General features: G+C 51.5%; 4 protein-coding genes across 4 annotated transcripts; 2 read left to right on the forward strand and 2 right to left on the reverse strand.

Annotated features, from left to right (window-relative positions):
* The first annotated feature begins 1,201 nt into the window (after positions 1 to 1,201).
* Positions 1,202 to 2,134, forward strand: LOC135577837 (olfactory receptor 14J1-like). The gene has a single exon (XM_065047954.1). The coding sequence runs from the start codon at positions 1,202 to 1,204 to the stop codon at positions 2,132 to 2,134; it is 933 nt and encodes a 310-aa protein (XP_064904026.1).
* A 13,357-nt stretch (positions 2,135 to 15,491) lies between these two features.
* LOC135577832 (olfactory receptor 14J1-like) lies at positions 15,492 to 16,424 on the reverse strand. Its single transcript, XM_065047951.1, has one exon. The coding sequence runs from the start codon at positions 16,422 to 16,424 to the stop codon at positions 15,492 to 15,494; it is 933 nt and encodes a 310-aa protein (XP_064904023.1).
* A 9,235-nt stretch (positions 16,425 to 25,659) lies between these two features.
* On the forward strand, positions 25,660 to 26,574 carry LOC135577853 (olfactory receptor 14J1-like). Its single transcript, XM_065047970.1, has one exon. It carries the CDS (start codon positions 25,660 to 25,662, stop codon positions 26,572 to 26,574), a length of 915 nt encoding a protein of 304 aa, XP_064904042.1.
* A 21,297-nt stretch (positions 26,575 to 47,871) lies between these two features.
* On the reverse strand, positions 47,872 to 48,804 carry LOC135577838 (olfactory receptor 14J1-like). The gene is made up of 2 exons (XM_065047955.1): positions 48,714 to 48,804; positions 47,872 to 48,488 (listed from the first exon to the last, which is right to left on the reverse strand). Exons 1-2 carry the CDS (start codon positions 48,802 to 48,804, stop codon positions 47,872 to 47,874), a joined length of 708 nt encoding a protein of 235 aa, XP_064904027.1.
* Positions 48,805 to 70,354: the final 21,550 nt, after the last annotated feature.

Below are 70,354 nucleotides of genomic sequence, written 5' to 3' on the forward strand. Positions count from 1 at the left end.
CCCGGAATGGTTACGGGAGGGAGAACAGAGAAAAGTGCCTGTGATCCCCTGCAGTGCAGATCCTCCTGTGAGCAGCCCCCTGGCCTCCTGTCCCACCCAGCAAAGCCTCTGCCCTCAGGGCCGGGGGCTCCAAGGCATGAAGCAGCTCCTGTGCAGCCAGAGCTCCAGTTCCTCTGCAGAGCACAGGGGCTGAGAGCAGCTGCCCGGCAGTGTTGGTGTCTGGGAGGTGGCTGCACAGCTGGGGAAGGGTGACGCTGTCTGAGTGCCCGGCTGCCTCTGCCCTGGCCTCTCTCACACCCACCCTCACCGCATTCTCCTTCTTGCTCCCCTGCTCTGGGTCACTGCTGTTGGGATCTTGTTCTTGCTGTCAGGCTCTCTGGGGATGGCAGTTTCAGCTGCAGAGTCACAGCCTGAGCTTGTGGGTCCTTTCCTGCAGGTGTGTCCATGGGCACACGTGTCCCAGCTTTGCTCTGACCTGTGGGGTGTGGGCAATGCAGTCTGTGGGGCTGGGGAATGAGCCGTGTGTTTCTTGGGCTAAGCGTGGGGTGCTAAGACCTTCAGAAAGGGTGATACATGTCATGGTCTGAGGTGGATCCCTCTGCTCTCAGCAGTGCCTGGTGGCTTTTCAGGGTAACATGGGAGTGTGATCAGCCCCCATCTCAGAAAGGTGCCAGCCCAGGGCAGCTGGAGCAAGACAGAGGGACAGAGCAGCTGCCCTCACTCTGCACTGACCCACAGGCACCCTCTGGTCTCACAGGACTCGCTCTGTTCTCCCTGAGTGCAGCAGAAATGCTGAGGGTGCTCTGCAGTGAATATGGAGAGAGATGTAAAAATCCTGGAAAGCCCAAACTACCTTCACCATCTCTGTTCCTTCTGACTGGGAAAGCAAGTGCTGACAGCCCTTCTGTGTTAGCAGAACCAGGACAGTCCCCACTGTTCCTGTGGCCCCACTTCTGCAGAGCTGGGCTGACTTAACGTGAGCCCATGGGCAGAGGCCCTGCTCTTGGTTGCACATTTTCCAGCACCAAGCAGGGCTGCAGCCACAGTGCTGGAGAAAGTACTCCTAGAAAAAGAAAAGGGTGTCTGTGTGTGACAGGGGAGGGTCTATGGGACTTGGTTTCATTTTTGTCGCAGAACTCTTCCCTGGCTTCTCACTGTCTTTTTTCTCCTCATGACAGCGCCCCATGCTCAGGAAAAGCAAATGTCCAACAGCAGCTCCATCACCCAGTTCCTCCTCCTGCCGTTCACAGACACACGGGAGCTGCAGCTCTTGCACTTCTGGCTCTTCCTGGGCATCTACCTGGCTGCCCTCCTGGGCAACGGCCTCATCATCACCACCATAGCCTGGGACCAGCACCTCCACACCCCCATGTACTTCTTCCTGCTCAACCTCGCCCTCCTTGACCTGGGCTCCATCTCTACCATTGTCCCCAAGTCCATGCATAACTCCCTCTGGGACACTAGGGTCATTTCCTATACAGGATGTGCTGCACAGGTTTTTTTTTTCTTTTTCTTTGCTACAGCAGAGTTTTACCTTCTCACCATCATGTCGTACGACCGCTACGTTGCCATCTGCAAACCCCTGCACTACGGGACCTTCCTGGGCAGCAGATCTTGTGTCCACATGGCAGCAGCTGCCTGGGCCACTGGGTTTCTCAATGCTCTGCTGCACATGGCCAATACATTTTCACTGCCCCTGTGCAAGGGCAATGTCCTGGGCCAGTTCTTCTGTGAAATCCCCTCGTTCCTCAAGCTCTCCTGCTCATGGTCCTACCTCAGGGAAGTCAGGCTTCTTGTGGTCAGTGTATTAGTAACATTTGGCTGCTTTGTGTTCATTGTGGTGTCCTATGTGCAGATCTTCAGGGCCGTGCTGAGGATCCCCTCTGAGCAGGGACGGCACAAAGCCTTTTCCACCTGCCTCCCTCACCTGGCCGTGGTCTCCCTGTTTATCAGTACAGGTTCCTTTGCCTATCTGAAGCCCCCCTCCATTTCCTCCACTTCAATGGATTTGCTGGTGTCTGTTCTGTACTCGGTGGTGCCTCCAGCAGTGAACCCCCTCATCTACAGCATGAGGAACCAGGAGCTCAAGGATGCCCTGTGGAAACAGATGACTGGATTTCTTCTGAAGCTGTAAACTGTCTCTGTCTTCTTCTACATATAAATTATAGACTAACTCATTGCAGATTTTTCCTGTCTGCAGTATTTTTTGTCTCTAGTTGTGTTTTTTTTTAATTGTGATAATATTGTAATTCCTTTTGTAATGCATTGCCTGCTTTCCCTTCTCACCAAGTGGCTGTGTCTATGAGGAACCCCACTCTTTGTGTTCAAGCAAAATAAAGGGCCCTTTAGTGATTTTTTTTTTCTGCTGACATCGTTCCTTCAAGGCCTTTTTGGAGCTGCAGGAACAATTCCTGTGTGCCTGGGTGGAAGGGAAAAGAGTCCATCCTGGCAGCCCTGCCAGGGTGCAGCAGCGCTTGTTCTTCCAGAGCTGTTCTGGTTCCACTCCCACACTCTCCTTCTCATCCCTGGTGTTGGTGCAAGGCCTGAGTGCTCTGGCAGCTTGGTCATCGTCCTGCTGTGTGTCAGTGCTGTGGGCGCAGGCAGGGACAGGCAATGGGTGCTTGTGTCACAGAGCTGGCTTCCATAACAATACTTTTATAACGAAATGTGATTTTCTTAGGGCAGTGCCTGAAGGCTTAGATATTCTTCAAGTTTCTCTCAAGAATATGCACAAGAAAGTGACCCACAGATGAAATACCAGGGTACAGCTGAACAGTGTGTGTGTGCAGGGCTGGCACCTAGCAGTGTCCTCTCACAGCCAGGCTCCTGCCAGAGACCTGCAGGACCAGCAGAGCAGGGGCTGGGCTGTGCCCCTGTGCACTGGACAACCCATAGAAGGAGCCTCAGGTCAGTCATCGTGGACTGGCCCCTCACAACCTCCATTTGCAGCACTGGCCTCTCACCCCAGCTCTGAGTTCTTTGTCCCTCCATGGAATTACACCGAATGAGTAGGTCAGAGGTTCATGTTCACATTGTACATATGAGATGTAAGCATGTACATCTTGTATGTGAGGTAAGATGAACATGAGTGAGCACAAACACCATCAGATATTTTTTGGGGTTCCATGAAGGCCTGTGAGACAGACAGTTCATTGAGGTCACATCATGTTGGGACTAATATCCCATAGGAAACCACCAGAATGCAGCACTGGGATGTGCTTCCTTGAACCAGTGTCCACTCCTAATGATGAGGGACATCAAAGACATATGTAGAACATGGTGACACACCATAGGGCTGAGGTGCCTCCCAACCTTTGAGAATAGGAACAGGAGCCTAGAGAGACACTATGACTCCTGCCTCTGTGTGTATAAAGGAAGGTGTCTGTCCCTGAATATCTCAATGTGTTTTAAGAGTCCACAGGGCCAGCTCAGATCTGGACACCTGACAGAACCCTGATATTTCTGTGTGTGACTCCAGGGACAAACCCCAGTGGCACAGTGAGATTCATCTCAGCTCCCTTGGACAGGCTTATTGCAAATGTCTGTATTTGCTCCATCACCTTTGCCATCTCCATCACATGCTGTTCTACACAGTCCTACACCTGCCCCTCTTTCCCTGTGGGAAATTCTGGGTTGTGGTCTCAGAAGTTCCAGAGTGATCAGAGAGGTTCAGAGGTCCCTCAGACAGTCAGACATCAAACCCATCTTCAGGAATGGCAGGAAGGAGAACTGGGAGAATGACAGGCTGCTCAGTCTACGTCTGTCCCCAGGAGGGTGATGGGCCACATTCTCCTGCAGGCATCTCCAGGCAGCAGAAGGACAAGGAAGGAATTGCTGAACCCAAATGGGCAGGGGAAAGAAAGGCATGTTGAGGACATGGAGTTTTGCAAGGCCCCAGACATGGTCTCCTGTGGTGCCTTAGAGCAGATTGGTGAGATCTGGGATGCAGATGTGGATGTTGTGATGGGTGGGGAGTTGGCAGCATGACCAAACCCAAACATCATCAGTGGTACAAAGTCCTGTGTTCAGCCAGTTTCTTGTGGCATCCCTCAGTGATGAGTACTTGGGCCAACACTGTCCAACGGCTTTATTCTGCCTCTTCAATATGTCACGGAGCACATTTTCAGCTCCTTTGTGGATGATGCAAAGCTGGGCAGAGGCCTAGAACAACCTCACCTGGTGGACCCTGCCTTGAGCAGGAGAGTGAGACAAGATGATGTTCAGGGCTCTCTTCAAACTTGAGTTATTCTATGATTCAATGAATCTTAACCTTGGAGAGGTGTTTGAAGACAGAAGATGTCCTTACCAGCTAAAAGAATGAATCCTGCCTGCAATTGCTAACCTAAAATATGTAAATCCTCTCAGTTTGGGTCTGTCTGCTCCGCTAACAAAGATAAAAGTGACTTTTAAAACACCCAATCAGAACTTGCAAAGAATACTGTCCTTGCAGCGCAGACACTCTGGAGCCTGCACTATTAGCTGAGTCTTGTTTTAACATCTGTCTCAAGACTGTTACATAAAGTGTTCTTTAGCTGAGCTTTGCTCCTTATGTGCTCATATGCATCCCTAGGATGGGAGACCGGGGTCAGCCCGGGGCCCTTTCTCAAAAAGCATGTGTGGTGATAAAATGGTTATGTAACCAATATGCCAATGTGTGAACACTTGCTTCTTTAGGACTGCCGGGAAGGTCTGAATGTAGTGATAAGATTTTGGATATAATAGATGTTCCTTCTCTATCTGTTGTGCTGGTTTTATTCCAGCATCCAGACTTGCACAACTCTGGAATAAACAAGATCTCATCTCTGGTGTGGGATTGGCTTTGCACTTCAGTTAGTGAATTTGCAATTAGCAACGAGGAAGGAGGAAAAAATAAAAAAATAAAAGGGGCAGGAGAGGACATAGAAAAGGTCTCAACATTTCACATTCCTGTCAAGAATGCTTCTCCTCTCAGATCTTTAGCAGGAAATAGATTTGATCAGTTTGATAAAACACACATAGTTTTATCTAGTCAGGTCATGGCCCATAAGGAGGGGGATGGATGGGTGTGGGATTATGATGGCAGTTGAGTCTCTGAAACTCATAATTGAGTGGAAAGACTTTGGCTGTGAAGGGGACAGTGGGGTCAGTTCTGTCTCTGGAGGTGACAGCCCAGCAGCAGGGACATGGCTGGGAAAGAACCTCTGCCAAGGTACCCACAGGCCCTACCCAGAATGAGACCTTGGAGATGGGTTGTCATGTCCATTCCACATAAGAACATGATGGAACAGCAGCAGAGACATGGTCGTGTCAGAGAAGCTGAAAGGCCAGCAGCACTTGTGGGATTTAGAAGATCATGGCGAGGTGACTTCTCTCTGGTGAGGTAAAAGACCACAATAAGCCTAATGGGTTGGGTTCCCTGCATGAAGGACAATTTCTGAGATGGTGGAGTAGCAGAAAAAAAGGAAGGAAGAGGAAAAAAAGTCACAAAGTGACTTGGAAGATGGAGACTGGATATGAGGAGGAAGAAATGTCACTGGAAGGGCAGTGCTGTGGGGCAAGAGGTGACCCAGAGGGAGCTGGATCAGCCCATGGTTTGTGTGCCAAAGAGCAGCCAGTGAGGGTGCAGACACATCAGTGAAGGTGCAGAAATGCTGGGCTGAGAGCAGGTGGGGAAGCGAGATGGGTGTCTGCAGCCTGCAGGGAAAGAGGGGCAGGGGTAGCACCATGTAGAACAGCCTGTGGTGGAGATGGCAAAGGGCGCTGTAAGGCTGGAAGGGACCCACAGAACCCAGGTCTGTGTCCCCTTGGCCAGGGCAGTTGTCTGTGCCACTGAGGCCCAGGAGAAGACATGTTATCCTCATGGCACTGGGGCCTCGGTGCCTCCTTGCAGCCCCATGGGGAAGCTGGAAGTTGTTGTCCCAGTGTTATCCTTCCCTGGGCCTTGCACACCCACATCCCACGGTCCCAGGAAGAGCCCTGAGCCGTGTGTGAGGGACAGGATCCCCCTTCCCATTGCCTGGAGCTCAGGGCTTCTCCTTTCTGCTTCAGAAAGCAAACCAAGGGGTTTCTGAGCATCAGAGCTTAAAAAAGGACTCAAAGGAGACCTCATGGTGGCTACAGCTTCCTCACAAGGGGAGAAGGAGGAGAAGGGACTGATCTATTCTCTCTGGTGACCAATGACAGTCCCCAAGGGAAAAGCAGGAAGATGAGACAGGGGAGGTTTAGGTTGGACATGAGGAAAAGGTTCTTCACCCAGAGGTGCTGGACACTGAACAGGCTCCCCAGGGAGGTGTCACAGCCTCAACCTGACTGTGTTCAAGAAGAGACTGGACAACGTCCTCAGACACACGGGGTGACCTGTGGGGTGTCCTGTGCAGGGACAGGAGTTGGACTCCATGATCCTTTGGGTCCTTCCAACTCAGGACATTCTATGATTCTATGAAATGCTAGGTCAAAAGTCCATGTTTTCTTTGTCCAGATGAGATGTAAACACACACATCATGCGCATGTCCACTGTGTGCATGTGGTGAGATGAACCCAAGCGAGCACAAATGCCATTAGCTGTTCCTTGGGGTGTCATAAAGGTCAGTGGGACAGAGATGGTGTTCAGGGGTCTCTTCTAACCTGCGTTACTGTAGGATTCCATGAATCTTTTCCTTGGAGAGCTCTTTAACATCAGAATAGACAGAGGAAGAAGAACAAAAAATCACAGGCAGAAGCAGAGACATAAAATGCCCCAGAGTAAATACAGCAGCTCCTCTGAGGAAAGTTTCTCCACTCAAACCCTTGATAGGAAATCTATTGGATACATTTGATGAAAGCAGCTCAGTTTGATCTGCTCACACACTGGACCACAAGGAGGGTGATGGTGGGTACGATGCCATGTGGTCGCTTGTGTCTCAGGAGCTCATAGTCCAGTAGGAAGCCAATGGCTGTGGAGGGGACTGTGAGGTCACTTCTGCCTCTGCAGGGGATTGGCCAACAGCAGGAACATGGCTGGCAAAGGACTGTGAGGTCACACAGATGAGATGAGCAATTGGGCCCAATCAGCATGGCTGGATGAAAGGCAGGTCCTGCTTGACCAGCCTGATCTCCTTCCATGACAAGGTGACCGGCTGAGCAGATGAGGGAAAGTCTGTTTGGGGAGTGAATCCGCCACACGGGCTGTGGGTGTTGTGTCCTTAGACTGCAGTAAAGCCTTTGACACCATGTCCCACAGCATCTCCTGGAGAAGCTGCAGCTCATGGCCTGGATGGTGTATCTGCGATGGGTAAAGAACTGGCTGGAAGGCATTTTGTCCCCTGGAGCCATTTGTCTCCTTCCTCTTCACAAGAGCATCCCATGAATGCATCACTGCTCTAGCCCAGTGTAGACAGGCACAAGGCCTTCTCCTCCTGGACCTCTCACCTCACCTGTGCCACTGGTTTCTATAGCACCCTCATCCTGGACTGTGGGATGCCCAGAACAGCCCTCGCAAGACAGTTTGGCAAAGCCTTTTTTCTACACCTTCCCCACATCCCTGCTCAATCTCCTCATGTAAAGCTTAAGGACCAGAAAGATTGGGTGCAAGTGGAGCTTGGAGAAAAATGGTCAGGAAAGCTTTGAGGTGCACAGAGAGCCCATCAACATGTTGGCAAGCTGCTCTCTCTGAACAGGCCCAGAGGACCTGGACAGCATTTGCTGTGTCCCAGAAACTCGCCTGGAAGGTTGGGATATGGAGAAAAGGTTTGGTCTGGGAAGGGACAGACAGGGGCTGGTGGAACTGGCTGATGTGACCGTGAGACATCTCTCCAACACCTCAGAAAAGTCCTGGCTCTCAGGGAGGCTGCAGAAAGAAAATATCAAAAATGACTTATCATGGAATCATAGAATAATTGTGGCTGGAAGAGACCCTTAGGATCATTGAGTCCAAACATAATCTTATTCTGGCAATAAACCATGTCCCTAGAGCCTCATCTGTATGTCTTTTGAACACCTTTCAGTGATGGTGACTCCACAACCTCACTGGGCAGTCTGCTCCATTGCTTCAAAACCACTTCCCTGAAGAATTTCTTCCTCATATCCAATCTAAACCTCCGCGTGTGCAACTTGAGGCCATTTCCTCTTGTCTTATCTCGGGAGAAGAGACTCGGGAGAAGAGACAACACCCTCCATGATAAAACCTCCTTTCAGGCAGCTGTAGAGAGTAATAAGGTCTCTCCTCAGCCTCCTGTTCTCAAGACTGAACAGCCCCAGCTCCCTCAACCGCTCCTCGTCAGAGTGGTGCTCCAGACCCTTCACCAGCCTTGTCACCCTCCTCTGAACTCTCTCCAGCACCTCAAAGTCTTCCTTGCCATGAGGGGCCTAAAACTGACCCCAGGATTCAAGGTGCAGCCTCACCAGTGCCCAGTACAAAGGGATGATCACTTCTCTAGTCCTGCTAAAGCTCTGATTGAATCAAGGCTTGAACACCTTGGTGTGACCCAGTTGGTGACAGGTTGGACTGCAGACTCCTGAGGTCCCTTCAACCTCAGTTCTCTCATGATCCCATTGTGATGTTGGGCTCTGTTTCAGACTGGAGCAGAGCAGGCGATGATGGGGCAGGATCCACCTGTGCTGTAGGTGACCATCTAAACCAACATCTCAGCCAGTGAACCAGCCAACCCCTCAGTGTGATTCGCTCTGGGCAACGTGTGAGGAGTCCTGGGCAGGGAAGGTTCAGAGGGCATGGGGCGCTGTGCAAGACACAACATGATCTTGGCTTCATGCCTGCAGGCCCATCAGATGTCAGTTAATGTCAATGGATATTAAAATAAGAAGAACTGAAGACAAAGATCCAAAGCAAAGGAAGGTGTCTTTCTTTCTTCCTTTCTTTCTTTCTTTATTTTTTTTTTCTTTCTTTCTTTCTTTCTTTCTCTCTTTCTTTCTTTCTTTCTTTCTTTCTTTCTTTCTTTCTTTCTTTCTTTCTTTCTTTCTTTCTTTCTTTCTTTCTTTCTTTCTTTCTTTCTCTCTTTCTCTCTTTCTATTTATTCATGTATGTATTTATGTATTTACTTATTTACTTACTTATTGACATACTTATTTACATACTTATTTATTTATTTACTTACTGCTTTATTTATTTATTTACTTATTTATTTACTGATTTACTTATTTACTTATTTATTTATGTACATATTTATTTATATATTTGCTTGTTTATTTATTTATTCATTCATTCATTCATTCATTCATTCATTCATTCATTCATTCATTCATTCATTCTTTTTAACATCTTTGTAGGGGAGTCTCTTTTCTTTGGAAAGGAAAGAGTTCTCCAGAACTGGGCATGGGTTTAGGACACAAATGTCTTCAGCTCCAGGGACACAAACCCCTGCTGCCAGTGTAGATGCCCCGGGAACCCCTGCCCAGGCTCCACCTGCACTGCAAGGTGCTCTGGTCTCCCCAGGTCCTGTGTGAGAGATGCCAATCCCAGGCCAGCACCTCAGGTACACTGGGCCCCTAAAATGGCACTGGCTGTGTATGGTGAGACAGCTGATGAAAGATGTACTAAGGGAAGGAGAAGAAATATTGGTCTTCCCCTGTACTTCTATTACCAACACTCTATTATTTCATCTCCCTCGTCATTCAGGAGTTCCCACCTCTCCTGATTAAATGTCCCTGTCCAAGGACAACTTTCCAGCACTGTCTGGACGTTTGCCCTTCCCAGTGCTCTCAGGTTTCTCCTCCACTTGCTCTGTGGTCATTCAGTGGCCTCTCAGCTGTCTGGTTTCTGCTTTGAGCTTCAGGGAGTTACAAACTTGCCCCATTCTTCAGAGCTCTAATTAACATGGCAGTCAACATGTTCATTGTGTTTATTTCTATCCTCTCCTGTCTCTCTGTCTAAACCAGTTCTTGTGTGGGTGTCCCTTGTGGATGCTGGACCTCACCAGATCCAGCTTACACACACAGCTGAGGAAAGTGTTTTGCTGTTTATTAAACTGATGTAGGAAAAGTGATGCAATCTCTGGTGGCCAATGAGGGAACCGGCAGACTGGGGGTGGGGGTGAGGAGCCAGGTTGTCCATACAGTGTCCAGCCTCAAGGGACTGTTCTCCTGCCTGTCCAGATGTCTTCAGGAGACCCTCGGGATCAATGTCCAGTGTAGAATGCTGCTGTCACTTCTTCCATACACTGAAAAATGATAGAAAATACCCTGGAAAGAAAAACCCTCCTTTATGAAATCTTCTTTGAAATCTTCATCAGCAAGTGTCCCATTAAAACCTCTCCAGTTAGTTCTGCAAGTCTGGAAGATTTGAAGGAAATTACAGAAAGAAACATTGCTCATTAGGGCTTTCTGTGTTTTAATGAGCCCCGTGGCGTATTTGGTGCTGAGTCCATGAACCTCAGATACCAAGGACAGACTGAAGAATCTGCTCAAGAAGTCCAAGTCAGAACAAACTCCAAAGTACCTTGAAGCATTAATGGGCCCCACTGAGGGCTGTTACTGACAAAGCCTCCCCAGGGACTCGTTAGAGCAGATAATTGGAGGCTGTGATTGCATCAGGCAAAGGCAAAGTGCAGCAGCTCTGATGCTGAGAAAGCCCTTGGTTTGTCTGATGAAGGACAATGGCCAAGCCTTGAGCCCCTGCCCCTGGGAAGGGAGATCCTGTCCCTCACAGGTGGCTCAGGGCTCTTCCTGGGGCTGTGGGGAGTGCGATGCCCAGTGCAGGACAATGGTGTGACACCTCCTGGCCTGCATGGGGGTGCAAGGAGGCAATGGGGAGCCATGGCCATGACAATGATGTGTCTCTTCTTAGGCCTCGGTGGCAGGGACATCAGCCATAGCCAAGGGGACAAAGACCTTGGCTCTTGCAGGGACATCCAGTGTCACCCTTGGCCATGTCCACCACAGTCCATCCTACACTGTCCCATGCCTGTGGCTGTTTCCCCACAGGCTGCAGACACCCCATGCGCTTCCCCACCTTGTTCTCAGCCCACTGTGTCCCCACCTGTGCTGCTGTCTCTCCATCCGCACCAGCTCTTCCTGGAAACGCAAAGCCATGGCTGATCCAGAGTCCCTCTGAATGACCACAGCACTGTGCTCAGAATGACATTTCTTTATCCTGAGCTCCACTCTGGACATCCAGAGCTGCAGTTTCTGATCATTTTCCTTTCTCATGCTGTTACCTCTACCAAAAATAATAGAATAAAATAAAATAAAAGGTGTCATCTTGGAAAGTGATTTTCAAGTTTTCTGAAGCTACTACTGCCCTTTCTTGTCATGGTGTTACCACAGCCATAACTAAGACCATGAGAGCTGCTCACATCCTGCTCCCAGTCCCCAGGTGGGATAAGGGAGAGAAGTGAATGGGAAGGGAGAAACTTGTGGGTTTAGACAAAAAAATTAATAAGACAATAAAAAGAATACATTACTATTAATAATATACTTGTACTAAGATATACGTAAAGTAAAATATATGACACTCAGTGCCATATTCCACAGAACTCCCGTTGTGCTGAAGGGGCAGCCCAAAAGAAGAGAGCACCCTGGTCCTGAACAGCTGATCCCAGCAAGAGAAAGTACAAGTGCAAAAGGCAGAGAGGCCCAAGGGCCAATTGAAAAACCGCAAAACATCGTAAAACTGAACTAACGCTGAACTCCCAATAGAATGGAACTTCCGAACAGAGCTAAGCAATGTAGCCAGAAAACCAAAAATAACGGGCTGGAAAAGGCATCTCCAGCTTTATACTGAGCATGATGCTAATGGTAGAGAATAGCTTGTTGATTGTCCTGTCTGTGCCCTCTCCTGCCAATTTGCACCTGCAGCTGGACTCCAGAGAAGTCCTTGTTTTCTGTGACAATAGTTAAGGTAAATTAAATAAAAATAGATAAATAGTCACACAGAGCAGCCAGTCCTGCAGAAGGGAGCACCTTGGTCCTGAACAGCCCATGCAGGCAAGAGAGAGCAAAAGGGCAACAGGCAGAAAGGCCCAAAGGCCAACGGCAAAATGGCAGAACGGCAAAAGGCCGAACTGACATCGAACTCCTGACAGAATGAAACTTCTGAATGGAACTGACCAAACCAGAAGGGAGCACCTTGGTCCTGAACAGCCCATGCAGGCAAGAGAGAGCAAAAGGGCAACAGGCAGAAAGGCCCAAAGGCCAACGGCAAAATGGCAGAACGGCAAAAGGCCGAACTGACATCGAACTCCTGACAGAATGAAACTTCTGAATGGAACTGACCAAACCAGCTGGAAAACCCAAAGTAATGGATGTAACAAGCCCTAAAAGCTGGCTGCAGCTTTAGACTGAGCATGGCGCTAATCATAGGGAATATTTCATTGATCAACCTGCATGTCAATCCAGGTGCTGTCCTGTCTGTGTCCCCTCCTGCCAATCTGCATCCACAGCTGGATGGCCAAAGAAGTCCTTGGTTCCCCTGACAACAGCCAAGATATCAGTGAGTTCTGACATTCCTTTCATAGTAAATTTCAAACACTGTAAAGCTGTTAAAAGACAAAATGAACTCAATCCCAGGGAAGAAACAGCGTTATCTCATTATTCTCATAGTAAATCTAAACAAAAGACTGTACTGGCTGTGAAGGAGAGACGTTCAAAATGCATGAAGAAAATTAACTCAATTTCAGTAAAACCAGCACATTTCCTCAGGCTCCCCTTCACCAGGCTAAAGAAGTTTGGGTCTCTCAACATCTTCACACATGACCCAGACTTTCTCTGGCCACACAACAGCTCCTCCCGTTCCTCCAGAATGGGGAACCTCTCACTGGGCCACACGGCTCCAGATGTGACCACACCAGTGCTGAGTCACGATGGGCAATAACTGCCCTTGTCTGGGTGGCCACGCTCCTCCCAGTGCAGCCCAATGTGCTCATGGACATGTTCCTGTTTAGCATCACTGAGAACTGGCTGAACATCCAGGCTCAGAGGGTTGTGACCAGTGGCACAAAGCCCAGCAGGAGGTACCATGAGGAGCACTGAAGGACACCATATCCCCACCCAACCATCTCCTCCTCTCTTGGGTCCCTGGAACCACCTCAGTGACAAGGGGAAGAGCACTGCCTGTATGGGTGGAGGAGATGGGGTCTGGAATGAGGGTCCAGGGGCAGTTTCTCCTGGTTGTTCATGCAGTAACAAGCTGGGCTGGGGGGGGATGGTCTCCAGTTTCCTGCACACTGCCTTTTCTGGTGGAGATCACAGAGGCTGCCAGTCCTTTAGAGGACCCAGGACAGGCCTTGTCCTTCCTCTGGTCACATCTGGACCTCAGTTCTCCAGTACAGCCCCAGCTCAGGAGCCTTGTCTAGGGGTGACTTTTGGGGTAAGGTTTACAAGAGGAGTGCATAAGTTTGTCTCAAGGACATGTGATGAGCACCAGGACTGAAGTACCAGAGCAAAATGGTGTGGCTTCTGGGTGAATACTTTCTGCAGTGCAAGTCCGGACACAGGGTCCCAGACTTGCTTTCCATGCCACCCTTTAGGAGGGAAAATGCACTAAGAGATGGCACGTGGGGGACACCAATCCTTCTCCAGCTACTTCCCAGGCCTGGTGATGCACCAGGACAGCAAGGACTTCTGGCCCTGCACCCTTAACTCTGGGTGTTATCTTGGGGCAGCTGAACAACAGCATTTTTCTCTCCAAGGCAATTTCCAGCCCAGGTCAGCTCCTGTCTGATCTCCCCCATCCCTCCTCTGATCTGCTCTGGTGCTCCTGGCCCCATCCTGTGCTCCCCACAGGGCCCCAACCTGGCACTGATGCTCTGCAGAGCAGGTTGGCTGCAGGACCATGGGGTGACTGCACACTGGTTGTGCTGCTCAGTGAGGGACACAGATGCAACTGGCTGGGCTGCACTCTAACTGAGCTCTTTCCTGAGGATCTAAAGCTCTGGAATGGGTCCAGAGAGTTTCTTATGACTCACTGGGTTTTCCACTCATTTGGGTTCAGCAATCCCTTCCTTGTCCTTCAGGTGCCTGGAGACTGGTGCAGGAAGACATGGACTTTACCCTTCCCAGGGACAGAGGTAGGCTGATCAGCCCATAATTCTTCAAATCCTCCTTCAGGCCCTTCTTGAAGATGGGTTTGACATCTTCCTTCCCTAAGGACCTCAGAATTTCTCTGATTCTGCTGTCACTCTTGAAAGCACAATCCAGAATCACGGGCAAGGGTGCTGTAGCAGACAGGAGCACTTGCAATGAGCCGTCCCAGCAGCTGAGATGAATGTCACTGGGCCAGTGGGGTTGTTCCTGGAGTCACACACAGAAATGCCAGGGTTCCATCAGAGCTGGCCTCATGGACTCCTTATGCACTCAGGGATGTTCAGAGACAGAGTCTGTCCCTTTTACTCACAGAAACAGGAGACACATTGTACCTCTGGCCTCCTGTTGCTGCCCCAAAGGGATTGGAGGCACCTCAGCCCCACATCATGAGGAATGGACACGGGGACCTCAGTTCAAGGAAGAAGATCCCAGTGGGTGGTTTCCCGTGGGCTGTTACTCCCAATGTGAAGTGACCTCGAGACACTGTCTGTCCTGCAGGCCGTCATGGAACTCCCAGGAGTAGCTGATGGTGTTTCTGCTCACTCAGGTTCATGCCATCTCACGCAATTGATGTGCATGCTCGCATCTCATATGTACAATGCAAACATGGACTGCTGACCTGCTCATTCAGTGTCCCTCCATGGAGGGAAGAACAACCTCGGTGAGCTGGGGAGAGAGGCCAGTGCTGGAAATGGTGGTTGTGAGGGGCCAGTCCATGATGATGCCCTGGGGCAGCTTCTGAAGTGTTTCCAGTGCACACGGGCACAGTCCAGCCCCTGCTCTGCAGGTCCTGCAGGTCTCTGGCAGGAGCCTGGCTGTGAGAGGACACTGCTGTGTGCCAGCCCTGCACACACACACACACTGCTCAGATGCACAATGGCGTTTTATAAGTGGGTGACTTTTTTAGGAATAAGCTTGAGAGAAACATTGCAAGAAGATATAAACCATCATGCACCGCCCAAAGAAGATCACTTTTCCTTGTGCAAGTACTGTTACTGAGGCCAGCTCTGTCACAGCAGTGCCCATTGCCTGTCCCTGCCTGCGCCCACAGCACTGACACACAGCAGGACGGTGACCAAGCTGCCAGAGCACTCAGGCCTTGCACCAACACCAGGGATGAGAAGGAGAGTGTGGGAGTGGAACCAGAACAGCTCTGGAAGAACAAGCGCTGCTGCTCTCTGGCAGGGCTGCCATGCCAGAGCTGTTTTCCCCTCCACCCACACACAGGAACTGTCCCTGCAGCTCCAAAAAGCCCTTGCAGGAAGGATATAGTAAAAAACAAGTCACTAAAGAGCCCTTTATTTTGTTTAAAGACAAGGAGAGCACTGCTGCTCCTTTCAGCAACCAACAGTTATAAAAGAAAAGCCAACAGTGAATTAGAAAGGGGTTGACAACATTATCACAATAAGAAAAAAAACACCACCACCAGAAAATCCAGTTGACAGGCTGGGCTTGTAATTAGCTACATTAAAACTCCTGTATAGAAGAAGATGGACAGTTTATTGCTTCAGAAAACAGCGGGATATGAGTTTGCACAGGGCATCCTTGAGCTCCTGGTTCCTCATGCTGTAGATGAGGGGGTTCACTGCTGGAGGTACCACTGAGTACAGAACAGACACCACCAGGTCCAGGGATGGGGAGGAGATGGAGGGGAGCTTCAGGTTGGCAAACATGGCAGTGCTGAGGAACAGGGAGACCACGGCCAGGTGAGGGAGGCAGGTGGAAAAGGCTTTGTGCCGTCCCTGCTCAGAGGGGATCCTCAGCACGGCCCTCAAGATCTGCACATAGGACACCACAATGAACACAAAACAGCCAAATGCTAAACAGACACTGACCACAAGAAGCCCAAGTTCCCTGAGGTAGGAGTGTGAGCAGGAGAGCTTGAGGATCTGGGGGATTTCACAGAAGAACTGGCCCAGGGCATTGCCCTTGCACAGGGGCAGTGAAAATGTATTGGCCGTGTGCAGCAGAGCATTGAGAAACCCAGTGGCCCAGGCAGCTGCTGCCATGTGGACACAAGCTCTGCTGCCCAGGAGGGTCCCGTAGTGCAGGGGTTTGCAGATGGCAACGTAGCGGTCGTAGGACATGACGGTGAGGAGAGAATATTCTGCTGTAGCACAGAAAAAGAAAAAAAAGATCTGAGCAGCACATCCTCTGTAGGAAATGGCCCTGGAATCCCAGAGGGAAATGGCCATGGACTTGGGGACAATGGTGGAGATGGAGCCCAGGTCGAGGAGGGCGAGGTTGAGCAGGAAGAAGTACATGGGGGTGTGGAGGTGCTGGTCCCAGGCTATGGTGGTGATGATGAGGCCGTTGCCCAGGAGGGCAGCCAGGTAGATGCCCAGGAAGAGCCAGAAGTGCAAGAGCTGCAGCTCCCGTGTGTCTGTGAACGGCAGGAGGAGGAACTGGGTGATGGAGCTGCTGTTGGACATTTGATTCCTGTGGGCATGAGGACCTGTGCAAGGAGGAAAGACAGTTACATGTTAGGGGTTACTTCTCTGAGGAAAGTAAACATGCTGTTTCTCATGGAAAACCCCCTCCCTAATGGAGGGATGTTTCCGCTCATTCTCTTTTTCTACTAAGTTTGAATAACTGTTCATCACAATTTAAAATGCAGCTTGGGCATCTAGATACCATGCACACACGTCTGGGTCAAGACGCCCTGTGTCGGTGTCAGAACAAAACCTGATCCACACTCACACCCCAACCGCAGAGAGCAAGAGCACCTGGGACAGGTGGAGAAACAGGGAAGAACACTGCAGTGCTACCAGAAAATAAAGCAAGGACAGAAAGGCAGACGGGCATGCTGTGGAACCTTCTCCTGACCCGGCTGTGCTGCTGCCACTCACATAATGACACTGGAGAGCAAGTACTTTTAGCACCTTATTTGTGTACCACGTTGCAGGAGCCCTTCACCTGGAGGTCCAGCTGCTGAGGTGGAGACTCGTGACCTGGACCCCATGGCTTTGGGGCAGAGGGTCTGCTGGGGAGGAGAGGAGACCAGGGGTTGCACTGGGAAATGTATCTGCACTGCACAGGATGGCAGGGGGGCCTGAATCCCCTCCCCAGCATTTCTGGTCCATCTCCCTCTCCCTGCCCATGTCTGTGCTGCCTGCAGCTGTGTGTCTGTCCCTGGTCTGCTCCCTGTCAGTGTCACAGACCCCGTCCCACCCGCTGTGTGCTCAGCTCTGTCCTGCTCACACCTCCTGGCACTGCCCAGGGGCAGCTCTGTGTGTGCAGGGGCTCAGGAGCAGCTTAGACCAGTCCTAACGAGAACTGGGGTCTCAGTGTCTGCTCCAAAGAGAGAAATAAATCCCCATCTCCCACTGCACACCCAGACGAGCAAGAGTGGAAAACTGAAAGCACAGACTCCTTCCCTGGCAGCTGTTGCTGTCTCAGTGTTGTTGTTCAGAAGGACCCTCTACCATGTCTGTGGGGGGATCTGGAGCTCTGAGCAGCCCAGACCCACACAGCCCCCTTCAACCCCACAAGCTCCCTGCCTGCCCTGCCGGGGGTCGCTCCTTCCACCCACAGCTGCTGCCATGGGATCTCCCGGGCAGGCTGAGCGCTGACCCTGGCAGGCGGCAGAGTCCCTGCCCGGCACAGCCCTGGGGTGCAGGGACCCTGCTCTGCAGGACAGCCCTGGGCACCCCTGGGTGCTCCCCCTGCAATCACCCTCAGCAGAAGTTGCCCTCATGCCCTGTCCCTCTGACAGTGCAGCAGGGAAACGCTGGTCTGGACCATGTTCTTGTCCTCCACATGAGAAATACTGTGAGAGAGACCTGACAGATCCTGTACATTGTGGGATGTATCATCTTTAGGAAATCCCTCCAGGAAATGCAGCTGCATTGTCCTACAGCCAGAGACTTACGGTGTTAGAACTCTGAAGATTTGTCACTCAATGAGCCCTCAGCAACCAACCCCCTACATTGCCTTTAATCTCTCTGTGCCTGGCTCCCGTGCCCTCGGTGCTGCAGGCAAAGCCCCCAGCCCTGCTGCGTGTGCAGAGGAGCTGCTCCTGGGCAGAGCTGTCTCTCTGCAGCGCTGCCGCTGCCATGAGCTCCCTGTGTCCCAGGAGCCCAGCCCAGCTCAGCAGCACAGGAGCAGCCCTTGATGTCTCTTTCTCTGTCCCCTCTGGGCTCCTCCAGGTGTCTCTGGGGCTCCAGTGGCACAACTTCGAAGCTGAAGTAATCAGTGATGTTGATTCTCTCTCCTCTTCAGAGACACTTCTTTCCAGCATTGTATTTTTCATGTTAAAAAACAAATTGGTATGACAACCATCTTTCTTGTCCCATCATTAGACAGGACACAAGGAATGTTACAGCAAAGGATCTAATTTCTCCAGACTAGGGGAGGAATATCTTCAGTTGAATGAACTTAGGCATTTTGTTCTGGTTTTACACTCCTAGGTCTAGAGAGACATTCATCGATCTTTGGCCATGTCATGTCTCTGCTCTGATTCAAAGCCTTTGCACACATGGGCTCTTGGACACTTGGTACCAGGTTTCCTGTGGCAGGTCAGAGCTGGGCTGGTGCCACAGCTGGGGTGGCTCAGCCCAGATGTGAGGCAATGTCCTCAGCCAGGGACCTGACTGGGGAGCTGGAGCTGTCAGTGCTGCAGACAGAGCTGTGACACGGATGGAATGAACTGCCAGGCAGGGTGGCAGGAGTGAGTTCATCTGGTCTGCAAGAACAGCAGCCTCCAAGCACAGCAACAGTCCAGATCAGAACTCAGTCCAGACCTGTAAGGAAATTCAAGGGCCATACAATGAGCTGTTAGTACTGCAGGAACAGTTAAAGGAGAAACAAAGACACTGTGTGGACACTAATGAACTTAATAAGAGAAAGAGGTGAGCATACCTGTGCCATCTTGTTCTCCCTCTTCTCCAGCAAGGTCTCCCAGGCCGCTGTGACTGGAGGCAGAACAACCAGCAGTGCATGGGGATCAAGTCAAGGGTCACTGGAACTAACACAATCCTTTCCAGTCTATGGGACAGCAGGGGCAGCATCCCAGGAGCTGGGACAGCAGGACGATGTCACAGAGAGGCCACTCTCCACCATCTGTGAAAGCTCATGGAGACTGGGGGGACTCCCTGACCACTGGCAGCTCTCACACAGTGTGTTCACTTTTCAAAATGGCCAATGGGTGAGCAGGGGAACTAAGGGCTGTGCCCCAGAGCATGTCCACTGGGACCCCATTTCTGGGTGTCTGGAAGAGAAGGTGACGGGGTTTGCCCAGGGCAGGTTGTGCCTGTCCATCCTCTTTGCTTTCTGTGAGGAAAGGACAGGGTTGTGGATGTGGGGAGAACATTAATGGTCTGTTACCAGTGGTGGTCTGCTACCTGGAAGTCAGCAAGGCATTCAGCATCATCCCCCACAACATTCTTGTGTCCAATGTAGGATATTCTGGTCTGTGTCAGTGTGTAAGTAGATGGGTTAAAACCATCTGGATGGTTGGGCTTGGAAAGGTGCTGTAGAAAGGGAGAAACTTTCCAGTCCTGAGGACAGTCAAGCACTGGAAGCTGTTTCCCAGGAGTGCGCACTCACTCTGTCCCAGAAAGTGACCAAGATGTGTTTGGATAAAGCCCTGAGCAATCTGGTCTGACCCTGCTGTGAGCAGGAGGTTGGTCAAGACATGTCCTGAGCTCCCTTGGAGCCTGAATGACGTTGTCCTTCCTTCTCCTTTATGTTTTCAATTTAGGGACAGCTCTCAGGTTCTCCCTGACCACAGGAATAACTCACATGAGGTGCAGGGCTGCTTTGCAAGTGCCTCTAAATGATTCTGACCACAACTTTTGCATCCCTTTTCATTTGCTCCAACCCAGGGTTTTTTTTGCTGTCCTAATACCCTTCCAGAAAGAACTGCCCACCTTGTTCATCCTTTCAGAACAGGTTACTCAAGAGGTTTCTGCATCCATGTACAGTCTCCACATCAGCCAGACATCAAAGCCACCATTGCAGAAATGGAGATGAGACACTTGACCAGCTCCTTGAACCCAGCAATAGGCACAACTTGTCTCCTTAGATGCCAGAAAACACCTGAACTTTAAGTGCAGAGCATGTGAGTCCTTGTTGGGTATCCTGGCTTGTCTCCTGACCCATGTGGTGCTTCAGGCTGTGAAGAGAATCAAAACCAGCCATTGGACTGGGGTAGTTCCATTTTACACGTGTCACACGGGGCAGATGAAGGGAGCTCAGAACTCCAGACTCTGCTGCACGGTTGGGGCTGCAGAGACTGGAAATGCAGGTGACAGTGTGTGTCAGTGCACACACATAAAGATTCGGGCTTCCTTTGTGCCTTTGCACTGACCTGGGATCTGTTCCTTGGCCACCACTGTCTCAAAAAGAAACTATTCTCCTGTGCCAACAACACCTCACACCAGGGAAAAAAAAAAAGGGGGGGGGGGAACATTATGAAAGAAGTATGATTTGGTTAATTCTGTCCAAGAGGTGAATTCTTTAAATGATTAAAGAAAAAAAAAAAAAAAAAATGTTCTAATAACTTATTCCAAGACACAACTACTGCGGTGTAGTAGATGTTTGGAAAAGCAAGAATGACTGCTGGGAATGAAATTAAAGAGCTTTAGTTCATCATGATCATCATTGAGAATGAGGAGTTCCCTGTTACTGTTACTGGTGACAGCAGCACTGTTCACAAACATCCTTCAGCGCATCTCCATTTTTCCTGGGCTGCAAAGCCCATCCTGCTCAGGGTTTGACAGGATTGCTGCAAACCCCTGTGACCCAAATCTCTACAACTGTCTCTGCTCAACAGCCTTTTACCCCAGGAAGGGGAAAACTGCCAGTGCAGACACCAACCCAGTGCCCAACCTGCCTGGAGAGCCAGGACAGTTGTGCCACACAACAGCAGCCTCTGAGGGAACCTGGAGGTGATGGGATTGAAATGGTTTCAACCCAAATCAGAGAATCATAGGATCATTTAGGCTGGAAAAGACCCTTAAGAACAAGGAGTCCAACCGTAAATCAAACATTGCCAAGTCCACCACTAAACCATATCCCTATTTGCCACACCTCCACGTCTTTTAAACACCTCCAGCAATGGAAGCTCCAATCCTAAGCTGGCAGGACACCACTGGCTGCAGTTGGACATAAGATACTGGTCATGGCTGTGAGTTCAGCCCTCGCTGGCAGAATGTCTCACACCCTCACTGAGGAGGGCAGGGGGCTGGGAGATGGGAGCACGTTTCAGTTTCCAGATCCCAGCACAGAGCCCAAACCATCCTGCCCTTGGACTCTGGATCCCATTTCCTGAGATGCAAAGCTGGTGGGGCTTCTGTGGATAATCATGTTAAAAGGCATGAATAATCCTTCAGGTGTTTGTGTAACGTGTCTAGAAATGTCAGTCGTATGTGCTTATATTTACATATCTGTAAAATAGTACTCTGCATCTGTGGTAGCCCCTCTGGCAATGACAATTAAATAGGTATTTGCACTATAAGGCTCCATACCTCATCCACAAGCAAACATCTAAGTGGTTCAGATGAAGGGTGGTCTGGCAAACGTTGCCCTTTGTGTCCCCAGGTGATGGACACTGCTCATGTGCCTCTGCAGAGAGTGGCAGGAGCTGGATCCCCTTCTCGGGACAGACTCCTTCCAGGAGAGACACAGACACGGGGGAACTCATCAGGGCTTTACGGCATTTCACTGGGCATCAGTTTTGACATATTGGGTGCTGTCCTGTGACTGCCCTTTCTGCACAAATGATCATACAAACACAACCATTTAGTAAGACATGGTCATAAAGGGCTGTTATGGACACGAAAGCTCACCATGAACTCTGGAGAGAGTGAGGAAGTTTATAATAAGCACCAGGAAGAACCAAGAAGCTCAAGGCCTCTTCTGAAGAGCGGGAGGCCTGAGCAGCCGTGATTGGCCATTGTAGGTGTGGGAGAGGGTCAGGGCATGTCAGGGAGAAGCAATGAGATGGCTGATGGCTTCAGTGAACCCTTCCAGCCATGTCTGAGCCCAGAAATGGAAAGCAGTTGATGTCTGCAGGTGGAGGAGGAACAGGAGGAAGATTTTCCTGGGAATATGGAAGGAAGAAAGGCCTCTCTTGGACTAATCATGTATGGTGGTGACATTTCCATCCTGTGGGCATGGCTGTGCCTGGGAGATGGGGAACGGCTGCTGCTGTGGTGGCTGTGCTCAGTCATGGCCTTGATCTGCATTTCTCTTAAGCTGCCCACATGAAATCATCCATGAACCTGCTAAATGCATGAACCTCCTGGAATGATGGGGTATGGATCCAAACAGAGGATTCAAGCAAGTTTTGGAGTGGGACATTGAGGCGATTGGTGACCATTGCCAGGTGTATGAAGGAAGCTGGAGGTGTTGTGAGGAACTCACAGGCATTTCCAGCTCTGCAGAAAACCAGAGCCTTACATTAAAGCAAGATCAGTTGGCATCAAACTCACCACCAAAGCACAGAACACTCACACTGACCACAGGAAAAGCCTTGAAAATCAGTTGAGAAAAATCTACCAGGTCCCAGGGGTCAGGGCTCAGCCATTCTGGTGATGAACAAGCATCAAGGGCTGACATGGCATCAGAGCCACCTCCACATGGCCCTCACCACCTGGAACCACTGTCTCCAAGTCTTTCCTTCAGCAGCCTCCAGGGACAGGGACCTGCACTGGTTTTTCCTTCACAGCTGTGTCAGTGATGGCCCTCCGTGGGGTCCCAAACACCCTCAGAAACTTGGGGTTTGCTTCTGCTTTTCACTTCATCAGAGGTTGTTCATTCTTTCAGTATCTGCAGTTCAGGATCATGGCACCAGAGGGCTCACTAACATATAAAATGCTCTTACAAGCCAAGGCTCTGTGCAGCATTTTCCTAGAGGCTTCAAGTCTGGTGTGGATGACTAGGGAGAATTCAGGAACATCCAAACAGAGAGCGTTTGCATAATAAATAGCAATAAAGCCAAATTTCTTCTATTCCCTTCCCTGCTCTCCCTTCCCTCCCTTTCCAGAACAGGTGGTAACAGCAGATTCCAGTTCATATCCGTATGGAGCGTCTCCTGATAAAGACTGAATAAGTCAGAAAAGTGGGTGCCTAAATCACCATGTGAATCAGGAGATAGTGCAGGACACCTTAAGAGGAGTCAGACACCTCTGGACCAAGAGGTGGGTGTTCCTGGGAATCTCAGGTGCCACAGCACAGTGATACTTGTGTTCAGGGAGCTGGTTAAGCGACCCATATCCTGTTCTGTAATGTTACCTCTCTGAGAAGACAACAGGAGATTGACTGATGTCAGAGCCGATTTCAGCTGCTCCAAGATGGACCCAGTCCTTGCCAAATCTGAGCCACTCAGTGATGCTGGCAGCACCACTGGGATATTGTATTCGAGAAAAGGTAAAAAATGCTGCACAACAGCAGGTGGGAGAGAGAAGGGAGGAAATGGGAGAGAAAAGCTCTGCAGACACCAAGGTCATATCCCACAGGACCCAAGCAGGTCCCTCAGCAGGCCAAAGCTTGCTCTCCTGAAATCCTGCTCTTGGCCTTGTTCTCATCTCCCAGGAGCCTCAGCTCCACTTTCCCATCCCTGACTGTTCCATCCTCACCAACTCTTTCTGGTTTGTAAGTGTGAAGTCCCACAGGGCACCTCACCCCACTGACTCCTCAGTCACCCGTGTCAGGAAGATGTTGTCAATGGGCTCCAAACCCTCTTTGTCCCCAGCCAGGAATCTGGGAGGTGTGGGACCACAGTCCTGCCCTTGGCCTTGCACAGCCCCACATCACACTGTCCCAGGAAGGGCCCTGGGCAACGTGGGAGGAACAGGATCTGAATCCCCAGGGTTGGGGATCAGGGCTTGGCCCTTTGCTTAATGAAACACATCCAGGGTTACGCAGCATCAGAGACACCTTTACTTTCCTTTTCCTGACCTGTCATCATTGCCTCCAGTTCTCTTCTCTAACCAGATCCTGGGAACAGTTTCTCAGTTGCGTCCCTCAGTGTGACCAATTAACATTACAAGAAACTTTGGAGTTTCCATCTGACTTTGACTTCTTGAGAAGTTTCTTCAGCTTCCCCTCAGGGTCTGAGGTCCATGGACTCAGCACCAAATCCACCAGAGGGGTCATTAAAGCGCCTGGGGCTGCTCCTGTGCTGCTGAGCTGGGCTGGGCTCCTGGGACACAGGGAGCTCATGGCAGCGGCAGTGCTGCAGAGAGACAGCTCTGCCCAGGAGCAGCTCCTCTGCACACGCAGCAGGGCTGAGGGCTCTGCCTGGGGATCTCAGGAGATGAGCAAGGCAGAGAGAGATTAAAGGTGGTCAGGACTGGGAGGATGACTGAGAGCTCACTGGAGGAGAAACCTTTGCAGCCCTTGCCATGGTAAGTCTCTGGGCGCAGGGCAGTGCAGCTGTAGCTCCTGGAGGAATCTCCTAAAACTGGCACAGGCACAGCTTGTGGGGTCTGTAAGGACGGGGCTCTTGTCAGGCCATGTTGAACAGCTGTGAAGCCGGGGGAGCACCCAGGGGTGCCCAGGGCTGTCCTGCAGAGCAGGGTCCCTGCACCCCAGGGCTGTGCCGGGCAGGGACTCTGCCGCCTGCCAGGGTCAGCGCTCAGCCTGCCCGGGAGATCCCATGGCAGCAGCTGTGGGTGGAAGGAGCGACCCCCGGCAGGGCAGGCAGGGAGCTTGTGGGGTTGAAGGGGGCTGTGTGGGTCCGGGCTGCTCAGAGCTCCAGATCCCCCCACAGACATGGCAGAGGGTCCTTCTGAACAACGACACAGAGACAGGAACAGCTGCCAGGGAAGGAGTCTGTGCTTTCAGTTTTCCACTCTTGGTTGGCTGGGTGTGCAGTGGGAAATGGGGATTTATTTCTCTCTTTGGAGAAGACACTGAGACCCCAGTTCTCATTAACACTGGTCTGAGCTGCTCCTGAGCCCCTGCACACACAGAGCTGCCCCTGGGCAGTGCCAGGAGGTGTGAGCAGGACAGAGCTGAGCACACAGCGGGTGGGACGGGGTCTGTGACACTGACAGGGAGCAGACCAGGGACAGATACACAGCTGCAGGCAGCACAGACATGGGCAGGGAGAAGGAGCTGTGACCAGATATGCCAGGGACAGGATTTAGGAAACCCCCTGCCATACCCTGCAGTGCAGACACATTTCCCAGTGCAACCCCTGGTCTCCTCTCCTCCCCAGCAGACCCTCTGCCCCAAAGCCATGGGGTCCAGGTCACGAGTCTCCACCTCAGCAGCTGGACCTCCAGGTGAAGGGTTCCTGCACAGCCGGTTTCCAGCACAGCCGGGTCAGGAGAAGGTTCCACAGCATGCCCGTCTGCCTTTCTGTCCTTGCTTTATTTTCTGGTAGCACTGCAGTGTTCTTCCCTGTTTCTCCACCTGTCCCTGGTGCTCTTGCTTTCTGGGGTTGGGGTGGGAGTGAGGATTAATTTTTGTTCTGACACCAACACAGGGAGTCTTGACCCGTAGGTGTGTTCATGGAAACCAGATGCCCAAGCTGCATTTTAAACTGTGATGAACTGTTCTTCTCAATTGGTAGAAAGAGAGAATGAGCAGAAACATCCAATCATCAGAAAGGGGGTTTTCCATGAGAAACAGCCTGTTTATTTTCCTCAGAGAAGTCTCCCCTAACATGTATCTGTCTTTCCTCCTTGCACAGGTCCTCATGCCCACAGGCAGCCAATGTCCAACAGCAGCTCCATCACCCAGTTCCTCCTCCTGCCGTTCACAGACACACGGGAGCTGCAGCTCTTGCACTTCTGGCTCTTCCTGGGCATCTACCTGGCTGCCCTCCTGGGCAACGGCCTCATCATCACCACCATAGCCTGGGACCAGCACCTCCACACCCCCATGTACCTCTTCCTGCTCAACCTCGCCCTCCTCGACCTGGGCTGCATCTCCACCATTGTCCCCAAATCCATCGCCAACTCCCTCTGGAACACCAGGGCCATCTCATACTCAGGATGTGCTCTACAGCTCTTTTCATTTGCATTCTTGATAACAGCAGAGTATTCTATGCTCACCATCATGTCCTACGACCGCTACGTTGCCATCTGCAAACCCCTGCACTACGGGACCCTCCTGGGCAGCAGAGCTTGTGTCCACATGGCAGCAGCTGCCTGGGCCACTGGGTTTCTCAATGCTCTGCTGCACACGGCCAATACATTTTCACTGCCCCTGTGCAAGGGCAATGCCCTGGGCCAGTTCTTCTGTGAAATCCCCCAGATCCTCAAGCTCTCCTGCTCACACACCTACCTCAGGGAAATTCGGCTTATTGTGGTTAATGCCTGTTTAGTTTTCATGTGTTTTGTGTTCATTGTGGTGTCCTATGTGCAGATATTCCGGGCCGTGCTGAGGATCCCCTCTGAGCAGGGACGGCACAAAGCCTTTTCCACCTGCCTCCCTCACCTGGCCGTGGTCTCCCTGTTCCTCAGCACTCTCATGTTTGCCCACCTGAAGCCCCCCTCCATCTCCTCCCCATCCCTGGACCTGGTGGTGTCTGTTCTGTACTCAGTGGTGCCTCCAGCAGTGAACCCCCTCATCTACAGCATGAGGAACCAGGAGCTCAAGGATGCCCTGAGGAAACTCATATCTTAGTGTTTTCTGAAGCAATAAACTGCCCATCTGCTTCTACACAGGAGTTTTAATGTAGCTAATTACAGGCTCAACCTGTCATCTGGATTTTCAGTTGTTATTTGTTGTTTTCTTATTGCAATGATGTTTTCAGCCCCTTTCTAATCCACTGTCTGCTTTTCCTTTAGAGCCACTGGCTGTTTAAATGAGGAACAGTACACTTCTTGTCTCTAAACAAAATAAAGATTCCTTTAGCGACTTGTTTTTCACTATGTCCTTCCTGCAAGGCCTTTTGCATGTTCAGGGACAGTTCCTGTGATGGGTGAAGGGTAAAAGAGTCCATCCTGGCAGCCCTGCCAGGGAGCAGCAGCGCTTGTTCTTCCAGAGCTGTTCTGGTTCCACTCCCACACTCTCCTTCTCACCCCTGGTGTTGGTGCAAGGCCTGAGTGCTCGGGCAGCTTGGTCACCGTCCTGCTGTGTGTCAGTGCTGTGGGCGCAGTCAGGGACAGGTGATGGGCACTGCTGTGACAGAGCTGGCCCCACAACAGCCTTTCCAGATAGAAAGGTGATCTCCTCAGGCAGGTCCAGAGGTTTATGTCTTCTTACAAAGTTTATCTCAAGAACATTCCCACAAAAGTGGCCGCAGATGCAACCAACAGTTTACAGTTGAATATTGTGTGTGTGCAGGGCTGGCACACAGCAGTGTCCTCTCACAGCCAGGCTCCTGCCAGAGACCTGCAGGACCAGCAGAGCAGGGGCTGGGCTGTGCCCCTGTGCACTGGACACCCCATAGAAGGAGCCCCAGGTCAATTACCATGGACTGGCCCTTCACAACCACCATTTCCATCTCTGGCCTTTCACCCACAGAGGCTGTTTTCTCTCCATGGACGGACACTGAATGAGCAGGTCAGCAGTCCATGTTTGCCTTGTACAGATGAGATGTGAGCATGCACATCATGTACGTAAGGTGACATGAACCTGAGTGAGCACAAACACCATCAATTATTCTTTTCCATTTCGTGAAGGCCTGTGAGACAGACGAGGTCTTGAGGTCACTTCATATTGGGAGGAACAACCCATGGGAAATCACCCTGGGTTGTGCTTCCTTTAACTGAGCTCCCTGTGTCCATTCCTCGTGAGGCTGGACATCTCAGATGAGTGCAGAGCAGATGACACACCACAGGGCTAAGGTGTGTCCTGTCCTTTGGGAGTGGCAACAGGAGGCCAGAGGGACACTGTGACTCCTGCCTCTGTGAGTAAAAGGGACAGACTCTGTCTCTGAGCATCCCTGAGTGCAGAAGGGGTCCTGAGACCAACTCAGATATGGATGCCTGATGGAACCCTGGCATTTCTGTGTGTGACTCCAGGAACAAACCCCACTGGATCAGTGAGATTCGTCTCAGCTGCCTTGAACAGGATCATTGCAAGTGCTCCTGTCTGCTCTGTCACCCTTTCTTGTCATTCCAGATTGTGATCTCTAAACAGCCCTAGAAACCAGAATGGTTCCGGGGTCCTAAGGAAACGCAGACCTCAAACCCATCTTCAAGAAGAGCAGGAATAGGAATTGGGATAACTACAGGCTGGCCACCCTTCCTCCCTCCCTGGGAAGGGGATGGGACACGTCCTCCTGCAGCCATTTCCAGGAATGTGAGTGACAAGGAAGGGATTGCTGAACCCAAATGGACAGGGGAAAGAAAGGCATGTTGTGTACAGGCATTTGCAAGGCTCAGCCATGGTCTCCTTCTGGCCAGAGTGGTGCTGATGGGGCTCAAAAAGCAGGTGCTGGGTGGGAAGTTGGCTGAACCATCCAGCACAAATGTCATGAGTAGTACAAAGTCCTCCATGCAGCCAGTTACTGGTGTCATCCCTCAGTGACCAGCACTTGGACCACACTGTTGAACGTCTTTATTCTCCCTTTCCAAGATATAAGAGACAGCACTTTAAGTGCCTTGAGGATGATGCAAACCTGGGTGGAGGCCTTGAGCAGCCTCACCTGGTTCACCCAGCAGGAGAGTGAGACAAGATGAGTGAGACAAGGACTCTCTGCAAACCTGAGTTATTTTGTGATTTGACAGAATTTTTCCTTGGAGAGGTTTCAGGAGAGAGAACAGGTAGAGGAATAGGAAAAAAAAAAAAAAAAAAAGTAAGGCAGAAGAAGAGATATGGAAGGTGTTAACGGAAGTAGAGGAGTCCCAGTGAGGAGCGCTTTTCACTCACAGTGTTAGTAGAAAATATATTTGACAAATTTGAAGAAGGTGAGGAAGAGAGATGGGTGTCTGCAGCCTGTGGGAAGAGGGGCAGGTGTAGGAATGTATAGAACATGCTTCAGTCTGGTGAGGTCCTGGGTGCTAAGGAGGGGGATGGACGGGTGTGGTATTATGAGATCAGTTGTGTCTCAGGCACTCATAATCCAGTCAGAAGCGTGTGGCTGTGAAGGGGACAGTGGGGTCAGTTCTGTGTCTGGAGGTGACAGCCCAGCAGCAGGGACATGGCTGGGAAAGAACCTCTGCCCAAGGGCCCACAGGCCCTACCCAGGAAGAGCCCTTGGTGATGGGTTGTCATGTCCATCCCACCTGAGAACATGACGGGACAGCAGCAGGGACATGGTCGTGTCTGTCAGAGAAGCTGAAAGGCCAGTAGCAGTCCTGGGATTTAGAAGATCATGGTGATGTTACTTCTCTCTGGTCGGGTAAAAAACCACAAGAAGCCTAACGGGTTGCGTTCCCTGCATGAAGAACAATTTTAGAGATGGTTGAGTTTTCCTTAGTAGCAGAAAAAAAAAAAGAGAGACAAAAAATAGTCACAAAGTGCAACTTGGAAGATAGAGACCGGATATCAGTAATAAGAAATGTGACTGGAAGGGCAGTGCGGTGGTGGAAGAGGTGACCCAGAGGGAGCTGGATCAGCCCATGGTTTGTGTTCCAAAGAGCAGCCAGTGAGGGTGCAGACACAGCAGTGAAGGTGCAGAAATGCTGGCTGAGAGCAGGTGGGGAAGCGAGATGGGTGTCTGCAGCCTGCAGGGAAAGAGGGGCAGGGGTAGCACCGTGTAGAACAGCCTGAGATGGAGATGGCAAAGGGCGCTGGTGAGGCTGGAAGGGACCCACAGATCCCAGGTCTGTGTCCCCTTGGCCAGGGCAGTTGTCTCTGCCACTGAGGCCCAGGAGAAGACATGTTGTCCTCATGGCACTGGGGCCTCGGTGCCTCCTTGCAGCCCCATGGGGAAGCTGGAGGATGTTGTCCCAGTGTTGTCCTTCCCTGGGCCTTGCACACCCACATCCCACGGTCCCAGGAAGAGCCCTGAGCCGTGTGTGAGGGACAGGATCCCCCTTCCCATTGCCTGGAGGTCATGGCTCCTCCTTTCTGCTTCAGAAAGCAAACCAAGGAGTTTCTGAGCATCAGAGCTGAAGAAAAGACTCAAAGGAGACCTCATGGTGGCTACAGCTTCCTCACAAAGGGAGAAGGAAGGGAAGGGACTGATCTCTTCTCTGTGGTGACCAGTAAAGGAACCCAAGTGAATGTCAGGAAGATGTGCCAGTGAAGGGTCAGTTGGACATGAAGAAAAGGTTCTTCCCCCAGAGGTGCTGGACACTGAACAGGCTCCCCAGGGAGGTGTCACGGCCCCAACCTGACAGTGTTCAAGAAGAGACTGGACAACGTCCTCAGACACACGGGGTGACCTGTGGGATGTCCTGTGCAGGGACAGGAGTTGGATTTGATGATCCTTGTAGATCCCTTCCAACTCAGGACATTCATTGATTCTATGAAATACTAGGTCAAACGTCCATGTTTTCATTGTGCAAATGAGTTGTAAACATACACATCATGTGCATGTCCACTGTGTGCATGTGGTGAGATGAACCCAAGGGAGCACAAATGCCATCAGCTATTCCTTGGGCTGCCATAAAGGTCAGTGGGACAGAGATGGTGTTCAGGGGTCTCTTCCAACATGGGTTATTGTAGGATTCCATGAATCTTTTCCTTGGAGAGCTTTTCATATCAGAAAAGACAGAGAAAGAAGAAGAAGAAAATTAGGTGCAGAAGCAGAGATATAAAATGCCTCGGAGTAAAAACAGCAGCTCCTCTGAGGAATGTTTCTCCACTCAAACCCTTGATAGGAAATCTATCAGATACATTTGATGAAAGCAGCTTAGTTTGGTCTGCTCACACACTGGACCACAAGGAGGGTGATGGTGGGTACGATGCCGTGTGGTCACTTGTGTCTCAGGAACTCATAGTCCAGTAGGAAGCCAATGGCTGTGGAGGGGATTGTGAGGTCACTTCTGCCTCTGCAGGGGATTGGCCAACAGCAGGAACACGGCTGGCAAAGGACTCTGAGGTAACACACACGAGACGAGCAATCGGGCCCAATCAGCATGGCTGGATGAAAGGCAGGTCCTGCTTGACCACCCTGATCTCCTTCTGTGACAAGGTGACCGGCTGAGCAGATGAGGGAAAGTCTGTCGTGGGGAGTGAATCCGCCACACGGGCTGTGGGTGTTGTGTCCTTAGACTGCAGTAAAGCCTTTGACACCGTGTCCCACAGCATCTACTGGAGAAGCTGCAGCTCGTGGCCTGGATGGGTGTATGTGCGATGGAGGGCTAGACCAATAGAATTGTGGTGAACAGAGCCAAATCCAGTTGGCGTCCGGTCACAAGTGGTGTCCCCAGGGCTCAGTATTTGACTCAGTTCTATTTAAGCTTTATCAATGATGTGGATGAGGGCATCGAGTGTACCCTTATTCAGTTTGCAGATGACACCAAGTTGAGTAGGAGTGTTGATCTGCTGGAGGGTGGGAAGGCCATGCAGAGGGATCTGGACCCGCTGGGTCATTGGGCTGAGGCCATTTGTATGAGGTTTGACCAGACCAAGTGCCGGGTCCTGCACTTGGGTCACAACAACCCCAGGCTCAGGGAAGAGTGGCTGGAAAATTGCCTGGTGGAAAGGGATCAGGGGGTGTTGATCGACAGCAGCTGAACATGAGCCTGTGTGTGCCCAGATGGCCAAAAGAGCCACCAGCATCCTGGCTTGTATCAGGATTGGTGTGGCCAGCAGGAGTAGCGTGATTGTGCCACTGTTCTCAGTGCTGATGAGGTCGCATCTTGAATCCTGTGTTCAGGTTTGGGCCCTTCATCATAAGAAGGACATTGAGGCACCAGAGAGAGTGCAGAGGAGGCGACAAAGCTGCTCAGTGTCTGGAGCACAAGTGTGATGAGGAGCAGGTGAGGGAACTGGTGGGTTCAGCTGGAGGAGGCTGAGGGGAGACCTTCTCGCTGTCCACAACTGCCTGAAAGGAGGTTGAACATGGAGGGGGTTGGTCTCTTCTCCCAAGTAGCAAGTGATAGGACAAGAGGAAATGGCCTCAAATTGTGCCAGGGAAGGTTCAGATTGGATATTAGGAAAAAAATTCTTCCTGGAAAGGGTTGTCAGGCATTGGAACAGGCTGCCCAGGGCAGTGGTGGAGTCACCATTCCTGCAGGGGTTTATAAGATGTTTAGACGAGGTTCTTAGGGACACGGTTTAGTTCTAGATTTAGGTTGTGGTTGGACTCAATGGTCCTGAGGGTCTCTTCCAACTGAAATAATTCTATGATTCTCTATTATCAACTGGAATATTCTTCTATCACATCTTCTAAGTGCTCTTCACATATCTGCCTCTTCACCTACACTCCTGAAACTTATCTAATTAGATGCACAAGTATTGAATACTAATTGTAAATGAGGAAAGCACCATCGCTTTATCAGTCTGGTCTGATACCCGCCAGTCCCAGGCAAACACCTCAGGTACACGGGGGTCTCTCCTTGAGGTTTGCACTGGGTGCTTATAGTGAGACCATGGAGCTCAGCCCAAAAACCTGAGAACTCCCCTCAAAACTGAAAACCAAACCCAACCAAATTAAACCAAAGCAACAACAACAACAAGAACAAGAAACCAACACTTTTAAAATCAGATTAAATAATTGAATAGTTCCAATAAAATGCCTGGGGAATTTATATCCTGCCAAAATATGAATTTTCAGAATGTGTACGGACTGTGGGAGATGAAACATTGGCCTTTCCCTGTGCTTGCAGTGCCAGAGCTCTGTCTATCACTACGTGTATTTAATCCCCTGCACATCCAGGAGTTTCCACCTGTCCTTACCCAGCTCCCCGTGTCTGAACTCATCTCTTCAGAAGCCTGTCTGGACATTTGCACTTTCCATCGCTCCCCAGAGGTTCTTCACCTCTCACTCTTGGCTCATTCAGAGCCTCTCAGCTCTCACTCTGCTTTGAGCTTCAGGCAGGTCAAGTCTTTCAGCAGTTGCTTTCCTACTCCCTACAGGCAACTCTTCAATTATGGCAATGGACCTCGCTGGACACTACTTAATTTAACCACAGAACTGAGAAACATCATTAAGTTCTATTGTGTTTTCTTTTTTTTTTTCCTTTTTGTTTCCTCTAATTAAAAATTCCCTGGTGCCTGTTTACATCCAGTTCTCTAAGGAAACATGAAGCAACCCTGCGAAGAAGCTGTAACAATCAGTGCAAACTTCAGTGCAGAATCTGATGTAAAGAAATGTGGTGCAAATCCCAGGGGCCAATGAGCAGAACAGGGAGTTTGGGGAGCTGGTTATAGATTTTCTGCTAACAGTTTGAGCAGAGAAACATTCTTCACAGAACTGCTCTGTTTATTTGACACCTTTTAGGTCTCCTCTTCTGCCTGTATTTTTATTTTCTTGTTCCTCCACCTCTTCCTTCTTCCAAAACCTTTCAAGGGAAAGATTCCTGGAATCACAGAGCAACTCAGGTGTGAACATCATCTTGTCTCACTGTCCTGCTCAGGGCAGGGTGACCCAGGTGAGGTTGTCCAAGGCCTCTGCCCAGCTTTGCACCATCCACTAAGGAGCTGAAGGTTCACTGTGTCACATCATACAGGGGGAGAATAGAGACGTTCAACAGTGTTGGCCCAAGTGCTGGTCCCTGAGGGATCCCACTGGTAACTGTCTCTGTGGGCACTTTGTACCACTGGTGATGTTTGGGCTTCATCATCCAGCCAACTTCTTATCCAGCATCCACTTCTTTACCCTTGGAGCACCAATCACATTATAAGGACACCACAGGAAACCATGTCTTACACCTTGTGAAATTCCATGTGCACAACGTGCCTTTGTTTCCCAGCCCATTTGGGTTCAGCAATCCCTTCCTTTTTTTCCAAGTGCCTGGACATGGCTGCAGGAAGATTTGTCTTATTTCCTTCCCAGGGACAGAGGTAGGCTCACTAGCCCGTAACTCTCCCAGTTCTCATTCCTGCCCTTCTTGAAGACTGGTTTGACAACTGCCTTTTCCAAGGACCTGAGTACCTCTCTGGTTGCTCTGACACATTTGAGACCACAATCCAGACTCACGGGTAAGGACAACATAGCAGACAGGAGCATGTGGGATTGGTCTGTCTGGGCCAGTGAGGTTTGTTCTGGAGTCACACACAGAAATATCAGTGTCTGTCAGGTGTCTACATCTGAGCTGGCCTCATGGGCTCCTTATGCACCCAGGGATGTTCAGAGACAGAGTCTGTCCCTTTTACACACAGCGGCAGGAGTCACAGTGTCCCTCTGGCCTCCTGTTGCCACTCCCAAAGGACGGGAGACACCTCAGCCCTGTGGTGTGTCACCTGCTCTGCACTCATCTGATATGTTGCATGTCACGAGGAATGGACACAGGAACATTGGTTAAAGGAAGCACAACCCAGTGCTGCATTCAAACAGTTTCCATGCAATGTTATTCCTAATGAGAAATGACCTCGAGACCCTGTCTGTCCCAAAGGCCATCATGGAAGACCAGGAATAGCTGATGGTGTTTGTTTTGACTCAAGTTCATGTCAACTCATGTACCTGTTGTGCATGCTCACGTCCCATCTGTACAATGCGAACACGGATTTCTGACCTAGTCATTCAGTGTAACTCCATGGAGGGACAAAGACCTCTGATCTGGGGTGAGAGGCCAGTGCTGGAAATGATGGCTGTGAGGGGCCAGTCCATGGTGATTGACCTGGGGCTCCTTCCATGGGGTGTCCAGTGCACAGGGGCACAGCCCAGCCCCTGCTCTGCTGGTCCTGCAGGTCTCTGGCAGGAGCCTGGCTGTGAGAGGACACTGCTGTGTGCCAGCCCTGCACACACGCACTGTTCAGCTGCACACTGATGTTTCATCTGTGGCCACTTCTACAGGAATAAGCTTGAGAGAAACTTTGCAAGAAGATATAAACCATCATGCACCACCCAAAGAAGGTCACTTTGCCTTGTGCAAGTACTGTTACTGAGACCAGCTCTGTCAGAGCAGTGCCCATTGCCTGTCCCTGCCTGCGCCCACAGCACTGACACACAGCAGGACGGCGACCAAGCTGCCAGAGCACTCAGGCCTTGCACCAACACCAGGGATGAGAAGGAGAGTGTGGGAGTGGAACCAGAACAGCTCTGGAAGAACAAGCGCTGCTGCTCCCTGGCAGTGCTGCCATGCCAGAGCAGTTTTCCCCTCCACCCATGCACAGGAACTGTCCCTGCAGCTCCAAAAGGCCTTTGCAGGAAGGATATAGTGAAAAACAAGTCACTAAAGAACCCTTTATTCTTTTTAGAGACAAGGAGAGCACTGCTGCTCATTTAAGCAGCCAACATTTATAAAAGAAAAGCCAGCAGTGAATTAGAAATGGGATGACAACATTATCACGATAAGAAAACAACCAACAACAACAGAAAATCCAGTTGACAGGCTGGGCTTGTAATTAGCTACATTAAAACTCCTGTATAGAAGAAGATGGCCAGTTTATTGCTTCAGAAAACAGAGGGATATGAGTTTGCACAGGGCATCCTTGAGCTCCTGGTTCCTCATGCTGTAGATGAGGGGGTTCACTGCTGGAGGCAACAAAGAGTACAGAACAGACACCACCAGGTCCAGGGATGGGGAGGAAATGGATGAGGGTTTCAGGTAGGCAAACAGGACAGTGCTGAGGAACAGGGAGACCATGGCCAGGTGAGGGAGGCAGGTGGAAAAGGCTTTGTGCCGTCCCTGCTCAGAGGGGATCCTCAGCACGGCCCTCAAGATCTGCACATAGGACACCACAATGAACACAAAACAGCCAAATGCTAAACAGACACTGACCACAAGAAGCCCAAGTTCCCTGAGGTAGGACTGTGAGCAGGAGAGCTTGAGGATCTGGGGGATTTCACAGAAGAACTGGCCCAGGGCATTGCCCTTGCACAGGGGCAGTGAAAATGTATTGGCCGTGTGCAGCAGAGCATTGAGAAACCCAGTGGCCCAGGCAGCTGCTGCCATGTGGACACAAGCTCTGCTGCCCAGGAGGGTCCCGTAGTGCAGGGGTTTGCAGATGGCAACGTAGCGGTCGTAGGACATGACAGTGAGGAGACAATACTCTGCTGTGATCAAGAAGAGAAACAAAAAGAGCTGTGTTGCACATCCCAAGTATGAGATGGCCCTGGAATCCCAGAGGGAATTGGCCATGGACTTGGGGACAATGGTGGAGATGGAGCCCAGGTCAATGAGGGCGAGGTTGAGCAGGAAGAAGTACATGGGGATGTGGAGGTGCTGGTCCCAGGCTATGGTGGTGATGATGAGGCCGTTGCCCAGGAGGGCAGCCAGGTAGATGCCCAGGAAGAGCCAGAAGTGCAAGAGCTGCAGCTCCCGTGTGTCTGTGAACGGCAGGAGGAGGAACTGGGTGATGGAGCTGCTGTTGGACATTTGCTTTTCCTGAGCACGGGGCGCTGTCATGAGAAAAAATAAACACATTGAGAATCCAGGGCAGTTCTCTGACAAAAATCAAACCCACTCCCATAGACCCTCCCCTGTCACATGCAGACACTCTTTTGTTTTTCTAGGAGTACCTTTTTCAGCACTGTGGCTGCAGCCCTGCTTGGGGCTGGAAAATATGCAACCAAGAGCAGGGCCTCTACCCATGGGCCGTCGAGAAGTCAGCCCAGCTCTGCAGGAGTGGGGCCACAGGAACGGTGGGGACTGTCCTGGTTCTGCTAACACAGAAGGGCTGTCAGCACTTGCTTTCCCAGTGATAGGGAACAGAGATGGTGAAGGTAGTTTAGGAGTTCCACGTTTTTTTACAGCTCCCCCCATATTCACTGCAGAGTGTTGTTGGGTGTCAGAAACCCGCAGCATTTCTGCTGCACTCAGGGAGAACAGAGCGAGTCCTGCGAGACCAGAGGATGCCTGTGGGTCAGTGCAGAGTGAGAGCAGCTGCTCTGTCCCTCTGTCTTGCTAAAGCTGCCCTGGGCTGGCACCTTTCCGAGATGGAGCCTGATCACACTCCCATGTTACCCTGAAAAGCCACCAGGCACTGCTGAGAGCAGAGGGATCCACCTCAGACCATGACAGGTCTCACCCTTTCCTAAAGTCTCAGCACCCAACGTTTAGCCCAAGACACACATGTCTCATTCCCCAGCCCCACAGACTGCATTGCCCACAGCCCACAGGTCAGAGCAAAGCTGGGACACGTGTGCCCATGGACACACCTGCAGGAACGGACCCACAAGATCAGGCTGTGACTCTGCAGCTGAAACTGCCATCCCCAGAGAGCCTGACAGCAAGAACAAGATCCCAACAGCAGTGACCCAGAGCAGGGGAGCAAGAAGGAGAATGCGGTGAGGGTGGGTGTGAGAGAGGCCAGGGCAGAGGCAGCCGGGCACTCAGACAGCGTCACCCTTCCCCAGCTGTGCAGCACCTCCCAGACACCAACACTGCCGGGCAGCTGCTCTCAGCCCCTGTGCTCTGCAGAGGAACTGGAGCTCTGGCTGCACAGGAGCTGCTTCATGCCTTGGAGCCCCCGGCCCTGAGGGCAGAGGCTTTGCTGGGTGGGACAGGAGCCCAGGGGGCTGCTCACAGGAGGATCTGCACTGCAGGGGATCACAGGCACTTTTATCTCTTCTCCCTCCCATAACCATTCCGGGTTTGGTTTCCTCTCATTTCTGATCATTTCCCTGCTGCCTGGAGATTCTCCCCTGGGAGGTGTTTCCCTGTCCATGTCTCTTCCCTGTCAGTGCTCACAGACCATCCCACCCTCTGTGCCCTCCCCCTGGCCCTACAGATCCTGCCTGTTCACAGGGCAGTGCCTGGGGGCATCTTCCTGTTTGCAGGCTGGAAAACAGGACAGGTCAGATTAAGTGTAAGGTGTCCAGCAAAGGTGATGCTGGTTCTACATAGGCAGAGGAGAGGCAAGGCATGTCAGGGTTCTCTTGAAGACCTACTGCAGTTCATGTGTTTCAAGTATTTGTTTAAAATTAAGAACTGCCTTAATCACCACCCATTCCCCAGAGGAGGAGACTGAAAACACAGACTCAGGGAGGTCCCTTATCTTTGTAGTACTCTTTGTCTTCTTCTCCTTGAAACCTCCTCTTGTCAATATTCTGGAGTGAGCTGGATCTGTGAGCAGCCCTGACCCACGGAGAACCCAGCAGCAGAAGGACCCTGCCCTGCCGGGGGTCGCTCCTTCCCCCCACAGCTTCTCCCCTCAGTGTTGCTGGGATCTCCCCAGGCAGGCTGAGCGCTGACCCTGGCAGGCGGCAGAGTCCCTGCCCGGCACAGCCCTGGGGTGCAGGGACCCTGCTCTGCAGGACAGCCCTGGGCACCCCTGCCTGCACATTTACATTTACACCCCACAGCCACCCTGGGGAGAACGCAGCATTCACGTCTTGTCTCTGACAGTGCAGAAGGCAATCCCTGCTCTGCAGCACATCCTCCCCTCTGATCAGAGAACCTCTGAGAGCTGTACTTAAATCTCTCGCAGGCTCTGCAATGTGACAGCTTTCTGAGATCCTACCATGATTTGCAGGTTCAATGCCCTGCAGCCACAGGCTTCATATCTGAGAGGATTTCATTTCCAGTGACCTCTCAGCATCCTCCCAGCCCAGACTGCGTTTCCCTCTCTGTGCCTGGCTCCTGTGCCCTCAGTGCTGCAGGCAGAGCCCTCAGCCCTGCTGCGTGTGCAGAGGAGCTGCTCCTGGGCAGAGCTGTCTCTCTGCAGCGCTGCCGCTGCCATGAGCTCCCTGTGTCCCAGGAGCCCAGCCCAGCTCAGCAGCACAGAGCAGCCCATGATGTCCCTTTCTCTGTCCCCTCTGGGCTCCTCCAGGTGTCCCTCAGGCTCCAGGGGCACATCCTTTGAGACAACCTCAAGTAATCAGTATTGTTTGTTGTGTCTGCTCTGCAGAGATGCTTCTTGCCAGCATTGTATTCTTGCTAGTAAAAAATATATTGGTATGAGAATATTCCAGGTGTGGTCTCCCCAGGGCAGAGCAGAGGGGCAGGAGAACCTATCTGAGCTACTGACCACCCCCTTCTAATCCCCCCCAGGTACCATTGGCTTCCTGGCCACAAGGGCCCAGTGCTGGCTCATGGTCACCCTGCTGTCCCCAGGACCCCCAGGTCCCTTTCCCCTACACTGCTCTCCAACAGGTCCTTCCCCAACTTACACTGGAACCTGGGGTTCTTCTTGCCCACATGTAAGACTCTACACTTGCCCTTCTTCTATTTCGTTACATTTCCCCCCCCCAACTCTCCAGCCTGTCCAGGTCTCTGATGGCAGCACAGCTTCCAGTGTCACCCACTCCTCCCAGCTTGGTGTCTTCAGCAAATTTGCTGACAGTCAATCTATTTCCTCATCCAAGTCACTGTATAGTAGTGGCCCCAGCACTGCCCCTGAGGCACTGCACTAGATCCAGGCCTCAACTGGACTCTGCCCCATTGACCACGACCCTCTGGCTTCTTGCCTTCAGCCAGTTCACAGTCCACCTCACTACCCAGTCATCCAGCCCACACTTCCTGATTTTAGCAGCAAGGATGCTGTGGGAGACTGTGTCAAAGGCTTTACTGAAGTCAAGGTAGACCACATCCACTGTTTTGTCATCATGTATCCACCTCATTATGTCTTCATAATGGTCAATGAGGTTGGTCAAGCACGACTTCCCCTTGGTGAAGCCATGTTGACTGCCCCTAATGACCCTCTTATCTCTGATATGCCTTGAGACGGCACCAAGGAGAAGTCATTCCATCAGTTTCCCAGGGATGGAGGTGAGGCTGACCGGTCTAGAGTTCCCCGGGTCCTCCTTCTTGCCCTTTTTGAAGACTGCAGTGACATTTGCTTCCCTCCAGTCCTCAGGCACCTCTCCCATTTGCCACAACTTAGCAAAGATGATGAAGAGCGGTCCAGCAATGACCTCAGCCAGCTCCCTCAGCACCCGCGGGTGCATCCCCTCCGGACCCATGGATTTATGGATTTTCCTTCAAGCAGCCTTGCCCACGGGATTTCCCCCAGCAATTGCCTGAGGAGGCCAAAGTCTGCCCTGCTGAAATCCAGGGTTGCAATTCTGCTTGCTATCCTGCTCCTGCCACACCAGATCCTGAACTCCGCCATCTCATGGTCGCTGCAGCCAAGGCAGCCCTCAACCTTTACCACCTCAACCAACCCCTCCTTGTTAGTGAGGATGAGGTCCAGCAGCTCCTCTCCTGGTCGGCTCCTCCACCCTTTGCATCAGGAAGTTCCCATGGATGCATTTGCTGAACCTCCTGGGCTGTGTCTGGCTGAGTCGTCCTTCCAGAAACATCAGGGGAGTTCAAACCCCCACAACAAGCAGGGCCTGTGACTGAGGCCGCTCTCAGCTGCTGGAGAGGCCTCGGCAACGTCCTCGCCCTGAGCTGGTGGGTTGTGATGGACACCCACAGCAGTGTCACCCTAATGCTCCCAGTGCTCCCAATAACTCCCACTAACCCCTCCAGTGCTCCCAGTAACCCTCCCATTAACCCCTCCAGTGCTCCCAGTAACCCTCCCACTGACACTTCCAGTGCTCCCAGTAAACCTCCCACTGACCCTTCCACTGACCACTCCCAGTGCTCCCAGTAACCCTCCCACTAACCCCTCCAGTGCTCCCAGTAATTATCCCACTGACCCCTCCAGTGCTCCCAGTAACCCCCACTAACCCGCCAGTGCTCCCAATAACCCTCCCACTAACCCCTCCAGTGCTCCCACTAACCCCCACTAACCAATCCAGTGCTCCCAGCATCCCCTCCAGTGCTCCCAGTAACCCCCACTAACCCCTCCAGTGCTCCCAGTAACCCTCCCACTAACACCTCCAGTGCTCCCAGTAACCCCTCCAGTGCTCCCAGTAACCCCCACTAACCCCTCCAGTGCTCTCAGCAACCCCCGTTGTTCCCAGTAATCCTCCAAAAATTCCCAGTAAACCCTCAGTGCTCCCAATAACCCTCCCAGTGCTCCCAGCAACCACCTCGTGCTCCCAGTAAACCCCCACCAACTGGAATGTTCCCAGTAACCCCCACAATGCTCCAAATAACCCCGCACTAATCCTTCTAATGTTCCCAGTTACACTCCCAATAACCCTCCCAGTAAAGCCCCAGCAACCCCCAATGTTCCCAGTAATCCTGCAAGAACTCTCAGGAACCCTCCAGTGTTCCCAGAAACCCCCCACTAATAAACCTACTGTTCCCAGTAACCTACCCAGTGCTCCCAGTAACCACCTAGTGCTCCCAGTAACTCCCCAGCAACCCCCAGTGTTCCCAGACACCTCCCCAGAGCAGCCAGTGGCCCCCACTAACCCCTCCAGTGCTCACAGCAACCCCCATTGTTCCCAGTAATCCTGCAAGGACTCCCAGTAAACCCCCAGTGTTCCCAGTAGCCCTCCCAGTGCTCCCAGTAACCACCTAGTACTCCCAGTAATACTCAGGCAACCCCACATGCTCCCAGTAACCCTCCCAGTATTCCCAGTACTCCCCCACTAATCTTTCTAGTGTACGTAGTAACCCCCACTATCCTCTCCAGTGATCCCAGCAACCCCCATTGTTCCCAGGAAACCTCCAAGAAGTCCCAGTAAACCCCCAGTGCTCCCAGTGAACCTCCCAGTGCTCCCAATACTCCCCCACAAATGTCCATCCTGGGGCCCTGGGCAGCATCCTCTGGGCACTGTGGGGCAGGGGCAGGGTCGGTTGTACACAAGTGGGTCAGCTCTCCACTCGGGTGGGGAGAGCTGCTGGGTGAAGCTGCCGGCCTGGCTCGCACAAGCCAGACAAGACCTTTGCTGTTTATCAAGCATCGATGCATCCAGTCTTTCCTGTCACTGAATCCTAGAATCACAGAGTAGTTGGAGTTGGAAGTGACATTCACAGCCCGTCTGGTCCAACTCCCCTTGGCCATCAGGGACATCTTCAGCAGCTCAGGTTGCTCAGAGCCCCGTCCAGCCTGGCCTGGGATGTCTCCGGGATGGTTCATCCACCCCCTCTCTGGGAAGCCTGTCCCAGTGTTTTACCACCCTAAGTGTAGAAAATCTCTTCCTCATTTCATTCCTGACTCTCCCCTCTTCTAGTTTAAACCATCACCCCTTGTCCTGTCGCAACAGCCCCTGCTCTAAAGTCTGTCCCCATTGCTCTTATCGGCCCCTTTTCAGTCCAGAAAGGCTGCAATAAGGTCTCCCAGGAGCCTCTCTTCTCCAGCTGAACACCCCAACTCTTCAACAGGCAAACTCATGACATTTTAATTTTTCAATACACTAGTGTCACAAAAGCATGAGCACATCTTTTTCTATAGCATTTTATATAGCATCTATAGTCCCCCGTAGAGCCAAATGTCACCAGTGGTACAAAGTGCCCACAGAGCCAGTTACCAGTGGGATCCCTCAGGGACCAGCACTTGGTCCCACACTGTTGAATGTCTCTGTTCTCCCCCTGTATGATGTGACACAGTGAACCTTCAGCTCCTTAGTGGATGGTGCAAAGCTGGGCAGAGGCCTTGGACAAGCTCACCTGGGTCACCCTGCCCTGAGCAGGACAGTGAGACAAGATGATGTTCACACCTGAGTTGCTCTGTGATTCCAGGAATCTTTCCCTTGGAAAGGTTTTGGAAGAAGGAAGAGGTGGAGGAACAAGAAAATAAAAATACAGGCAGAGGAGGAGACCTAAAAGGTGTCAAATAAACAGAGCAGTTCTGTGAAGAATGTTTCTCTGCTCAAACTGTTAGCAGAAAATCTATAACCAGCTCCCCAAATTACCTGTTCTGCTCATTGGCCCCTGGGATTTCCAGCACATTTCTTTACATCAGATTCTGCACTGAAGTTTGCACTGATTGTTACAGCTTCTTCGCAGGAATTGCTTCATGTTTCCTTAGAGAACTGGATGTAAACAGGTACCGGGGAATTTTTAATTAGAGGAAACATCAAAGGAAAAAAAAAAAAGAAAACACAATAGAACTTAATGATGTTTCTCAGTTCTGTGGTTAAATTAAGTAGTTTCCAGCGAGACCCATTGCCATAGTTGAAGAGTTGCCTATAGGGAGTAGGAGAGCAACTGCTGAAAGACTTGACCTGCCTGAAGCTCAAAGCAGAGTGAGAGCTGAGAGGCTCTGAATGAGCCAAGAGTGAGAGGTGAAGAACCTCTGGGGAGCGATGGAAAGTGCAAATGTCCAGACAGGCTTCTGAAGAGATGAGTTCAGACACGGGGAGCTGGGTAAGGACAGGTGGAAACTCCTGGATGTGCAGGGGATTAAATACACGTAGTGATAGACAGAGTTCTGGCACTGCAAGCACAGGGAAAGGCCAACGTTTCATCTCCCACAGTCCGTACACATTCTGAAAATTCATATTTTGGCAGGATATAAATTCCACAGACATTTTATTGGAAATATTGAATTATTTCATCTCATGAAATAAAGAGTGTGGGGTTTTTTGTTCTTTTTGTTGTTGTTGTTTTGGTTTTCAGTTTTGAGGGGAATTCTCAGGTTTTTGGGCTGAGCTCCATGGTCTCACTATAAGCACCCAGTGCAAACCTCGAGAGGCCCCGTGTACCTGAGGTGTTTGCCTGGGACTGGCGGGTATCAGACCAGACTGATAGAGTGATGGTGCTTTCCTCATTTACAATTAGTATTCAACACTTGTGCATCTAATTAGCTAAGTTTCAGGACTGTAGGTGAAGAGGCAGATATGTGAAGAGCACTTAGAAGATGTGATAGAAGAATATTCCAGTTGATAATAGAGAATCATAGAATTATTTCAGTTGGAAGAGACCATCAGGAGCATTGAGTCCAACCACAACCAAATCTAGAACTAAACCGTGTCCCTAAGAACCTCGTCTAAACATCTTATAAACCCCTGCAGGAATGGTGACTCCACCACTGCCCTGGGCAGCCTGTTCCAATGCCTGACAGCCCTTTCCAGGAAGAATTTTTTCCTAATATCCAATCTGAACCTTCCCTAGCACAATTTGAGGCCATTTCCTCTTGTCCTATCACTTGCTACTTGGGAGAAGAGACCAACCCCCTCCATGTTCAACCTCCTTTCAGGCAGTTGTGGACAGCGAGAAGGTCTCCCCTCAGCCTCCTCCAGCTGAACCCACCAGTTCCCTCAGCCGCTCCTCACCACACTTGTGCTCCAGCCCCTCACCAGCTCCGTTCCCTCCTCTGCACTCTCTCTAGTGCCTCAATGTCCTTCTTATGATAAAGGGCCCAAACCTGAACACAGGATTCAAGATGCGACCTCATCAGCACTGAGAACAGTGGCACAACCATGCTAGTCCTGCTGGCCACACCATTCCTGATACAAGCAAGGATGCTGGTGGCCCTTTTGGCCATCTGGGCACACACAGGCTCATGTTCAGCTGCTTTCAATCAACACCCCCTGATCCCTTTCCACCAGGCAATTTTCCAGCCACTCTTCCCTGAGCCTGAGGTTAAATAGAACTGAGTCAAATACTGAGCCCTGGGGACACCACTTGTGACCGGACACCAACTGGATTTGGCTCTGTTCACCACAATTCTTTTCGTCCAGCCCTCCATCGCACATACACCATCCAGGCCACGAGCTGCAGCTTCTCCAGGAGATGCTGTGGGACACGGTGTCAAAGGCTTTACTGCAGTCTAAGGACACAACACCCACAGCCCGTGTGGCGGATTCACTCCCCACGACAGACTTTCCCTCATCTGCTCAGCCCATCACCTTGTCACAGAAGAGATCAGGGTGGTCAAGCAGGACCTGCCTTTCATCCAGCCATGCTGATTGGGCCCGATTGCTTGTCTTGTCTGTGTGACCTCACAGTCCTTTCCCAGCCATGTTCCTGCTGTTGGCCAATCCCCTGCAGAGGCAGAAGTGACCTCACAGTCCCTTCCACAGCCATTGGTTCCTACTGGACTATGAGTTCCTGAGACACAGTGACCCCACGGCATCGTACCCACCATCACCCTCCTTGTGGTCCAGTGTGTGAGCAGATCAAACTAAGCTGCTTTCATCAAATGTATCTGATAGATTTCCTATCAAGGGTTTGAGTGGAGAAACGTTCCTCAGAGGAGCTGCTGCGTTTACTCTGGGGCATTTTACATCTCTGCTTCTGCCTTTTTTCCTTCTTCCTCTGTCTATTCTGACGTGAAAGAGCTCTCCAAGGAAAAGATTCATGGAATCCTACAATAACACAGGTTGGAAGAGACCCCTGAACACCATCTCTGTCCCACGGACCTTTATGGCACGCCAAGGAATAGCTGATGGATTTGTGCTCCCTTGGGTTCATCTCACCAGATGCACACACTGGACATGCACATGATGTGTATGTTTGCAGCTCATTTGTACCATGAAAACAAGGACTTTTCACCTAGTATTTCATAGAATATTGGAATGTCCTGAGTTGGAAGGACCCAAAGGATCACGGAGTCCAACTCCTGTCCCTGCACAGGACACCCAACAGGTCACCCCGTGTGTCTGAGGACGTTGTCCAGTCTCTTCTTGAACACTGTCAGGTTGGGGCCGTGACACCTCCCTGGGGAGCCTGTTCAGTGTCCAGCGCCTCTGGGATAAGAACCTTTTCCTCATGTCCAACCTAAACCTCCCCTGACACATATTCCTGCCATTACATTGGGCTCCTTCACTAGTCACCACAGAGAAGAGATCAATACCTACCCTTCCTTCTCCCCTTGTGAGGAAGCTGTAGCCACCATGAGGTCTCCTTTGAGTCTTTTCTTCAACTCTGATGGTGAGAAATGCCTTGGTTTGCTTTCTGAAGCAGAGAAGAGAAGCCATGACCTCCAGCCTCTTTCCCTGCAGGCTGCAAACATCAATCTCGCTTCCCCACCTGCTCTCAGCCCAGCATTTCTGCACCTTCACTGCTGTGTCTGCACCCTCACTGGCTGCTCTTTGGCACACAAACCATGGGCTGATCCAGCTCCCTCTGGGTCACCTCTTGCCCCACAGCACTGCCCTTCCAGTGACATTTCTTCCTCCTCATATCCATTCCTCACCTTCCAAGTAGACTTCTTTTTTCTCTTTCCTGCTTCTTCCCACTATCAAGACAAGCTCGACCATCTCATAAACTGCCCTTCATGCAGGGAACCCAACCCGTTAGGCTTCTTGTGGTCTTTTACCTGACCAGAGAGAAGTCACCTCGCCATGATCTTCTAAATCCCATGAGTGCTGCTGGCCTTTCAGCATCTCTGACAGACACGACCATGTCCCTGCCGATGTCCCGTCATGTTCTCAGGTGGGATGGACATGACAACCCGTCTCTCTTCCTGGGTAAGACCTGTGGGCACTTGGGCAGAGGTTCTTTCCCTTTCCCAGCCATGTCCCTGCTGCTGGGCTGTCACCTCCAGAGAAAGAACTGACCCCACTGTCCCCTTCACAGCCACATGATTCCGCCTGGATTATGAGTGTCTGAGACTCAGCTAACCTCATAATACCGAACCCATCCATCCCCCCACCCATAGCCCAGTGCCTGACCAGATAATAGTATGCTTGTTGTATCAAATTAAACAAATGCTTTGTCGCCTCCTCTGCACTCTCTCTAGTACCTCAATGTCCTTCTTGAGATGAGGAGCCCAAACCTGAACACAGGATTCAACGTGCGGCCTCACCAGTGCCGAGAGCAGTGGCACGATCACTTCTCTAGTCATGCTGGCCACACTATTCTTGATACAAGCCAGGATGCTGGTGGCCTTTTTGGCCACCTGGAAACATTCTGGCTCATATTCAGCCAGCTATTGCTCAACACCCGCACATCCCTTTCCACCAGGCAGCTTTACAGCCACTCCTCCCTGAGCCTCTAGCACTGCCTGGGGCTGTTGTGACCCAAGTGCAGGACCCAGCACTTGGCTTTGTTGAGCCTCAGACAATAGGCCTCAGCCCCATGATCCAGCATGTCCAGATCCTTAGGCATGGCCATCCTCATGTCCCACGTCATGAGGAATGGACATGGGGACCTCAGTTCAAGGCAGCACATCCTAGTGCTGCATTCAGGCCTTCGTGGAACATGCAGGAATAGTTGATGGGGTTTGTACTGAGTTGAGTTCAACTTATGTACATGATATGCATGCTCATATCTCATCCATACAGTGGAAACATTGGCTTCTGACTTACTCATTCAGTGTCCTTGAGTTGAGGGATGATATGCGTACTCACATCTCATCTGTACAAAGCAACACAGACTACCGAACTATTCACTGAGTGTCCATCCATGGAGGGAAGAACAGATTCTCTGGGTGAAAGGCCGGTACTGATAATGGTGGTTGTGAGGGGCCAGTCCATGATGATTGACCTGGGGCTCCTTCTATGGGGTGTCCAGTGCACAGGGGCACAGCCCAGCCCCTGCTCTGCTGGTCCTGCAGGTCTCTGGCAGGAGCCTGGCTGTGAGAGGACACTGCTGTGTGCCAGCCCTGCACACACACACTGTTCAGCTGTACACTGGGGTTTCTTCTGTGGGTGACTTTTGTAGGAATATGATTGGGTGAAACTTCGCAAGAAGATATAAACCATCATGCCATGCCCATAGGAGATCACCTTTCTTTATGGAAAGGCTGTTCTGGGGACAGCTCTGTCACAGCAGTGCCCATTGCCTGTCCCTGCCTGCGCTCACAGCACTGACACACAGCAGGACGGTGACCAAGCTGCCAGAGCACTCAGGCCTTGCACCAACACCAGGGATGAGAAGGAGAGTGTGGGAGTGGAACCAGAACAGCTCTGGAAGAACAAGCGCTGCTGCTCCCTGGCAGGGCTGCCAGGATGGACTCTTTTCCCTTCCACCCATCACGGGAACTGTCCCTGCAGCTCCAGAGAGGCCTTGGAGTTACGATGTCAAGAGAAAAAAAAATGGTGGAAAGTCCCTTTATTTTACTTAAACACAGAGAGCACGAATTCATCACTGACACACCCACTCAGAGAGAAAAGAAAAGCAGGCAGTGAATTACAAAGGGAATTAAAATATTTTCATAATAAGCAAACACAAGGAGAAACAAAAAATACTGCACACAGGATGAACCTGCAATGAGTTGGACTCTCATGTAGAAGAAGTTAGAGACAGTTTATAGCTTCAGAAGAAATCCAGTCATCTGTTTCCTCAGGGCATCCTTGAGCTCCTGGTTCCTCATGCTGTAGATGAGGGGGTTCACTGCTGGAGGCACCACTGAGTACAGAATGGACAAAACCAGGTCCAGGGATGGGGAGGAGATGGAGGGAGGCTTCAAGTAGGCAAACATGGCAGTGCTGAGGAACAGGGAGACCACGGCCAGGTGAGGGAGGCAGGTGGAAAAGGCTTTGTGCCGTCCCTGCTCAGAGGGGATCCTCAGCACGGCCCTCAAGATCTGCACGTAGGACACCACGATGAACACAAAACAGCCAAAAGCGAAAGAAAAGCCAACTAGAAGAAACCCAGCTTCCCTGAGGTAGGAGTGTGAGCAGGAGAGCTTGAGGATCTGGGGGATTTCACAGAAGAACTGGCCCAGGGCATTGCCCTTGCACAGGGGCAGTGAAAATGTATTGGCCGTGTGCAGCAGAGCATTGAGAAACCCAGTGGCCCAGGCAGCTGCTGCCATGTGGACACAAGCTCTGCTGCCCAGGAGGGTCCCGTAGTGCAGGGGTTTGCAGATGGCAACGTAGCGGTCATAGGACATGATGGTGAGGAGCCAATACTCTGCTGAAGCTAAAAAGACAACCAGAAACACTTGGGCAGCACATCCTGTGTAGGAGATGGCCCTGGTGTCCCAGAGGGAATTGGCCATGGACTTGGGGACAATGGTGGAGATGGAGCCCAGGTCGAGGAGGGCGAGGTTGAGCAGGAAGAAGTACATGGGGGTGTGGAGGTGCTGGTCCCAGGCTATGGTGGTGATGATGAGGCCATTGCCCAGAAGGGCAGCCAGGTAGATACCCAGGAAGAGCCAGAAGTGCAAGAGCTGCAGCTCCCGTGTGTCTGTGAACGGCAGGAGGAGGAACTGGGTGATGGAGCTGCTGTTGGACATTTGCTACCTCCAAGCATAGGGCACTGTTACAGAAGGAAAAGACAGTGAGACGTTAGGGGAGGCTTCTCTGAGCAGAGTCAAAATAATTTCTCACACACCCGCCCCTGCTCCACACCCCTTGTCCTTTTCCAGACCTTCCCTCAGCTCGGTGTCTGAGCCCTGGGTGGTGCTGGCTGGAGGTGCAGTGAGGAGCAGGGCCTGTGCCCGCTGATGCTGAGGAGTCAGCCCTGCTCTGCAGCAGTGGGGTCACAGAAACAGGGGGCAGGGGCCAGTCCTGGGGTTCAGCTTTGTCACATGAAGCTGCTCCTGGTCCAGAAATACCTGTCAGCATCTGCACTCCCAGGGATAAGGAAATGAGATGGCAGAAGGCATTTTGAAAGGTTTGGGGTTTTTTACAGCTACTTCTCCCCTCTCACCCTGGGGAGTGTTCTTGGATGTCAGAAACCATCAGCATTTCTGCTGCACTCAGGGAGAACAGAGCGAGTCCTGCGAGACCAGAGGATGCCTGTGGGTCAGTGCAGAGTGAGGGCAGCTGCTCTGTCCCTCTGTCTTGCTCCAGCTGCCCTGGGCTGGCACCTTTCTGAGATGGAGCCTGATCACACTCCCATGTTACCCTGAAAAGCCACCAGGCACTGCTGAGGGCAGAGGGATCCACCTCAGACCACGACATGTATCACACTTTCTTAAGGTCTCAGCACCCAACGTTTAGCCCAAGACACACAGCTCAATCCCCAGCCCCACAGACTGCATTGCCCACAGCCCACAGGTCAGAGCAAAGCTGGGACACGTGTGCCCATGGACATACCTGCAGGAAAGGACCCACAAGATCAGGCTGTGACTCTGCAGCTGAAACTGCCATCCCCAGAGAGCCTGACAGCAAGAACAAGATCCCAACAGCAGTGACCCAGAGCAGGGGAGCAAGAAGGAGAATGCGGTGAGGGTGGGTGTGAGAGAGGCCAGGGCAGAGGCAGCTGGGCACGCAGACAGCGTCACCCTTCCCCAGCTGTGCAGCCACCTCCCAGACACCAACACTGCCGGGCAGCTGCTCTCAGCCCCTGTGCTCTGCAGAGGAACTGGAGCTCTGGCTGCACAGGAGCTGCTTCATGCCTTGGAGCCCCCGGCCCTGAGGGCAGAGGCTTTGCTGGGTGGGAGAGGAGGCCAGGGGGCTGCTCACAGGAGGGATCTGCACTGCAGGGGGTCACAGGACTTTTCTCTGTTCTCCCTCCCATAACAATTCCGGGTTTGGTTTCCTCTCATTTCTGATCATTTCCCTGCTGCCTGGAGATCTTCCCCCTGGGAGGTGTTCCCCTGTCCATGTCTCTTCCCTGTCAGTGCTCACAGACCATCCCACCCTCTGTGCCCTCCCCCTGGCCCTACAGATCCTGCCTGTTCACAGGGCACTGCCTGGGGGCATCTTCCTGTTTGCAGGCTGGAAAACAGGACAGGTCAGACTAAGGCTGACGGGTCCAGCCAAGGTGATGCAGGTGCTGTGCACAGGCAGAGGGGTGGGGAAGGGATGTCATGAGCCTTCTGGCAGATGGACTGATCACTCACAGCTGCAGTTCAGGAGTCTCAGTGACTTGTTTAAGCATGAGAGCTCATTTTCATTTTATCCTTTCCTGCACCCCCCAGCCCTTGGGAGAGGAAACTGAAAAGACAGGCTCAGGAAAGCTCCTTATCTGTCTGGCAATCCTTGCATTGATCTTCTCCTTGAAGCATCCCCTTGGAAAAATACTGGGGATGATCTGCATGTGTGAGCAATCCTGACCCACACAGCACCCTCTCCACAGCAGAGGCCCCTTTCTTGCCCGATAGGGTTTGCTCCTCCACCACAGCTTCTCCCCTCAGTGCGGCTGGGCTCTCCCGGGCAGGCTGAGCGCTGATACTGGCAGGCGGCAGAGTCCCTGCCCGGCACAGCCCTGGGGTGCAGGGACCCTGCTCTGCAGGACAGCCCTGGGCACCCCTGCCTGCACATTTACATTTACACCCCACAGCCACCCTGGGGAGAACGCAGCATTCACGTCTTGTCTCTGACAGTGCAGAAGGCAATCCCTCCTCTGCAGCACATCCTCTCCTCTGATCAGAGAATCTCTGAGACCTGTACTTACGTCTCTCGCAGGCTCTGCAATGTGACAGCTTTCTGAGATCCTACCAAGATTTGCAGATGCAATGCCCTGTAGCCACAGGCTTCATATCTGAGAGGATTTCATTTCCAGTGAACTCTCAGCATCCTCCCACCCCAGACTGTGTTTCCCTCTCTGTGCCTGGCTCCCGTGCCCTCGGTGCTGTAGGCAGAGCCCTCAGCCCTGCTGCGTGTGCAGAGGAGCTGCTCCTGGGCAGAGCTGTCTCTCTGCAGCGCTGCCGCTGCCATGAGCTCCCTGTGTCCCAGGAGCCCAGCCCGGCTCAGCAGCACAGGAGCAGCCCATGATGTCCCTTTCTCTGTCCCCTCTGGGCTCCTCCAGGTGTCCCTGGGGCTCCAGGGGCACATCCTTTGAGACAACCTCAAGTAATCAGTATTGTTAGTTGTGTCTGCTCTGCAGAGATACTTCTTGCCAGCATTGTATTCTTGCTAGTAAAAAATATATTGGTATGAGAATATTCCAGGTGTGGTCTCCCCAGGGCAGAGCAGAGGGGCAGGAGAACCCCTCTGAGCTACTGACCACCCCCTTCTAAACCCCCCTGGTCCCATTGGCCTTCCTGGCCAAAAGGGCCCAGTGCTGGCTCATGGTCATCCTGCTGTCCCCAGGACCCCCAGGTCCCTTTCCCCTACACTGGTCTCCAACAGATCCTTTCCCAATTTATACTGGAACCTGGGGTTCTTCTTGCCCAGATGTAAGACTCTACACTTGCCCTTGTTCTATTTCATTACATTTTCCCTGCCCAACTCTCCAGCCTGTCCAGGTCTCTGGATGGCAGCACAGCTTCCAGTGTCACCACTCCTCTAGCTTGGTGTCACCAGCAAACTTGCTGACAGTCACTGTATTTCCTCATCCAAGTCACTGATGAATTTATTGAATAGTACTGGCCCCAGCACTGCCCCCTGAGGCACTGCACTAGATCCAGGCCTCAACTGGACTCTGCCCCATTGACCACGACCCTCTGGCTTCTTCCCTTCAGCCAGTTCACAGTCCACCTCACTACCCGCTCATCCAGCCCACACTTCCTGATTTTAGCAGCAAGGATGCTGTGGGAGACTGTGTCAAAGGCTTTACTGAAGTCAAGGTAGACCACATCCACTGTTGTGTCATCATGTATCCACCTCGTTATGTCTTCATAATGGTCAATGAAGTTGGTCAAGCACGACTTCCCCTTGATGAAGCCATGTTGACTGCCCCTAATGACCCTCTTATCCCTGATATACCTTGAGACAGCACCAAGGAGAAGTCGTTCCATCATTTCCCAGGGATGGAGGTGAGGCTGACTGGTCTAGAGTTCCCCGGGTCCTCCTTCTTGCCCTTTTTGAAGACTGCAGCGACATTTGCTTCCCTCCAGTCCTCAGGCACCTCTCCCATTTGCCACAACTTAGCAAAGATGATGGAGAGCGGCCCAGCAATGACCTCAGCCAGCTCCCTCAGCACCCGCGGGTGTATCCCATCTGGACCCGTGGATTTATGGATTTGCCTTCAAGCAGCCTTGCCCACGGGATTTCCCCCAGCAATTGCCTGAACAGGCCAAAGTTTGCCTTGCTGAAATCCAGGGTTGCAATTCTGCTTGCTATCCTGCTCCTGCCACACGAGATCCTGAACTCCACCATCTCATGGTCACTGCAGCCAAGGCAGCCCTCAACCTTTACCGCCTCAACCAGCCCCTCCTTGTTAGTGAGGATGAGGTCCAGCAGCTCCTCTCCTGGTCGGCTCCTCCACCCTTTGCATCAGGAAGTTCCCATGGATGCACTTGCTGAACCTCCTGGGCTGTGTCTGGCTGAGTCGTCCTTCCAGAAACATCAGGGGAGTTCAAACCCCCACGACAGGCAGGGCCTGTGACTGAGGCCGCTCTCAGCTGCTGGAGAGGCCTCGGCAACGTCCTCGCCCTGAGCTGGTGGGTTGTGATGGACACCCACAGCAGTGTCACCCTAATGCTCCCAGTGCTCCCAGTAACCCTCCCACTGACCCCTCCAGTGCTCCCAAAACCCTCCCACTGACCCCTCCAGTGCTCCCAGTAACCCTCCCACTGACCCTTCCAGTGCTCCCAGTAAACCTCCCACTGACCCTTCCACTGACCGCTCCCAGTGCTCCCAGTAACCCTCCCACTAACCCCTCGAGTTCTCCCACTAACCCCCACTAACCACTCCAGTGCTCCCAGTAACCCTCCAGTGCTCCCGGTAACCCCCACTAACCCCTCCAGTGCTCCCAGTAACCCTCCCACTAACCCCTCCAGTGCTCCCAGTAACTGTCCAGTGCTCCCAGTAACCCCCACTAACCCCTCCAGTGCTCCCAGCAGCCCCCGTTGTTCCCAGTAATCCTCCAAAAATTCCCCATAAACCCTCAGTACTCCCAATAACCCTCCCAGTGCTCCCAGCAACCACCTCGTGCTCCCAGTAAACCCCCACCAACTGGAATGTTCCCAGTAACCCCCACAATGCTCCCAATAACCCCGCACTAATCCTTCTAATGTTCCCAGTTACAGTCCCAATAACCCTCCCAGTAAAGCCCCAGCAACCGCCAATGTTCCCAGTAATCCTGCAATGTCAGGGATTGGCTCAAGGAGCGTGGACATGAGTCCACCAAGCAACTGTACGAGCAGAGCCCATTTTAGTTGACATAAGTGGGCCTTAGTTAGCTTGTCTATTAGGCCGTGGGAAAGGGGGGAACGGAAAAGTACTAACTAAGGCAGGGTCAGGATATTTTTGAAGAGATAAGAGTCAGAAGAATGCGGGATGCGCATAGCTAGCTAAACCCAAGTAGGTGGAGTAAGTAAATGTGCTTAGCCTATTAGATAGAGACAAGTATGCATAATTATGGTATTTGGTATAAATGCACGCTATCTCGGGCAATAAAGTTGAAGTATGCTTTATCACTCATATTGAGTCGACTGCATTTCTTCCTCCGACCGCTCGGGTCTGGAACTCTGATGGGACTTTTCTCTGCACTGCAAGAACTCCCAGGAATCCTCCCAGTGTTCCCAGAAACCCCCCACTAATAAACCTACTGTTCCCAGTAACCTTCCCAGTGCTCCCAGTAACCACCTAGTGCTCCCAGTAACTCCCCAGCAACCCCCAGTGTTCCCAGACACCTCCCCAGAGCAGCCAGTGGCCCCCACTAACCCCTCCAGTGCTCACAGCAACCCCCATTGTTCCCAGTAATCCTGCAAGGACTCCCAGTAAACCCCCAGTGTTCCCAGTAGCCCTCCCAGTGCTCCCAGTAACCACCTAGTACTCCCAGTAACACTCAGGCAACCCCACATGCTCCCAGTAACCATCCCAGTATTCCCAGTACTCCCCCACTAATCTTTCTAGTGTACGTAGTAACCCCCACTATCCTCTCCAGTGATCCCAGCAACCCCCATTGTTCCCAGGAAACCTCCAAGAAGTCCCAGTAAACCCCCAGTGCTCCCAGTAAACCTCCCAGTGCTCCCAATACTCTCCCACAAATGTCCATCCTGGGGCCCTGGGCAGCATCCTCTGGGCACTGTGGGGCAGGGGCAGGGTTGGTTGTACACAAGTGGGTCAGCTCTCCACTCGGGTGGGGAGAGCTGCTGGGTGAAGCTGCCGGCCTGGCTCGCACGAGCCAGACAAGACCTTTGCTGTTTATCAAGCATCGATGCATCCAGTCTTTCCTGTCACTGAATCCTAGAATCACAAAGTAGTTGGAGTTGGAAGTGACATTCACAGCCCGTCTGGTCCAACTCCCCTCGGCCATCAGGGACATCTTCAGCAGCTCAGATTGCTCAGAGCCCCGTCCAGTCTGGCCTGGGATGTCTCCAGGATGGTTCATCCACCCCCTCTCTGGGAAGCCTGTCCCAGTGTTTTACCACACTCAGTGTAAAAAATCTCTTCCTCATTTCATTCCTGACTCTCCCCTCTTCTAGTTTAAACCATCACCCTTTGTCCTGTCGCAACAGCCCCTGCTCAAAAGTCCGTCCCCATTGTTCTTATCGGCCCCTTTTTGGTCCAGAAAGGCTGCAATAAGGTCTCCCAGGAGCCTCTCTTCTCCAGCTGAACACCCCAACTCTTCAACAGGCAAACTCATGACATTTTAATTTTTCAATACACTGGTGTTACAAAAATATGAGCACATCTTTTTTATAGCATTTTATATAGCATCTATAGTCCCCCGTAGAGCCCAAATGTCACCAGTGGTACAAAGTGCCCACTGAGCCAGTTACCAGTGGGATCCCTCAGGGACCAGCACTTGGGCCAACACTGTTGAACGTCTCTATTCTCCCCCTGTATGATGTGACACAGTGAACCTTCAGCTCCTTAGTGGATGGTGCAAAGCTGGGCAGAGGCCTTGGACAAGCTCACCTGGGTCACCCTGCCCTGAGCAGGACAGTGAGACAAGATGATGTTCACACCTGAGTTGCTCTGTGATTCCAGGAATCTTTCCCTTGGAAAGGTTTTGCAAGAAGGAAGAGGTGGAGGAACAAGAAAATAAAAATACAGGCAGAAGAGGAGACCTAAAAGGTGTCAAATAAACAGAGCAGTTCTGTGAAGAATGTTTCTCTGCTCAAACTGTTAGCAGGAAATCTATAACCAGCTCCCCAAACTTCCTGTTCTGCTCATTGGCCCCTGGGATTTCCAGCACATTTCTTTACATCAGATTCTGCACTGAAGTTTGCACTGATTGTTACAGCTTCTTCGCAGGGTTGCTTCATGTTTCCTTAGAGAACTGGATGTAAACAGGCACCGGGGAATTTTTAATTAGAGGAAACAAAAAGGAAAAAGAAAAAAGAAAACACAATAGAACTTAATGATGTTTCTCAGTTCTGTGGTTAAATTAAGTAGTTTCCAGTGAGGTCCATTGCCATAATTGAAGAGTTGCCTATAGGGAGTAGGAAAGCAACTGCTGAAAGACTTGACCTGCCTGAAGCTCAAAGCAGAGTGAGAGCTGAGAGGCTCTGAATGAGCCAAGAGTGAGAGGTGAAGAACCTCTGGGGAGCGATGGAAAGTGCAAATGTCCAACAGGCTTCTGAAGAGATGAGTTCAGACACGGGGAGCTGGGTAAGGACAGGTGGAAACTCCTGGATGTGCAGGGGATTAAATACACGTAGTGATAGACAGAGTCCTGGCACTGCAAGCACAGGGAAAGGCCAACGTTTCATCTCCCACAGTCCGTACACATTCTGAAAATTCATATTTTGGCAGGATAGAAATTCCACAGATATTTTATTGGAAATTTTGAATTATTTCATCTGATGAAAAATAGAGTAGTGGGTTTTTTTTGTTCTTTTTGTTGTTGTTGGTTTGGTTTTTAAGTTTTGAGGGGAATTCTCAGGTTTTTGGGCTGAGCTCCATGGTCTCACTATAAGCACCCAGTGCAAACCTCGAGAGGCCCCGTGTACCTGAGGTGTTTGCCTGGGACTGGCAGGTATCAGACCAGACTGATAGATTGATGGTGCTTTCCTCATTTACAATTAGTATTCAACACTTGTGCATCTAATTACCTAAGTTTCAGGACTGTAGGTGCAGAGGCAGATATGTGAAGAGCACTTAGAAGATGTGATAGAAGAATATTCCAGTTGATAATAGAGAATCATAGAATTATTTCAGTTGGAAGAGACCATCAGGAGCATTGAGTCCAACCACAACCAAATCTAGAACTAAACCGTGTCCCTAAGAACCTCGTCTAAACATCTTATAAACCCCTGCAGGAATGGTGACTCCACCACTGCCCTGGGCAGCCTGTTCCAATGCCTGACAACCCTTTCCAGGAAGAATTTTTTCCTAATATCCAATCTGAACCTTCCCTGGCACAATTTGAGGCCATTTCCTCTTGTCCTATCACTTGCTACTTGGGAGAAGAGACCAACCCCCTCCATGTTCAACCTCCTTTCAGGCAGTTGTGGACAGCGAGAAGGTCTCCCCTCAGCCTCCTCCAGCTGAACCCACCAGTTCCCTCAGCCGCTCCCATCACACTTGTGCTCCAGACCCTCACCAGCTCCGTTCCCTCCTCTGCACTCTCTCTAGTGCCTCAGTGTCATTCTTATCACGAAGGGCCCAAACCTGAACACAGGATTCAAGATGCGACCTCATCAGCACTGAGAACAGTGGCACAATCACGCTACTCCTGCTGGCCACACCAATCCTGATACAAGCCAGGATGCTGGTGGCCCTTTTGGCCATCTGGGCACACACAGGCTCATGTTCAGCTGCTGTCGATCAACACCCCCTGATCCCTTTCCACCAGGCAATTTTCCAGCCACTCTTCCCTGAGCCTGAGGTTAAATAGAACTGAGTCAAATACTGAGCCCTGGGGACACCACTTGAGTCCGGACGCCAACTGGATTTGGCTCTGTTCACCACAATTCTTTTCGTCCAGCCCACCATCACACATACACCATCCAGGCCACGAGCTGCAGCTTCTCCAGGAGATGCTGTGGGACACGGTGTCAAAGGCTTTACTGCAGTCTAAGGACACAACACCCACAGCCCGTGTGGCGGATTCACTCCCCACGACAGAATTTCCCTCACCTGCTCAGCCAGTCACCTTGTCACAGAAGGAGATCAGGCTGGTCAAGCAGGACCTGCCTTTCATCCAACCATGCTGCTTGGGCCCGATTGCTCGTCTCGTATGTGTGACCTCACAGTCCTTTCCCAGCCATGTTCCTGCTGTTGGCCAATCCCCTGCAGAGGCAGAAGTGACCTCACAGGGTGAGGACATTCCTAGACATGTTACACAAACACCTGAAGGATTATTCATGCCTTTTAACATGATTATCCTCAGAAGCCCCACCAGCTTTACATCTCAGGAAATGGGATCCAGAGTCCAAGGGCAGGATGGTTTGGGCTCTGTGCTGGGATCTGGAAACTGAAACGTGCTCCCATCTCCCAGCCCCCTGCCCTCCTCAGTGAGGGTGTGAGACATTCTGCCAGCGAGGGCTGAACTCACAGCCATGACCAGTATCTTATGTCCAACTGCAGCCAATGGTGTCCTGCCAGCTCAGGACTGGAGCTTCCATTGCTGGAGGTGTTTAAAAGATGTTGAGATGTGGCACTTTGGGACATGGTTTGGTGGAGTACTTGGGAGTGTTAGATTTACCATTTGACTCCATGTTCTTAAGGGTCTTTTCCAGCCTAAATGATTCTATGATTCTCTGATTTGGGTTGAAACCATTTCAATCCCATCACCTCCAGCTTCTCTCAGAGGCTGCTGTTGTGTGGCACAACTGTCCTGGCTCTCCAGGCAGGTTGGGCACTGGGTTGGTGTCTGCATTGGCAGTTTTCCCCTTCCTGGGGTAAACGGCTGTTGAGCAGAGACAGTTGTAGAGATTTGGGTCACAGGGTTTCCAGCAATCCTGTCAAACTCTGAGCAGGCTGAGCTTTGGAGCCCAGGAACAATGGAGATGCTCTGAAGGATGTTTGTGAACAGTGGTGCTGTCACTAGTATCAGTAACAGGGAACTCCTCGTTCTCACTGATGATGATGATGATGATGAACTAAACCTCTTTAACTTCATTCCTAACAGTCATTCTTGCTTTTCAAAACATCTACTACACCTCAGCAGTTGTATCTTGAAAGTTCTTAGAATAATGCTCTTTCTCTCCCTTTATTTTTTTTTTGTAATCATACAAAGAGTACACCTCTTGGACAGAATTAACACAAAATCATGCATATTTCATAGCATCCTTCTTTTTTCCCTGTTGTGAGGTGTTGTTGGAATAGGAAAACAGTATCTTTTTGAGACAAAGGCGGCCAAGGAACAGATCCCAGGTCAGTACAAAGGCCCAAAGGAGGCCAGAATCTTTATGTGTGTGCACTGACACACACTGTCACCTGCATTTCCAGTCTCTGCAGTCCCAACCGTGCAGCAGAGTCTGGAGTTCTGAGGTCCCTTCATCTGCCCTGCGTGACACGTGTAAAATGGAACTACCCCAGTGCAATGGCTGGTTTTGATTCTCTTCACAGCCTGAAGCACCACATGGGTCAGGAGACAAGCCAGAATACCCAACCGGGACTCACATGCTCTGCTCTTACAGTTCAGGTGTTCCCTGGCATCTCAGCAGACATGTCACGCTGATATCTGGGTGCAAGGAGCTGGTCAAGTGTCTCATCTCCATTTCTGTAACGGTGGCTTTGCTGCCTGGCTGATGTGCAGACTAGGTACATGGATGCTGACACCTCTTGAACAACCTGCTCTGAAAGGGTTAACAACATGGGCTGTTCTTTCTGGAAGGGTATTAGGACAGCAAAAAAGACCCCGGTTGGGGCAAATGAAAAGAGATGCAAAAGTTGAGGTCAGGACTGTTTGGGGGCACTTGCAAAGCAGCCCTGCACCTCGTGAATTATTCCTGTGCTCAGGGAGAACCTGAGAGCTTTGTCTAAACTGAAAACATGAAGGAGAAGGAAGGACAGCGTAATTCAGGCTGGGTGGGACCTCGGGAGGTGTCTTGACCAACCTCCTGCTCACAGCAGGGTCAGACCAGATTGCTCAGGGCTTGATCCAAACACATCTTGGCCACTTTCTGGGACAGAGTGGGTGCGCACTCCTGGGAAACAGCTTCCAGTGCTGGACTGTCCTCATGACTGGAAAGTTTCTCCCTTTCTACAGCACCTTTCCAAGCCCAACCATCCAGACTGGTTTTTACCCATCTACTTACACACTGACACAGACCATAATATCCTACCTTGGACACAAGAATATTGTGGGGGATGATGCCGGATTCCTTGCTGACTTCCAGGTAACAGACCATCACTGCTCTGCCCACATCCACCACCCTGTCCTTTCCTCACAGAAAGCAAAGAGGATGGACAGACACAACCTGGCCTGGGCAAACCCCGTCACCTTCTCTTCCAGACACCCAGAAATGGGGTCCCAGTGGACATGCTCTGGGGCACAGCCCTTAGTTCCCCTGCTCACCCACTGGCCATTTTGAAAAGTGCACACACTGTGTGAGAGCTGCCAGTGGTCAGGGAGTCCCCCCAGTCTCCATGAACTTTCCAAGATGGGGGAGAGTGGCCTCACTGTGACATCGTCCTGCTGTCCCAGCTCCTGGGATGCTGCCCCTGCTGTCCCATAGACTGGAGAGGATTGTGTTAGTTCCAGTGACCCCTGACTTGATCCCCATCCACTGCTGTATGTTCTGACTCCAGCCACAGAGGCCTGGGACACATGACTGGTGAAGAGGGAGGACAAGAGAACACAGGGATTCTCACCTCTTTCCCTTATTAAATTAATCAGTGGCCACACAGGGTCTTTGTTTGTCCTTTAACTCTTCCTGCAGTAGTAACAGCTCATTATGAGGCCCTTGAATTGCCTTACAGGTCTAGACTGAGTTCTGATCTGGACTGTTGCTGTGCTTGGAGGCTGCTGTCCTTGAGACCAGATGAACTCACTCCTGCCACCCTGCCTGGCAGTTCATTCCATCCGTGTCACAGCTCTGTCTGCAGCACTGACAGCTCCAGCTCCCCAGTCAGGTCCCTGGCTGAGGACATTGCCTCACATCTGGGCTGAGCCACCCCAGCTGTGGCACCAGCCCAGCTCTGACCTGCCACAAGAAACCTGGTACCAAGTGTCCAAGAGCCCATGTGTGCAAAGGCTTTGAATAAGAGCACAGACATGACATGGCCAAAGATTGATGAATGTCTCTCTAGGCCTAGGAGTATAAAACAAGAATAAAGTGCCTGAACTCATTCAACTGAAGATATTCCTCCCCCAGCTTGGAGGAATTAGATCCTTTGCTGTAACATTCCTGGTGTCCTGTCTAATGATGGGACAAGAAAAGTTGATTCTCATACTAATTCATTGTTTTATACAAAGAACACAATGATGTGTCTCTTCAGAGGAGAGAGAATCAACATCACTGATTACTTCAGGTTGTTTCAAAGGATGTGCCCCTGGAGCCCCAGGGACACATGGAGGAGCCCAGAGGGGACAGAGAAAGGGACATCATGGGCTGCTCCTGTGCTGCTGAGCTGGGCTGGGCTCCTGGGACACAGGGAGCTCATGGCAGCGGCAGCGCTGCAGAGAGACAGCTCTGCCCAGGAGCAGCTCCTCTGCACACGCAGCAGGGCTGAGGGCTCTGCCTGGGGATCTCGGGAGACGAGCAATGCAGAGAGAGATTAAAGGTGGTCAGGACTGGGAGGATGACTGAGAGCTCACTGGAGGAGAAACCTTTTCAGCCCTTGCCATGGTAAGTCTCTGGGTGCAGGGCAGTACAGCTGTAGCTCCTGGAGGCATCTCCTAAAACTGGCACAGGCACAGCTGGTGGGGTCTGTAAGGACGGGGCTCTTGTCAGGCCATGTTGAACAGCTGTGAAGCTGGGTGAGCACCCAGGGGTGCCCCGGGCTGTCCTGCAGAGCAGGGTCCCTGCACCCCAGGGCTGTGCCGGGCAGGGACTCTGCCGCCTGCCAGGGTCAGTGCTCAGCCTGCCCGGGGAGATCCCAGCAACAAGGAGGGGAGAAGATGTGGGGGGAAGGAGTGATCCCGGGCAGGACAGGGTCATTCTGCCTTTGAGAGGGTGATGTGTGGATCAGAGTTGCTGACAACTCACCCCCAGGGACATTCCAAGAGGCACAACAAGGCAGGGATTATCTGACAGGGAAGCAATTATCGCCTTTTGTCCTCTACTCTTGGCTGGCTGGCTAGGAAAGGTAAGGTGGAAATATGTCTTGCAGTTACGGAGAAAGTGCTGAAACTCCAAATATTGATTTTTCTCTGAGAGCGCAATTCAACACTCTCTGGCTCACAGAGCAGCAACATCTCCTTTCCAGCCCCTTTAGGGCTGGTGTGATGTTCTCAGCAGAATCCGCACACACACAGAGATGTTCCTGGGCAGTGCTGAGCTGCCAGGAGGTTTGTGCAGGGAAGAGCTGAGCACACAGGGGGTGGGACAGACTGACACTGAGAGCAGTGACAGGGAGTAGACATGGGGACAGAGAAACAGCTCCCGGCAGGAGATGTCTCTGTGGGAGCAAATTCCCTAAGCCCATCATGCCCTGTGGGGCTCTGGGATGTGCGACGTGTGGGGCTGGGGAATCAGCCCATTCTGTCCCAGTCAGAACGGCTTTAGGACATCCCAGTGCTTCCCTGGCCTGATATTGTGAATTATGATTACGATATAAGTAGATTATGCTTATGTATAAACACAAGAACTCCCCCCCTTTCCCAGGTCCCGGTGCTGTAGGGCAGGATTGACTCCTTGGGAGCCCACAGGAAGAGGCCCTGATCCTCACAGCACAATCAGAAAGCACAAACCAGTGCTCCAGCCAGGGAGATGACCACAGGGGCTGCCAAAAAGGAGAGAACAATTTGCATTTCTGTATGTGGTGGCACAGGTGGGAGTAGAAGAGGGATGTTGGTTGAGGGGGGAAGAGATTTTCTGGGAGAACTCTGTCCTGATTTGTCAATGTGCTCTCCTGTTTCCACAGTGCCCCATGCCCACAGGCAGAGGATGTCCAACAGCAGCTCCATCACCCAGTTCCTCCTCCTGGCATTCACAGACACACGGGAGCTGCAGCTCTTGCACTTCTGGCTCTTCCTGGGCATCTACCTGGCTGCCCTCCTGGGCAACGGCCTCATCATCACCACCATAGCCTGGGACCAGCACCTCCACACCCCCATGTACTTCTTCCTGCTCAACCTCGCCCTCCTCGACCTGGGCTGCATCTCCACCATTGTCCCCAAATCCATCGCCAACTCCCTCTGGAACACCAGGGCCATCTCATACTCAGGATGTGCTCTACAGCTCTTTTCATTTGCATTCTTGATAACAGCAGAGTATTCTATGCTCACCATCATGTCCTACGACCGCTACGTTGCCATCTGCAAACCCCTGCACTATGGGACCCTCCTGGGCAGCAGAGCTTGTGTCCACATGGCAGCAGCTGCCTGGGCCACTGGGTTTCTCAATGCTCTGCTGCACACGGCCAATACATTTTCACTGCCCCTGTGCAAGGGCAATGCCCTGGGCCAGTTCTTCTGTGAAATCCCCCAGATCCTCAAGCTCTCCTGCTCACACTCCTACCTCAGGGAAATTCGGCTTATTGTGGTTAATGCCTGTTTAGTTTTCATGTGTTTTGTGTTCATTGTGGTGTCCTATGTGCAGATCTTGAGGGCCGTGCTGAGGATCCCCTCTGAGCAGGGACGGCACAAAGCCTTTTCCACCTGCCTCCCTCACCTGGCCATGGTCTCCCTGTTCCTCAGCACTCTCATGTTTGCCCACCTGAAGCCCCCCTCCACCTCCTCCCCATCCCTGGACCTGGTGGTGTCTGTTCTGTACTCAGTGGTGCCTCCAGCAGTGAACCCCCTCATCTACAGCATGAGGAACCAGGAGCTCAAGGATGCCCTGAGGAAACTCATATCTTAGTGTTTTCTGAAGCAATAAACTGCCCATCTGCTTCTACACAGGAGTTTTAATGTAGCTAATTACAGGCTCAACCTGTCATCTGGATTTTCTGTTGTTATTTGTTGTTTTCTTATTGCAATGATGTTTTCAGCCCCTTTCTAATCCACTGTCTGCTTTTCCTTTAGAGCCACTGGCTGTTTAAATGAGGAACAGTACACTTCTTGTCTCTAAACAAAATAAAGATTCCTTTAGCGACTTGTTTTTCACTATGTCCTTCCTGCAAGGCCTTTTTGCATGTTCAGGGACAGTTCCTGTGATGGGTGAAGGGTAAAAGAGTCCATCATGGCAGCCCTGCCAGGGAGCAGCAGCGCTTGTTCTTCCAGAGCTGTTCTGGTTCCACTGCCACACTCTCCTTCTCATCCCTGGTGTTGGTGCAAGGCCTGAGTGCTCTGGCAGCTTGGTCACCGTCCTGCTGTGTGTCAGTGCTGTGGGCGCAGGCAGGGACAGGCGATGGGCACTGCTGTGACAGAGCTGGCCCCACAACAGCCTTTCCAGATAGAAAGGTGATCTCCTCAGGCAGGTCCAGAGGTTTATGTCTTCTTACAAAGTTTATCTCAAGAACATTCCCACAAAAGTGGCCGCAGATGCAATCAACAGTTTACAGTTGAATATTGTGTGTGTGCAGGGCTGGCACACAGCAGTGTCCTCTCACAGCCAGGCTCCTGCCAGAGACCTGCAGCACCAGCAGAGCAGGGGCTGGGCTGTGCCCCTGTGCACTGGACACCCCATAGAAGGAGCCCCAGGTCAATCACCATGGACTGGCCCCTCACAACCACCATTTCCAGGACTGGCCTTTCACCCACAGAGGCTGTTTTCTCTCCATGGACGGACACTGAATGAGCAGGTCAGCTGTCCATGTTTGCCTTGTACAGATGAGATGTGAGCATGCACATCATGTACGTAAGGTGACATGAACCTGAGTGAGCACAAACACCATCAATTATTCTTTTCCATTTCGTGAAGGCCTGTGAGACAGACGAGGTCTTGAGGTCACTTCATATTGGGAGGAACAACCCATGGGAAATCACCCTGGTTTGTGCTTCCTTTAACTGAGCTCCCTGTGTCCATTCCTCATGACGCTGGACATCTCAGATGAGTGCAGAGCAGGTGACACACCACAGGGCTAAGATGTGTCCTGTCCTTTGGGAGTGGCAACAGGAGGCCAGAGGGACACTGTGACTCCTGCCTCTGTGAGTAAAAGGGACAGACTCTGTCTCTGAGCATCCCTGGGTGCAGAAGGGGTCCTGAGACCAACTCAGATATGGATGCCTGATGGAACCCTGGCATTTCTGTGTGTGACTCCAGGAACAAACCCCACTGGATCAGTGAGATTCGTCTCAGCTGCCTTGAACAGGATCATTGCAAGTGCTCCTGTCTGCTCTGTCACCCTTTCTTGTCATTCCAGATTGTGATCTCAAAACTGCCCTAGAAACCAGAATGGTTCTGGGGTCCTAAGGAAACGCAGACCTCAAACCCATCTTCAAGAAGAGCAGGAATAGGAATTGGGATAACTACAGGCTGGCCACCCTTCCTCCCTCCCTGGGAAGGGGATGGGACACGTCCTCCTGCAGCCATTTCCAGGAATGTGAGTGACAAGGAAGGGATTGCTGAATCCAAATGGACAGGGGAAAGAAAGGCATGTTGTGTACAGGCATTTGCAAGGCTCAGCCATGGTCTCCTTCTGGCCAGAGTGGTGCTGATGGGGCTCAAAAAGCAAGTGCTGGGTGGGAAGTTGGCTGAACCATCCAGCACAAATGTCATGAGTAGTACAAAGTCCTCCATGCAGCCAGTTACTGGTGTCATCCCTCAGTGACCAGCACTTGGACCACACTGTTGAACGTCTTTATTCTCCCTTTCCAAGATATATGAGACAGCACTTTAAGTGCCTTGAGGATGATGCAAACCTGGGTGGAGGCCTTGAGCAGCCTCACCTGGTTCACCCTGAGCAGGAGAGTGAGACAAGAAGAGTGAGACAAGGGCTCTCTGCAAACCCGAGTTATTCTGTGATTTGACAGAATTTTTCCTTGGAGAGGTTTCAGGAGAGAGAATAGGTAGAGGAATAGGAAAAAAAAAAAGTAAGGCAGAAGAAGAGATATGGAAGGTGTTAACGGAAGTACAGGAGTTCCAGTGAGGAGTGCTTTTCACTCACAGTGTTAGTAGAAAATATATTTGACAAATTTGAACAAGGTGAGGAAGCGAGATGGGTGTCTGCAGCCTGTGGTAAAGAGGGGCAGGTGTAGGAATGTATAGAACATGCTTCAGTCTGGTGAGGTCCTGGTTGCTAAGGAGGGGGATGGACGGGTGTGCTATTATGAGGTCAGTTGTGCCTCAGGCACTCATAATCCAGTCAGAAGCGTGTGGCTGTGAAGGGGACAGTGGGGTCAGTTCTGTGTCTGGTGGTGACAGCCCAGCAGCAGGGACATGGCTGGGAAAGAACCTCTGCCCAAGGGCCCACAGGCCCTACCCAGGAAGAGCCCTTGGAGATGGGTTGTCATGTCCATCCCACCTGAGAACATGACGGGACAGCAGCAGGGACATGGTCGTGTCTGTCAGAGAAGCTGAAAGGCCAGTGGCAGTCCTGGGATTTAGAAGATCATGGTGATGTTCCCTCTCTCTGGTCAGGTAAAAAACCACAAGAAGCCTAACGGGTTGCGTTCCCTGCATGAAGAACAATTTTAGAGATGGTTGAGTTTTCCTTAGTAGCAGAAAAAAAACAAGAGAGATAAAAAATAGTAACAAAGTGCAGTAGTAAGAAATGTCACTGGAAGGGCAGTGCTGTGGTGCAAGAGGTGACCCAGAGGGAGCTGGATCAGCCCATGGTTTGTGTGCCAAAGAGCAGCCAGTGAGGGTGCAGACACAGCAGTGAAGGTGCAGAAATGCTGGGCTGAGAGCAGGTGGGGAAGCGAGATGGGTGTCTGCAGCCTGCAGGGAAAGAGGGGCAGGGGTAGCACTGTGTAGAACAGCCTGTGGTGGAGATGGCAAAGGGCGCTGTAAGGCTGGAAGGGACCCACAGAACCCAGGTCTGTGTCCCCTTGGCCAGGGCAGTTGTCTCTGCCACTGAGGCCCAGGAGAAGACATGTTGTCCTCATGGCACTGGGGCCTCGGTGCCTCCTTGCAGCCCCATGGGGAAGCTGGAGGTTGTTGTCCCAGTGTTGTCCTTCCCTGGGCCTTGCACACCCACATCCCACGGTCCCAGGAAGAGCCCTGAGCCGTGTGTGAGGAACAGGATCCCCCTTCCCATTGCCTGGAGGTCATGGCTCCTCCTTTCTGCTTCAGAAAGCAAACCAAGGGGTTTCTGAGCATCAGAGCTGAAGAAAAGACTCAAAGGAGACCTCATGGTGCCTACAGCTTCCTCACGAGGAGAGAAGGAAGGGAAGGTACTGATCGCTTCTCTGTGTTGACCAGTAAAGGAACCCAAGTGAATGGCAGGAAGATGTGCCAGTGAAGGGTCAGTTGGACATGAGGAAAAGGTTCTTCCCCCAGAGGTGCTGGACACTGAACAGGCTCCCCAGGGAGGTGTCATGGCCCCAACCTGACAGTGTTCAAGAAGAGACTGGACAACATCCTCAGACACACGGGGTGACCTGTAGGGTGTCCTGTGCAGGGACAGGAGTTGGATTTGATGATCCTTGTGGGTCCTTCCAACTCAGGACGTTCATTGATTCTATGAAATACTAGGTCAAACGTCCATGTTTTCATTGTGCAAATGAGCTGTAAACATACACATCATGTGCATGTCCACTGTGTGCATGTGGTGAGATGAACCCAAGGGAGCACAAATGCCATCAGCTATTCCTTGGGGTGCCATAAAGGTCAGTGGGACAGAGATGGTGTTCAGGGGTCTCTTCCAACATGGGTTATTGTAGGATTCCATGAATCTTTTCCTTGGAGAGCTTTCCATATCAGAAAAGACAGAGAAAGAAGAAGAAGAAAATTAGGTGCAGAAGCAGAGATATAAAATGCCTCAGAGTAAACGCAGCAGCTCGTCTGAGGAACATTTCTCCACTCAAACCCTTGATAGGAATTCTATCAGATACATTTGATGAAAGCAGCTTAGTTTGATCTGCTCACACACTGGACCACAAGGAGGGCGATGGTGGGTACAATGTCGTGTGGTCACTTGTGTCTCAGGAACTCATAGTCCAGTAGGAACCAATGGATGTGGAGGGGACTGTGAGGTCACTTCTGCCTCTGCAGGGGATTGGCCAACAGCAGGAACAGGGCTGGGAAAGGACTGTGAGGTCACACAGATGAGACGAGCAATCGGGCCCAATCAGCATGGCTGGATGAAAGGCAGGTCCTGCTTGACCACCCTGATCTCTTCTATGACAAGGTGACCGGCTGAGCAGATGAGGGAAAGTCTGTCGTGGGGAGTGAATCCGCCACACGGGCTGTGGGTGTTGTGTCCTTAGACTGCAGTAAAGCCTTTGACACCGTGTCCCACAGCATCTACTGGAGAAGCTGCACCTCACGGCCTGGATCGTGTATCTGTGATGGGTAAAGAACTGGCTGGAGGGACGGGCCCAAAGAGTTGTGGTGAACGGAGCCAAATCCAGTTGGTGGCCGGTCATGAGTGGTGTCCCCAGGGCTCAGTATTGGGGCCAGTTCTCTCTCATCTCTTTATCAATGATCTGGATGAGGGGATCGGGTGCACCCTGACTATGTTTTCAGATGACACCAAATTGGGTGGGAGTGTTGATCTGCTGGAGGGTACGAAGGCTCTACATAGGGATCTAGAGCTGCTGCTTTATTAGGCTGAGGCCATTTGTCTGAGATTTAACAAGGCCAAGTGTCAGGTCCTGCACTTTGGTCATAACAATGCCCTTCAACACTACAGGCTTGGGGAAGAGTAGCTGGAAAGCTGCCTGGTGGAAAAGGACCTGGGGTTGTTGATTGACAGCAGCTGAACATGAGCCAGCGTGTGCCCAGGTTGCCAAAAAGGCCAATGGCTTGATGTGCATCAAGAATAACGTAGTGGGCAGAACCGGAGCAGCGATCATCCCCTTGTACTCGGCACTGGTGAGGCCACAACTCAAATCCTTGGTTCAGTTTTGGGCCCATCACTGTAGGAAAGACCTTGGGGTGTTGGAGTGAGTGCAGAGGAGGGGGACAAGGCTATGAGGGTCTGGAGCACAAGTCTGCTGAGGAGCAGTTGGGGGTTCTGAGGCTGTTTATCCTGGAGAAAAGGAGGCTGAGAGGAGACCTTTTTGCTCTCTACAACCATCTGAAAAGATGTTGTAGCATGGAGGGTGTTGGTCTTCTCCTGAGTAGCAAGTGAGAGGATGAGAGGAAATGGACTCAGCTTGTACCAGAGAAAGTTCAGAATTGATATTAGGAAACATTTTGTCATGGAAAAGGTTGTGAAGCAGTGGAACAGGCTGCCCAGGGAAGTGGTTGAGTCACCATTCTCTGTTCCTTAGCACAGCTTCTAGGAGGATCTGTTCCATCATCTTCCCAGGCACAGGTAAGAGGCTGACAGGTCAGTAGTTTTCAGGGTCCTTCTTTCTACAGCAGAGAAACACTGCCACACATCGCAGGTTAAAACGTGGAGACTGGACATGAGGGGGAAGAAATGTCACTCAAAGGGCAGTGCTGTGGTATGAGAAATCATCCAGAAGGAGCAGGAGATCAGTCCATGTACTTGTGTTTCCAGGAACAGAGCATGAGAGTGGAGACACATCAGTCAATGTATGGAAATACCAGGGTGAGAGCAAGGGGAGGAAGCGACATGGGTGTCTACAGCCTGCAGGGAAACAGAAGCAGCTGAGGGACAGTGTAGGACAACCTGTGGTGGAGATGGCAAAGGGCACTGGCAAGGCTGGATGTCACCTGGAGAACCCAAGTCTTTGTCACCTTGGCTGTGGCAATGGCCTCTGCCACCAAGGCCTGTGAGCAGACATGTTGTCCTCAGGCACTGGGGCACCTCGTGGCCTCCTTGCACACCTCAGGAAGGCTGGGAACGGTCACACCATTGTCCTTCACTCAGCACCACACAGCCCACATCCCCTGCCCCAGGAAGAGCCCTGAGCAATGTGTGAGGGACAGGATCTGCCTTCCCAGGGGCTGGGGGTCAGGCCTTGGCCTCTCTGCTTCATCCAACTAAACCAGGGTTTTCTCAGCACCTCAGCTGCCTGCACGCTTCCCTTTGTTTATCTGCCATCATGGCCTCCAATTCTCTGCTCTAACGAGTCCCTGGGGAGGCTTTGCTGGTACTTGCCCTCAGTGGAACTCATTAATACTTCAAGGAACTTAGTACTTTTTTCTTCTGGCTTTGACTTCTGGAAAGGTTTGTGCAGTCTCCTCTCAGCACCTGAGTGATGTTCAAGGACTCAGCGCCAAATGCACCATGGGGCTCATTACACTCAAGAAAGCTCTAACAAACCATGTCTCTTCTTGTTATGTCCTTCCAATCTTGTATAGTTAATTAGAGAGTTTTCTTTGTGTAATTATGGAGAAAGATTTCAAAAAGCTTCTGATAAAAAAGTCTTTCTATTGTAAAGGCTGTATTTTAATCCTTTTCAGTTTGGAGAGGATGCGATTGCAGCATTATCTGATGTTGATCCAGGGTCTCTCCTAAGGAGGTCTGGACTGGCTGGAGATGTCCCTTGAGGTCTCACACCGTGTGGACAACCTTGCTCCTCACCTCCCCAACCCCATCGTTTCTCTCATTGGCCCCCTGGGCCTTGCATCCCTTTTCCTCACACCAGACTTCACTGCAGTCTGCAGCTGGATGTGCCAGCTCCTTTGCACCAGCTCCCACCTGCTCTCCTTGCAGACCCAAGTGCACACAGGAAACAGGGACTTTGCTTTACCCTTGAACAAACAAAACACAACTGATGAGAGTCACGATTAAAAGAAAACACACTCCTCAACTGTACACCGAGGACAAGCTGCCACCACTGAGGTTCACCTTCTCCAAGGCAGAACCATGCAAGAAATGTTTTAGACAGAAAGGAAATTATAAAATAAACACAATAAAAGAGTTGGCTAAAGACAGAATTAGACAGACTACTGAAAGACAAGGAAGCTTTTAACTCCTTGAAGCTGA

The sequence above is a fragment of the Columba livia genome, unplaced genomic scaffold (genome assembly GCF_036013475.1).
Source record: "Columba livia isolate bColLiv1 breed racing homer unplaced genomic scaffold, bColLiv1.pat.W.v2 Scaffold_153, whole genome shotgun sequence".
NCBI lineage: Eukaryota > Metazoa > Chordata > Aves > Columbiformes > Columbidae > Columba > Columba livia.

What these genes read in the sequence shown, in the direction of transcription:
- LOC135577837 (XM_065047954.1), top strand. Translation starts at nt 1,202, where the DNA reads ATGTCCAACAGCAGCTCCATCACCCAGTTCCTCCTCCTGCCGTTCACA.
- LOC135577853 (XM_065047970.1), top strand. Translation starts at nt 25,660, where the DNA reads ATGTCCAACAGCAGCTCCATCACCCAGTTCCTCCTCCTGCCGTTCACA.
- LOC135577832 (XM_065047951.1), bottom strand. Translation starts at nt 16,424, where the DNA reads ATGTCCAACAGCAGCTCCATCACCCAGTTCCTCCTCCTGCCGTTCACA.
- LOC135577838 (XM_065047955.1), bottom strand. Translation starts at nt 48,804, where the DNA reads ATGTCCAACAGCAGCTCCATCACCCAGTTCCTCCTCCTGCCGTTCACA. An exon ending in GCACTTCTGGCTCTTCCTGG is followed by an intron (nt 48,489 to 48,713) that starts GTATCTACCTGG and finishes TTGTCTTTTTAG; the next exon opens with CTTCAGCAGAGTATTGGCTC.